At 34.1% G+C, this 72,089-nt stretch overlaps 3 protein-coding genes across 3 annotated transcripts; 1 reads left to right on the top strand and 2 right to left on the bottom strand.

Moving 5' to 3' along the window:
- Positions 1-7,612: 7,612 nt before the first annotated feature.
- LOC110673361 (uncharacterized) lies at positions 7,613-8,995 on the bottom strand. The gene is made up of 2 exons (XM_058143150.1): positions 7,939-8,995; positions 7,613-7,848 (listed from the first exon to the last, which is right to left on the bottom strand). The coding sequence occupies exons 1-2, from the start codon at positions 8,993-8,995 to the stop codon at positions 7,613-7,615; spliced, it is 1,293 nt and encodes a 430-aa protein (XP_057999133.1).
- A 12,336-nt stretch (positions 8,996-21,331) lies between these two features.
- LOC110673389 (disease resistance protein RPV1) lies at positions 21,332-30,983 on the top strand. The gene is made up of 5 exons (XM_021836515.2): positions 21,332-22,084; positions 23,323-24,436; positions 27,950-28,417; positions 28,570-30,150; positions 30,261-30,983. The coding sequence occupies exons 1-5, from the start codon at positions 21,612-21,614 to the stop codon at positions 30,795-30,797; spliced, it is 4,173 nt and encodes a 1,390-aa protein (XP_021692207.2). The 5' UTR covers positions 21,332-21,611; the 3' UTR covers positions 30,798-30,983.
- A 1,409-nt stretch (positions 30,984-32,392) lies between these two features.
- Positions 32,393-52,513, bottom strand: LOC110673356 (phospholipid-transporting ATPase 3). The gene is made up of 27 exons (XM_021836469.2): positions 52,063-52,513; positions 49,502-49,567; positions 48,635-48,696; positions 42,983-43,064; positions 42,594-42,704; positions 42,090-42,167; positions 41,884-41,980; positions 40,720-40,826; positions 40,405-40,470; positions 39,953-40,074; positions 39,722-39,806; positions 39,561-39,638; positions 39,348-39,464; positions 39,011-39,160; positions 38,803-38,907; positions 37,584-37,726; positions 37,303-37,404; positions 37,148-37,211; positions 36,859-37,071; positions 36,118-36,283; positions 35,931-36,010; positions 35,589-35,828; positions 34,461-34,682; positions 34,219-34,386; positions 33,704-34,048; positions 33,483-33,589; positions 32,393-32,914 (listed from the first exon to the last, which is right to left on the bottom strand). Exons 1-27 carry the CDS (start codon positions 52,240-52,242, stop codon positions 32,608-32,610), a joined length of 3,663 nt encoding a protein of 1,220 aa, XP_021692161.2. The 5' UTR covers positions 52,243-52,513; the 3' UTR covers positions 32,393-32,607.
- Positions 52,514-72,089: the final 19,576 nt, after the last annotated feature.

Raw genomic sequence — 72,089 nt, 5'->3', positions numbered from 1 at the left:
AGGGAACCAATGTGGTTGGACTTCCAAAAGAATTCTGGCAATAACAGACCGGCTGATTCTTCAGAGCCTTGCATGTAGAGAGGCTATTCTATTAGCTCTGAAGAGAGGCTTCACAAAATTTTTTGTTGAAGGAGACTCGCAGATTCTAGTACTTAATAGTCTATAGGGAAATCCTGCACTTGCTGATATACAACAGGTTACTCAAGACATCCTTTGTTTTGCTACAAATTTTGAAACAGTTTATTTTAATTATGTTCCAAGGTTGTGCAATGCTACAGCAGATAGTTTAGTAGCTTTAGTGTTGTGGGATCCTAATTTCTTGTACAATCCTCTACTACAATTCAATTTTGCATACTTAGATGTGCCCACTTGAGGCTTAATGAAGGTTATCTTTTTTTCTTAAAAGAAAAAAATGTTATATTTTAGGGGCCAAATGGTCCTAAGCTACAAGAAAATTGGTTTTTAACGAGAGAAAAAATCCTCGTTAAAAGTTAAAAAGTGATCATTAACAATAATTAACAATAAAAAAATTGGTCGTTAAGTTGTCATTAAAAAGTTTAACGAGGACTTTACATAACTTGTCGTTGATACTAATAACGAGGATACAATAATAGATCGTTAAAATTATAGTATTAATGACTATTTTAATCGTCATTAATGTTATTAATGACAGAAAAAATGATCGTCAAATTTGAATTAAAAGACCGTTATTTTACAATGTAACGGCCTCTAAAAATTATTAACAATGAAAAAAATTGGTCATTAAAAAATATTAATAATAGTAAATAATGCTCGTTAAAAGTTATTAACAACAAAAAAAAAGGTCATTAAAAAGTATTAACGAGAACAAATTATGATCGTTTAAAACTACTAACGATAGTAAAAAAATAGTTGTTGAAAACAATCGAGAAAGTAGAGATATGGACATTAAAAATTGATAACAACAATGAAAAATAGTTGTTAAAAATGATTAACAACCATAAAAATGATTGAGAGAAAATATTAACGACAACAAAAAGAAGTGATTAACAACCAATATGAATATAAAAATCACCATTAATGAGGTGATTTAATTGCTTTCAGTTTTAAAACACCTAAAAATTTAATATGCAATTAATAATAGTAAATAATATACATTCACAAGCAAAATAGCATTCATACATCAATATGAATAATGTCATAATAATTGTATCAAACGTTAGTTTAATATTAATTGTTTACATTGAATTTGTGCGTATCAATAAGAAAGCTATAAATATGTAAACGCTGTAATAAAATTCAACAATATCTTCCCAGTTACTTTTGAACACCTTCACTCAAAAAAGTTACTTCAATGCCTTTACTATTTACAAAATCGCATCTGCACCAAAATATAAAAATATAATTAGATTACAAAAACTTTGAAATACACTAATAACTTGGAACAAACTTCACATTTAACATAAACTTTGTTAATATTTTATTTCTAAATAGTTTAGGTGTAAATATTAAATAAAAAATTTGACAGAGTTCCATTTGTATTTTGGACATCTCCAAAATTTCAAACAAATAATTCAAATCCACAACTTGCATAAAATATAACTTCAAAAATACTCATCAACTTCCAATCCAATTCTCGTTCTCCTCAATTAAGTTATATAGATTTATCTTCAATAAATATATAATAGAGAAACAATATATTTTCTTTTATAAATGTATAACTTAAAATATGACCTATATTAAAAACAACATAGAGAATATAGTAGATGAAAAAGAAAATAATTTACCTTATCATAATCATGTAGATTGATCTGTAGATGGCAGAGTTCTAGATGGAGCATTAGAATATTGGCTCAATAGTAAGTCTTTAAGGTGTTTCATCCTAGCTTTTACTGCAGACAAACGATCCTTAAGCAATCGATTCTTCTCTTGAAGGCCAACATTGGAACGGGATCTCTTTACTTCTTTTACCTTTATTCCATCTCCGTATCCAATCACATGATCACGATGTTGTATTCCAAAACATTGTTCTACTACCTCCATATGAGACAAAGAGGGGTTGGATTTGATGACATCATGAATTTGATCCTATAATAATTATGATCAATTAATGACACAAATATAACAATTTATGGAAAAAAAACATATTTGGAATAGAACTAATATAACATACATATTTCTCTTGAGCATTAGAGTCAACTAAATCCGCACCCTTCTTATGAGTTTCAAATAATATAGTTCCAATGTCTGATGGATTGCCATCCTTGCCTCCCTTTATAAAATACAATATTGTTACACAATAGCATAATATATTTAATCTTTAAGATGCAAAAATATGAAAAAAATTCACTAATATTACCAAGTCATAGATAATTTATCTGTAAGGTTTACTACCAGTGCAATGAAGTATATTTAAATTTTTCCTATTTTCAGAGTTTCGGAAACTTGTTTCCTACATTAAAAAAAAATAAAAACGTTATGTCAACCATTCTAAAAAATAATAAAACTAAAGATAAATGTATTTATATTTAATTTACATAATTTCTTATATTAGTGAAATAAAATGTCATACCTTAAACTTTATGGTGCAAAAATAGTTCTTAACTAACCATTCCCAATCTTCTTGATGCATCCCTTGAGAAACATTTTTCAACACCTCTGAAAAAGAACCACAAGGCTTTATATTGTAGCGTTTCAAATCCCCTCTCTAATTATTCCACAAATGATTCATATGCTCTAAAGCCTTTTTCCTGATAGAGCTCAATGTCAGCATTCTTAAATTTCTCCTACAAAAAGAATTAGAACGAATGAATAAATGCAAATAAAATTAATCAAAAGTCTTTTAAAAGTAAAGGTACCTTAACTGAATCCTACATATGATCCTTTACATCTTCTCTAATTTCCTTCCATGAGTGCACTCTTATTGAATAAATGTTTAGGTCACGCACTATTTTGCTCAAGTGTCTTGACTATTCTGCATGATTTTCTCCAACAGCTTGATTGTTATAAAAAATTACATTCAGTTTCTCTCCATCCTTCATTGTTGCAATCTTTTTACCCTTGTTCATTCCTCTTGTTTTTCTCTTCTTTTGCACAGTGAAAATATCTAAATAAAAAAAATCTCCAAAAATTCATTAATAATATAGAAATAATGTATCAATAATAAATATATATAATAAATATAAATTATTAATAATACATATGATAATAAATATTTGAACTTTCTTGTGTTTCTTCATGGACTGGATTCTCTTCTTCTGTTATCTCATAATTTTGAACAAAAATGTTATTCCTTTGATGTTGCCTTGTTGTTCTACGTTGCATAGTATCAAAATCTATCAATATTAAAAATCAAAATTAAATTATTAGTGTAAACTAAATTCATAACCTTGAATGAAATAGAAAAATAGGAGTTAAATCTTCATGCATTTGTTCAGGTATTTGTTCTTGTATTCCACTATCTTTTTTCCTATGATCAACATCTTGAATAAGAGAGATGTTATTATGTGGCTCTAATGGACAATGTCAATTGATGCAGTTTGACTTTGTGTGGATGTCATAGGTAAAAATGATCTTGATCGATGTCTATGTCCCCCTTCCCTTCTTAATGCACCTGGTGGTATGAATGAACTCTTCACTATATTTGTCCTCGGTCCTTTCCTTTTTTGTGACCCAATTCCTAGCATCATGTACCTAGAATATTAGCACATTAAACATATATGACAATTATTTTTTCAAACCAATAAAATATATCATGTCATAATATATGGGAAAAAACATAAATAAATATGGGAAAAGAGAAAATGACATGTAAAACTATACTGAATAACTTAATTACACATAAACATCCAAAATAAATAATGTATATATTATAGAGTTTATTTCTAAAAGAAACATTAGATATTAGTATTCAAACAATAATAATTAAATAAACTTCATGATCCATGTTTTCTTTTCTTTTGTGTTGAAGATATATCAACTATTTGTGACTCTATATCCATCATCTTCCAACCAATTTGATCATTTGCATCAACTATAGTTGTTTCCACAAATTCAGGATTGATAGATTCATCAGCTTGATATGCTTCATCTAATTGATTCAAATCAACAGGGTTAATGTCTTCTTCTAATGGGATGTCATAGGAATCTCAAGGATGTGCCTTTGTCACACAATGCCAGCCTTTATGAATATTGTCTGGAACATAAAAGACTTGTGATGCTTGGTTAGCTAATATGAAAGCTTCATTTGTTTTCAAAGTTCGTTTTGTAGTTAACACTAAACCCCCCATATTCATCAATCTTAAACCCCCTTACTCGATCATAAACATCCCACCAATTACAATGAAATAACACCACACGTCCTCCTCCAAGATATTGCAATTGAATAATCTCAAATAAGACACCATAGTAATCTATGTTTGTTAACTTCATCACCAATATCTCCAATTACAACAACTTCACTATTTTGTGTCCTCAAACCTTTGTCATAGATTCAGTATGAAACCTATACCCATTGACAATGTAACCATAAAAAGATGTCACATATTGAGCAGGACTACATGACAATGAGAATAAGGCTCCCATCATTTGACTTGGATCGTTTTTATGTGATAAGTGCATAATTTATTAATTTTACTTCCATCACATTTAATGTTTCTAGGGTATCTTTATGCCTAATTCAGTTGATTAAAGTATAATTATCTATTAGGCATATGTTTAGAGAGTTATTGAAATAATTATATTAAATGGAGAAATTTTCAGCATTTGCATTAATTTAACTCTTGCAGTATTTTTTAGGGTTTTGGTGAAGTCCCAGAACATAGAAGTGTGGAAGGAAATTTGGAAAGGTCGAAGGATTAAGAAGCGTTATTAATACAAAGTACACAGGTCGTGTAAGCACAACCACAGACCCGTGTAACATTCTGCCAGAAGAAATTCAGAGAACCGAGGAAGAAACAAAGTACACGAGCAGTGTGACTTGACCTGTGTAAATCCTGGAGACCCGTGTAACCTTCTGTGCCAATGCAAGACATACTCATTCAGCTCCAGTAAGTTACACAGCCCTGGGCCGTGTAGTGATACACGGGCCGTGTATCCGTCGACAATCAGTTTTCTGATTTTGCTCTAGTTGTAGTTTTTGATAGAGACTCTAAAAACCTAACCTTAGACCATTTATTGTAAATAGAAGAGGCAACAGCCGACACAATAAACCATTCAGCAGCCTCTCGATCTCAAAAAAACCTTCATTCTCCATTTTTTTTAGATTTCTTCTTTATTTTTCTTTATTTTTCTGTAAGCCATGAACATGAGTGGCTAAGTTTTTAATTCAGTTCAAGGGATTCAAGCTCTTTTGCTTGATTTGTGAGACGCGATTCTTAATTTAATTTATGTCTTTTTGAATATCTATTGTTTTTTTATTCATTCTCTTTGATTTATTGAATGATTTGCTAAAAAGGCCTATTAGTTAATTGTTTGATGTGATCAATTGCTAGTTCATCTTCATAATTTGTAATTGTTGTGTAAGATTGAACATGAGTAGCAATTAGGTTTTGTTGATTATGATCCCAGTTTTTGATAATAACCTAAGGAAACAATAGGGTGAATTAAATAATTTATGCTTCATAAATTATTGTTCAGCTTAACTACTTCCTATTCTTAAAGTAGTTATTAATTTGATGAGGATTGCTTAATACCAATTCAGTTAATAATTAGAGTCAACAAGAGTGCTGGGATCAAATTGATGAGTATAGGGAAGTTAGGGGTTTACCTCGCTGTTTGGTAAATCTACGTTAAGTATTCAATAAGAGATAATTGTATTTCTTTTGTCTATGATCGAATCAATGCATTGGAATGAGAATTACCTTGGACTGAAGTTTGTTTAATTTGAGAGTTTCATATTTAATTTTAGTTCTTAATTTCTGATTTCTGATTTCTTCTTTGGACTGCGAATTACCCCCCCCCCCCAACCTTTGTTTCTTTTTCCATTACACAAGTGCACGAAATTTAATAATTCAGTCTCTAGGGTTCGACCTGGATTTACCACTTACTGTAGAAAATATTTTATAATTGGTGATTTCAATTAATTTAATTTCTGGTGGATTCGACACCCATCATTATGCAACCATGCAACCTATATAAAAAAAATGGTTTAAAAAAGTGAAAAATCAATTCCTAGTAGTTACAAACAATTAAAATTATTAATTACTCAAAATACATACAAAACTTAAAGTGTACTTACTTCCGTCTTAAACCATCGAACAAAATTTTTATTCCATTGACTTTCTGACACGCCTACCAAATTGGTTGCTCTCAATTGTGAATACTCTCTAAGGGGAAAAAAAAAAAGAGGATTATGGGCGATTGTAATGAATTAAAAAAAAAAGAGTAAATACAATATGGATAAGCTTAAAAATATCATACTCGATGTATGGTTGGACTTCATCACAATTCTTTAATACATAAATATGAGCTTGCTTCCACTCTTTTGTATTAAGAACACGAGTTTTACTAACACCTAATCCTCATCCTACTTTGGAGAAAATTGATAAGCCTCCTTTATTTTTATTACTGCCACCATAATAGTTGTGCTCCATTCGATTAAACTTTGTGTTAATACCATGCAAGTACCTTGAGCAAAGAGTCATGCACTCATTTGCAATGTATGCCTCTACAATTGAACCCTCTACACAAGCTCTATTATGAATACTTGACTTAAATGAATATAATGCTCGTTTTATTGGGTACATCCAATAATATTGTACTGGTCCACCAATTTTAGCTTTACTAGCCAAATTCATAGGCAAATGCACCATAATGTCAAAGAATGAAGGTGGAAAGATCCTTTCTAGCTTGCAAAGAGTTATAGGAATTTGCTTTTCTAATTGCTCCTATACATCTACCTTTAATGTCTTTGCACCTAAATGACTAAAAAACAATGAAAGCTCAACAAGTGGTTCATACACTATTTTAGGAAGTAAACCACGTATTGCAAGAGGAAGTATATGTAAGAAAAGAACATGACGATCATGACTCTTTAGTCTTAAGATTTTACGCTCTTTCATATTTACACAAAGAGAAATATTGGATGAAAATCCATCTGGAACTTTTAACTATTTTAGAAATCGGCAAAGCTTGTGTTTTTCATTAGTAGATAAACTGTACAATGCTGGAGGTATCACAACTTTACTCTCCTACTGTATTGGGTGTAACTCTAGCCTTATATTCATTGCTTGCAAGTCAATGGGAGTTTTGATGCTATCTTTAGTTTTTCCCTTTATGTTCATGATTGTCCCCAGTATATTATCACATATATTCTTTTCAATGTGTATGACATCTAAGTGGTGGGGTAGCAATAAGGTCCTCCAATATGGAAGGTCAAAAAATATACTCTTTTTATTCCAATTGTCCCCCCTACCATCATGAGAGATTGCTTTCTTCATATGAGGAGCCTTAGTTAATATGACCCCTTCAAGATCTTTCAATTGATCAAGTATATCATCTCCTGAAAGTGGCTTAGGTGGTAACCCTCGCTCTCTTGTGCCATCAAAAGATTCCTTGTCATTTCTCCATTTGTGACTAAGAGGAAGATATCGTCGATGACCCATATAACATTGCTTGCCTCCATTGGCCAACCTCATCCAACAGTGTCCTTATTACAACATGGACAAGCCAACTCTCCTTTAGTACTCCAACCTGAAAAGTTCCCATATGTAGGGAAATCATTAATAGTCCATAGTAAAACTGCATGTAACTTTAAATTTTGTCTTGCATATGCATCAAATGTATCAATACCAGTTTCCCATAGCTCTCTTAGTTCTTCTACTAAAGGTCGAAGATAAATATCAATTGCATCTCCAGGACCCTCAGGACCTGGAATAAGCATTGATAAAATAAAATTTGATTGTTTCATGCACATCCAAGGTGGCAAATTGTATGGAATCAGTAAAACTAGTCAAACACTATATGGCATTTTTGAATTGGCAAAAGGTTGAAATCCATCACTAGCAAGGCCTAGTCTCACATTGCGAGAGTCTGAGGCAAAGTTTGGATGTAGTTTGTCAAAAGAAATCCATGCCACTGAATTAGCAGGGTGTCTCATCACTCCATCATCTACCTTCTTATCTTTATGCCATCTCATTAAAGACGTTGTCTTTGTGGACATAAACAACCTTTGAAGTCTTGGCTTTAATGGAAAGTAACATAGAATTTTTATTAGTATTCTCTTCCCATTAGTTCTAAGTTTGTCTTCCCAATTATATTTATCAGTATTCCATCTAGAATAGCCACACATCTTGCAAAAATCTAACCCATCATCCTCTTTCCAATATAACATGCAATTATTTACACATGCATCAATCTTTTTGTTTGAGAGACTAAGATCTTGAATTACTTTCTTAGCATCATAATATGAATCTGGCAAAGTAGATCCGCCAGGCAATAATTCATCTTTCAATAATTGCAACAACATAGTAAATGACTCATTACTCCATCGACCAAGGCTCTTGATATGGAGCAATTTGACTAAGCAAGATAACTTTGAGCTCTTAGAACCTTTGTATAATGGTTGCTCAAAATCTCTTAATAACCTGTAGAATTTATCCGCTTCATCATTCGAATCCTCTTCATGGATATCGTGGCTAAAGGTATCCATATCCTCATAGTTTGTATCTTGATCACAAAACTCTGGATACAAATCCCTTAACATGTCATGCATCTCATCGCTAGGCTCATCTTCATTTAATTGATCACTTTCTGAGTCAGATTCATATTTGCCTACCCTTTCTCCATGGTGATACCAAAATGTATAACTACGTATTATTCCATACACTTTGAGGTGTGTCCTTACCACTTCTCGTGTAGTGGAGTACCTATTACTACACTTGACACATGGACAATGTATTTCTCCATACATCCTAGTCTTTTTAAAAGCATAGTCTAAAAATTCCTCAACTCCACGTAAATATATATCATTGAGATGATCACCAACAAGATCCATCCATCCTTTACTAGGAGCCATTATCTAATAAATAGATAATAAAAAAATATAACCTATAAAAATAGGCAAACATGTTTGATAAAGAAGAGAATTTAGTTTAAAAATTTAGGTTACATTATTAAGCAAACGAACATTAAAAAAATAATTAAAAATTATATTCAATTAATTAACATTAATCACAAAGAGAATAGTGCCAAGAAGGATAGAGGCAAGCAAGTAGTATAGGCATGATGCAGGAGGAAATGGTTTGTTTCAATTTTTTTTTTGTTAATTATTTATTTAGCCTTTTCTTTTTCTTATGGTTTGTTAATTAACATTACCGTTTTTTATTTTAAATTATTGGCATTAAACTTGATTAAATTTAAATTTAATATCTCATAATATTAAAATTAATTCTAATATAGTTTTTAAACTTATTTTAAAATTTTATGATTAAAGGCTTATTCGGTAATATTAGCTATTTTAGTAGCTGTTTATTATTTTAGTAGCTGTCAGTTATTTACTAATTATTAGCTGTTAAATTAATAATATATATTTATTTTATATGTATATTAGTATTTTCATATTTTAATAAGATTATTAAAATTTAAAAAATATTTTAAAAAAAAAGAAAGCCATTTTCCTTAAATATGGCTTAATTAAAATTTTATATTTACGTCTAAAATCAAGAATTTAACAATATATATAATATATCAATACATAAAACACATATAAGAACATGTTATTGAATAATAAAACATGGCATGTTAATTAAATGTTAAGACCAAAGTTAAAGATAGTTTATCCATTAATTCCCAATTTTGTTGTTAGTGAAGAGCTTGAGCTCAATGGCTTGGCTCATCCAAAATGGATAAAACCTAAAGGTGTTCTCACATTTGAGAATTGTGATGTCAATCTTGTTGCCACTCAAGTGAGGCTTAAGCGAGAGCATCTAAATATAATAAAATCTAAGCTTAAGCATGGGTTAGATCCTATGCTAAACTTAACTTGGTTGGATTTGAGTGACAATTTAGGATTCAAAGTTGCGCTAGCAATTGTCAAGATGAACTCTTGGTGACCTTCACTCATTTTTTGGAACAGGATGCACTCTCACCTAGTAAGGTAACGAGGGAACTAATTATGTAGATAAGTGCCATAGCTCAAAATTTGTCCAATATGCAATATGCCTACTGTTACAAATGTTCTTATACATTGATCAAAATAAGTCTCTTTGGAAAGATGTTAGATATTGAACTCATGTGAATACATCTCAAACTCTCTACCAACGCAAAAAAAAAAAAAAAAAAATAAATAAATAAATATGAGAATCAAAAGTATGTATAAACAACCTACTAACCTTTATTTGAAGCTTTGACTAAATAAGCACAAGAGTGACAAGCTTTATCCCCTGTAACCAGGACAATATCATAAGCAAATTAGCAGACAAGAAACAACACATTACTTAGGTATCCAAATAACATAGGAAGAATTCCATAAATAACAAAGACAAATTCCATGAGGACATGCACAAGAACTATAGATGCAACACAATTTCAATGTTACCATAAGATCTTTGATAAAGTAGAAATCACATGAATTTGACTAAGATTTTGGGTTAAAATAATCAATTTGATTAATTCATATCAAAATTATTAAGGAAGATCATGGTTTTCTCATTTGTTAAATAATATGAAGGACCATATCACCCTGATTTTTAAACTTGGACAATTTCACGATTACAGAACTTCAGCTATAGTTAACATCATTTGGATTGCAATGAAGGATATATAAGCTAGGATTAATAAATTAAAGGCACAAGGTAACCAGCCAAAGAACTCATAACCACAGTATCTTTAGTTCTTTAATTCAAATCTCACAATAATCACACCTTCTTAGAGTCAAGTCAATTTAGACAATCAGGTTAACATCATAAACAACCAGGTTAGAAATCCGCTGAATCCCCAACTAGAGGGTGTTTTTCGCCAAGTTTCCTATAGAACTTTGTAATTGTTAGAGTCATAGAAGCTATTAGGCTCACATAACAAAATGAGAGGTGTGATTTTCACATTCCTTCAACTCTCTTCTAAATCAAAGAAAAAAAAATGACATTATGATACAATGGAAAAGGAAAAATCAGAAAAAAAAAATTGACAGTTTGCTCCTAATAAAGAAGATAAGCTCCAGATCAAACTTATAATAAAGGACAAGATTAAACATGATAATTGAATATCATAGAATCAAAAATTTTAATTTGGTTCCTCAATCAGAATCAATCCAAACTAACATCATATTCAACAAGATTCAACCATCCATAAACAAAAATCTACAAAAAAATATCCATTAACCTGCAAATGATCTGAATGCTACATTTATTTGCTAATATAATTTTTTTAAAATTTTTTTCTTATTTTATTAAGTAAAATTAAATAGATTAAATTGATTTTTAAAATTTTAAAATGTAGTCAAAATTAATATTTAATCAATTAAATTAAAATTTTTAAATTAATTTATTTCAAACAATTATTTAGTCTTAAATCAAAATGTGTTGACTACACATGGAGAAGTGCATGAAAACACAATAGATTATCTATACCATGACCTTCATCAGGCCTTTTTTGTCGCATTTTTTGCTAAAAAAATTAACTTGGACTCTAGTATTATGATTATGAATTCTATGGTGATCGAAAAGTGACAAGAGATTGTTTGCAAACTGCAATGGGATATGGGAAGTTTCGACACCACCTTGAATATATGTTATTGAGACCTACACATAAGACTTTGATGCTCTAAGAAAATGAAATCTTTTCAAGACCAATATAACTTATGTTTTCCAATCTATCTCACATGCATATCTAACTATAGTACTCTAATATAAGTAGGGCTTTTGTAGTCTACTAATCATGCAAATTAAGTGACTTTCCAAAGAAAGAGTATGTGATCTAACCTAGAAAAAGGTTGTCAAATATTTTATGCACTCTTCCATTTTAGATTTGTCTATATTTTTAGGTTCACGGGTTGCATACACCTACACTAGATTAGAGAAAAAAGTGGCTTTTTCTAAGTTCTTAGATTGACTTGCAATTCATCAATTTATAAATTAATTTATAGTGCAAAAAAATGAAAATAATTTTTGGATTGACTTGAACTAAAAGAATGAATCAATGAAAGAATATGACATATGGGTTGTTAAAGAGGTTAATCAAAATATTACATATAGAATATCAAAGAGATGGAAATGCTTTCAGATCTTAAGCAAACTGTGAGGAGAATGAAGGTTACTGACCCAGAGCCAGATAATTTACTCAACTGCCAGAAGAAGCTTGTGTAGAAGTAGCTAGCAAGGAGTGGAGAATCTTAGCAAGATCTCACTTTGGAAGAACATATGATTATGTAGTCCACCTTATAACTATTCACAATATTCAGTAGAATTAATCACGTTTTTTGCTTTAATCTAATGGTTTCCTCAGAGCACTGAAAAATTGTGAATTCTAATTATTTTAATCATAAGAAGTCAATTTTTGCACTTACTGCTGTCATCAGTTCATCTATCTGAGAGCAGTAGCATTCCTAGATTTTCTTTTGGTCCCCTTGGTGGAGTTATAGAGAAATTAGATCCAATTTCAAATGAAACATAACCAACCATTTCTATTCAGATCCTCTTGGTGGTTTAATAATAGCCAGGGAACAAATGCACTACCAAACCACACTAGGAATAGGAACTCAACAAAGCACAACCTGAACCTATTTGAATTAATTATAAATCTCTTTTCTACATTTAGCCTATTTAGACTCCAAAGTTTCATTAGCTTTTGGAATATAACACTGAACATGGGAAAAACCTCACAAAACCAAACAAAAAGTTATCACAAGGCATTAACATAATCAAACATAAAAATATATGAATATATCTCAAATCAATATAAATTAGATTGGCTCAATTCATCACTATTTTCTTGTCTCTCTTACACTTATTACTCTGCACAATCCAATAACCCACAACTAAGGTATCGAGTTCCAATCAAACTCTCATCCACAGACTTTTAATGACTGATTGTTGATAATTCATGCTTGTATATGTAATTCCAAGTACTATGAGAAGCAATAACAAGAGAAAATGACAATATTGGTTAATGTCTTCCAAGAAATAGAGTTTTATTCCAATACAATCATCATATCATTCGCTAATCACTATCTATAATAGGTGAATAAGAAGGACATGTGTATTCTAATTCCAAGTTCTTGCATAGATACTGAACCTATGTTATGCTTATCACAAAAAAAAAAAAGGAAAATAAACAATCTAATACTTTCTCAGCCAACAGACACTAATTAAATCAGTCCAATGCTAATAGTTAAAGAAAAGTCTGGATACAAATTAATCGGACCCAAAGGCATTTTCTAATTAATCTAACTTAGGATGTCAAGTCTTCAAGCTCAAATCACAAAAGAAACAAGTAGAAATTAAAGGCTCAAAACAAAAGCTAAAACAATCATACCCAAGACAAAGAATCAGTATAATCATATTTCCCATGCCACTACAGTTAAAGACATTAGGAATTTAAAAGGTTTTGCAATCTCTAAAATCTAGAAAGATACTTGCTATTTATTTTATCCAAGAGATCATTGTTGTAGAATCTAATTCAAATATAATTCCATTGTAATTCGAATATAATTGCAGCAAATACTGAACTCATAGTTTCAGTAAAAACATCTTATTGAAGCTTTAGGCTAGCACTATTGTGTTTCCAAAAATATCTAATTACCATGCTAGAATTTCATATATAAGTCTCTGGGGAAGTATGCTTTACAAGATTAGAAAGATGAATTGATCCTAAAATTAGTTCCTTGGGTGTAGGAACTACAAAATGAACTACAGACTTGAATTGAGTGGGCTAATCAAAAAGTTATATAGGCTACTCATTAGGCTTAGCGAAGACAACTTGAACTTCAAACACTAAATTGGAGAAGGAAGAAATCAAAAAGGAGAAGAAAAACTTAGGGAAGAATTCCAAGAAAAGGATATAAAAAATGGAATTATATTGAACTTCACCCAAAACATCATGGTCTCAACTTTTAGATTATAATAAATAGTTAAACTACAAGTTATAAGAAAAAGTTAATGATAGAAGCATGTAGATTTTCAAATATGTGTTGCAAGTGGAGTGTCTTTTTAGCTCAAGAAACAAATATATCATTAAGGGTAAATAATTAAATAGTTCATAAGCCCCTACCATCTAAAGGAAAATGGTATCTAGCTCAATAATCCAGTACCATTTTGGTGGTGGTAAAGGTAACATTAAGCAATACAAGGATGGTGGTGATCCTGATGGGGGATGATTTGTAATCGGAAGGAAAGCAACAATGAGAACCATTCAAAATGGGAAGAGGACAGAGATTGATTGAAGTAACTCAATTTATCCCAATTCAATTATCTTTTAAGTAAATTAGAAACCACCTGCATGTGTTCCTTTAGTTATACATTGCATCCTATATTTCGAAACCACATGCTTTGCACACTCTGGTTGGAATTCATCAGCAACTAATGGTCAAATTTCGTTATCATCAGGAAAGTGTAATGAGAGGATAGAGGTTGATTGAAGTAACTCATTATTTTTTTTTATCCTAATTCAATTGTCTTTTAAGTAAATTAGAAACCACCTGAATGTGTTCCTTTAGTTATATATTACATCCTATATTTCAAAACCAAACTCTAGTTTCATTTCATTAGCAACTAATGATCAGATTTTGTTATCAATAAAAAAGTATAACCAAAAGTATAATTAGTAAAATAAGACTAATGCTCATTCCATACCAAAATAAAGGAGAAATTCAACAACACATAAAGTTAAAAAATTGACTAATTTTTTGTAATCAAACTTATAGCTTGGCTTGTGAAGTTTTTTAATGAATTTAGATTAGTCATATGCTATTCTTCTATTAATAAATAAAATCTTCATGTATAAGTAATTAAATTGGAAGATAGAATACTTTCCTAGGAGAATAAAAAGAAGGCAAAGTCCAAACAGCAACTATATAGAATAGAGTTGCTCCATTTAAATTTAGTTTTTTTTTAATGAAAATGCAATATGAACCTTAGAACTTAATACCCCTTTTACTAGATCTGCAGAGTCAAGTGGAGAAGAAAAGGTTAAAAGCCTTGAGACAATTTTGCAACAAGGCAAATGCTGTTTTTGGTGCTTCAATTTTATTATGTATCATATTTGCTTTACGAGATATAATTAAATTTTTTCACCATGGGGAAAATTATTATTCTGTGATTACTTTACATTATTAAAAAAAAAAATCAATTTTTATAATAACACTTGATGGTGTTGGATACTTTCTATTTAGGATAGGATCTGGTAGTTCTTGGTTCTGCAAATTCAACAATGGTTTTGACAAGAAATTAATTAGTTGTTTTTTAGGGTACTGTTTTATGCTGTGATTTCTGTTGTAATATCATCTATTTGCTTTCTCAATTAATTGTTGGAAGAGCAAGACAAAGGCAATAGAAAGTAAAAGAAAAGAAGAGTTGAAGGTAAAACAAAAGGCAAATAAAATTGGAGTAACAGGAAAAGTTCCTAGGACATGTTTCTACTTCTGAATCTAACTATTATATAGCTTTATCTATCATAAGGCAAAAAACAATAATCTTTCTTATATATGAAATGTAAATAAGCATTGTATGAGAGTGTCTTCTAGTAATCATTCAACAACTTGTTCCATCCTTACGTTTAAGGAAAATAACCAGCAACTTTAGCCTTCAGCTACTTGCCTCATTAATTGAACTTCTTAAACTACATGCTCTAACAGGTTGTAAATAGAGAAAAATGAAATGTGAGTTTCCATCTGATAAAAGTAAATTAAATGAAAAATGGAAATAAAGTCCAATCAATGAATAAGACTTTTGTATTCTTAGCCAAATTTTAGTGCTCTCTCAAACAAAGTTTAATTGAGATAAATTCCAGCAACAGAGAATCTATATAAATTCAGACATTCATTCCAAAAATCATAATTTCTTATAGTTTCAAATGCAAGCCAACGAACTTTAGCTTATGTGAGGTACTCTGCGAGCTAAAGATAGACATTCAAAAGAGAGTTGCAGAAAATCAGCAATAACAGGGTATCATTCAGAAGACAATTACAGAAAATTAGCACCCACTTTGAAATAACAGTGAATCTTCAGTTTTGGTAACCAACAAAGTTAAAAAAAATAAAATAAAATAAAATAAGACCAGAACTCAATCAACATTAAAGAACACAAAAAATACTGTTGAAACTTGGACAGAAATTGAAGAAAGTTATAGAAAATTAGCACCCTCACTTTGAAATAATAGAGAATCCCTAATTTTGATAACCAACACAGTAAAAATAAGACCATAATTACATGAACATCAAAGAACACAAACAACTGCTGAAGCTTGGACAAAAAGTCAAGAAGGCATTGGAAATTAAATCAAGCCCTGATGTGGCGAATCCGCAAGTATACGGGTAGTATCAAGTAATAGAGTGATAAGTAAAGTATCGTTCCTACGAGGAATTGTGTTTGAGTACTAGATTATGGTTATTTCGATTATTTAGACTAATGACAATTTGTAAGAACTAATTTTACTAAATGCAGCGATTTAAGTAGGAAATAAAGAAAATAGGTAATGGGTAAAGTAAATAAAGTGTTAATCTAAGCAAAAATTAACTAAATTAATAATGGGCAAGCAAAAATAAAGACTAATTAATAGTAAAATTGATTCTAAAGTTGGGGTTTATGAATTAAGTATATTGGGATTTGTCTTGGGTCATCCAATTTTAAAAGAAAATAGAGTTTGAAGGTGATTGATTCTAAAATCCTTTGATATCTTTTTCAAGCAAACCAAAAAGTATTTTAAGAAAACCAAACCTACTTTCGTATGTTATTTGATTACTTTAAAACCCATTAAGTTTTGTAACCAATAATTAATTCCTCTTAAAATCCTAGTTTATTTCTAAATCTAGGGGATTTCAAGTTCTAATCCTTGATTATCTATCAATGATTTTCACCTTTCGGTCCTTCAATCAAAGATTAAAAACTAGACCTAATGGGATCCAACATTAAGTAAGTTATAAAGCACACAAGGAAAAGAATCAAAACTCATATTTATATAAATCTAGATAAAACCCAATCCAAATCCACAAATAGATTCAAAATAGTACAACCCAACTCAGAAATCTTAGAAAAACTATTCTATCATGATAAAATTTACAAGAGGAAATGATAAAACTAGCAAAAGAAACATAAAAATAGACTAAGAAATAGAAAAACCCAGGGGAAGGAGAGCCCAAAACTCTGAAAAACTGCAGGTGGACATCACTTGGCAGCAGCTCTCCCGCAGAAATGGCGTGCTGCTTCTCCTTCTTATTCTTTCTTGCGTTTTTTCTTTTCTTTTCTTTGTTTCTTCCCGTTTTCTCCTTTATCAAAAACTAGGAAATGATGAATTTATATCGTCCCAAAAAGTTGCCCTAAAAGTAAATAAGAGCCAAGGAGTGGATAGGAAATGAGGTGTAAAATTATCCAAGTCGTGACATTATTCCGTTGCAGGCGACCGCAGGGTACGGCTTAACCCTAAACAGCTTCTTAGCAAATTTCAGCTTCTAGTCGCACTGTCTGCTTAAGGTTAAGCAGACCCTCAGCAAATCTCGACAGACTTAAAGTAAAATAGACTTTTCTGCTCATGCTTGACTTGTGCTGCACCTTAAGCACTGCCGCTTTACCCTAAACAGGATCTTAAGCAAAATCTCAAGCAAAATCTCAAGCAAAATCTCAAGCAAATTTCGGATAACTTGCTCTTTCAAGGCTTGATTTCTTCAACTTTCCTCTATGCTTAAAGAATTCCAAATTTCTTCAAATCACTTCCTAATGCACTCATTGATCTTCGATTTGCCGCAAAATCCTATCAAAAACAACAAAATTATAAAAAATCAAATATAAAGTATCTAAAGTTAACAAATAAGCTAAAATAAAGCTAAAAACATAAAATATTCTAAAATATAAAGGCAAAATGGATGCAAAACTACCCTAAAATGCCTATATGAAATGAGTGTAACAAGCCCCAAAACTACAAAATAACTCATAAAGCCCCAATTCTATTTAGCCCATGATAGCACCATTGTTCAAATCATAGCAAACTGGAAGAGCAAATCAGGCATCAATGGGAAGAAACTTATCTGTTCTGTTCTGCTATGCGCTGATTGCGATTGAGGAGAGACATCCAATTCAATGTTACTAGAATTAGGAGAACACGTTATGGATTTAACAATGTTAGTAGGTATTTAAAAAACCCTAAAGAGTCAGTTTTATGTGATTAAGGAGTATGGACTAGCACGTTAAGTTTAGAAGGATCCTTAGGAAAAATAATCCGTGGGAAGGAAATACATTCTTAAAAGGAAAAATAATTTGTTTACAAGGACAAAATTCTCCTCATTGTAAACTTAAAAAAAACTAATAATTAAATTCATAAAAAAAATTTACATATAACAACCAACATTTTAATTTTTAACTAGGATAATTTATAATGGTAGTTAAAATTTTATACAATTATAACCAATTGTATTATTAATTGTTATTAATAAATTATTAACGAGAAAATTTTAATTGTATCGTTAATATTTAGTCGTTAAAAGTCATAATTCTTGTAGAATCCTTGGAGAAGTTGAATCTTGAGCACTAGTGCATTCAAGTGGCTAACATTGACAAATCGGTGGGGAATGTGATGACATTGCTTCATTTAACTTGGGAGCATGCTTAAAGATTGTTGAATTTCCAAGTGATGTCTCTGGCCTGAAACATCTGCAAACCCTTGTTCTCTCTGACCGTGCAAAATTGAAAGAATCGGCAGATAACAAAGGCAACATGAACTCATCAAAACAACTCTCGCTAATGGAGCTGCCACATCAAAGCTACTTGAACCTATTTATTAACTAACAAAATTTGAGGAGCTTAGTCTGAATAATTGCCGATTTCTAAAACAGCTGCCAAAATGCTGAGGCAACCTGAGTTCTCTGAAAGAGCTCTCCATTTGTTGGATCTTCGTTGAATCTTAAAAGTGTTTGCATAGTTTGATGACGCACTGTGACAGAATTACCTGAAAGTTATGGGATGCTGTCTGGCTTAATCGCACAAAAAATAAGAAAGAAACCACCCAGATATCTTTTTACACGAGAAGTTGGTTGTACTCCCAACTTCCTTCTCAAATCTATCGTCGCTAGAAGAACTGGATGCTCGTGCCTGAAGAATAGCTGGCAAAACTCTGGTGATTTTGAGCAACTGTCATCGTTAGAGAACTTGAAACCAGGATACAACAATTTCTGAAGCCTTTCCATCTAGCTCGAGGGGCCTTTCTCTTCTCAAAAAGCAATCCCTCAACCAATTTCGAGCTTTTTTTTCTTCGAGCAAGGAAAATTATTTTCCAAACGACGGTGGTAAGGTCAAACGGCATATTAACATTAACGATGTGGACTTTGCTCGCCACTACTCATTAACTATAATAGATTTTATATTTTAATAAATCATAAACTTAATTTATTATTGAATGTAATACCCATCTATTGTCATTATTTTAAAACGATAACATATTAAATTAATTTTACTAAAATATTATCTGTGCTTTTTTATTTTCCCTGTTAAATTCTTATGCATGTTTTGAAAACTCAATATTTTTAATAATATAAAATATAAGTTGTTTTTTTTATAGTATTTTGTTTCTGAACTCCTCTGGTTTTTGCATTAAACCAATATTTTTTTATTATTAATGAATTACTTTAAAGAAAAATACAATTTAAAAATATTATGAGACATTGCTAAAATTAAGCAAAATTAACGTATTTCTATCAATTTATTAATTTCATTAGTTAATTGCTTTAAATAAAAGAAATATTATTTTTAAAAAATTATCATGAAATAGTAATAAAATTTTATTAAATTATTATATTTTTCATAAAATCTTAAAATGTTGGACGCACGAGTAAGGGCAGATCTGGAAGATGGTGGGTCAATTGATGTATATATTCCATAAAAAATATAAATTACTTCATTTAAAAATTAATAATAAAAAATAATATTTTGTATTTTTTTCTTTTTTAATAATATAAAAGGTGGAGTATCATCAAATAAAAAAATTAAAATTATTTTCTAAATTTTGTATGAAAATTTATGTTAATCAAAATGAAAAAAAATAAAAATCATCTTAATATTATATTTCAAGGAAGATTTAATTATTTGCTCTAATGCTACTTTTTATTTTTCTCATTTTTATATTTATAAGAATCACATTTTTTCATATTTCTCTCTTTTTTTATTGTTTCTGTTTCATTTTCTATTAATTGGCTTTATTCTTTTCTTTTTTTTAATCATTTAATGAATCGTTGGTTACATATATTGAGAAAAATATTTATGATAGTATTAATAATAAAGCAATTATACAACACTTTCATAAAATAAAAATTCATAGAGAATTATTTTAAATTTAAAATTATTGTAAGAATTTAATGTATTATGAAATTATTTTCATTTGAATTTTTATGTATAAAAAATTTACTTGCATTATTATTCTTTCTCTCATTAAATATTTTATTATTCTATATAATATTTTTTATTTAAATTGAATGAAATAATATTTTTTAACTCCATTGACTAAATTTTCTACTCCACCTCTGATTGGATGATTACATATTATTTGATATTATTTTTAAGTAATATTTTATTTATAATATTATTAAAAAATAAAAAATTATAAAATATTTTTAATACACATAAAAATAATACTCTCTTTCTCTCTTAAAAAAGTACACCCTACTTCTTATAATATGAAAGATAGATCTCACATTATTATAAATATTTTAATTGATTACGTAATTTTTATTATTTTTTTTTATTATCCTTGCTATTTATATGAGTAGCGGCAAACAATGCCCAGGTTGTTAATGTCCGCATGCCATTTGACCTAATATTTAACTGCGAGAAATAATTTTCTCCATACACAGAATTGATAAATATTTGTTTTATTCACAGAGTTTCAGTAAAAAGCTCACTAGTTCCCTCTAAGTTAAGAAGAACTGGATGTCGCCAAATGCATCTCACTGGAATGCATTTGTGATGTTTCGAATTTGGATAGCTTAGAACCAATAAATTGACCCTACGAATTGTGAGAGTGATGCGTATATTCCAGGCCTTGAATGCTTGAAGTCCCTGAAAATATCATATACGAGTTGTTGTAGAGCATGCTCTTCAAAAAGCTGTATTTTCTTAAATATCCACCTGTCTGTCAGTCTTTGTTCTGTAAATAATGATCATAAAGTCTCCATCTTCATCAAATACGTAAGGTCATTCATTTTATCATTTAAAAAATAAATAAATAAGAAAACTTGGGAAGGTTTTCATTTTTCATCCCTTTCCAATGTAGCAAGCGTAACGATATTCTTCAAGTCATGGAATAAGTTTATGTGAAGAAAAGAATGGTTGAAAGTTGAAAAGAAATGCTTTGCACCAAAAAAAGAAAAAGAAATGCTTTGCTTTGCTTTTCATTTCTTTCATTATCTCTTCAGTGCGAGAATATATTTGACTTTGCAGGGAGCCAGGGACCAATAATCACCACATCTTGCTTCCCACCTGACAAACAGTTGCCAAACAATGTCCTCCGACCTCGTTTCCACGCCTCTGGCCGCGCTGAGACTCAATTGGGACGTATTCTTAAGTTTTCGCGGCGAGGACACGCGCCACAATATCATCAAGAACCTCTACGATTCATTGACCGAGCACGGAGTCCGGGTCTTCCGCGACGACGTGGGAATGAGTCAGGGGGACGAAATAGCCCCTAGCCTGCTCGACGCCATCGAAGACTCGGCTGCTTCAATCATCATGCTTTCTCCGAACTATGCTAATTCTCATTGGTGCCTTGAGGAGCTCGCTACAATATGCCAGCTAGGGAGGCTGATACTCCCAGTGTTCTACGATGTTGACCCTTCTAATGTTAGGAAACAGACGGGTCATTTTGAAAAAGATTTCAGTACTCATACTGAGAGGTTTGGGGAGGAAAAGGTGAAAAAATGGAGAAAAGCTATGCAGAAAGTTGGTGGGATTTCTGGTTTGCCTTATGACAACAGGTGATATCTTCTGCTAAGACTTTTCATACAGGTTATATAATTTTATATTTCTTATCTTACCCATGAATACCTACGTTTATGAAATTATGCTACGAATAGAAAGATCGGTGCTTTTTTCCTTTTTCTGGGCCGCTGGAGAGATTAGTGATTGAATTTGTTTTATTTTATTGCTGGAAAGAAACGTGTTTAGCCTGATTGGCTTGCAAATTTCGGTCATTCTTGCTCTTTGTGTGTTACTGAATTTGAAGCTCCTCCTCTTGGGATCAACAGCATCCTCCTCCATGACGTTTGTGGATGTTCCTTTCCCAGATTTTGTTTGAAGTGATTTTGTGCTTCTGTTCCCTTGTTTCCAAAAACAAAAAAAGAAACGTGTTTAGCATAAATATATCAGATTCTGATATAACCTTTGCAGCTTGAATTAAATAATAAGTTAGCCAGAATCTTGAAATTTGTTCTTTTGCATTTTGTTCTTCTTTAATTGATTATTGAATTTGGTGGTTTATAGTGGGACAAGTAGCTGACAACTGAGAGAACTATAAATTGAAATTGAAAATCCCATCTGTTTGTCCTCTTTATCTATGTTGTGCCATCTGATTTTTTAAAATAAAATTGGGGATTTGTCTCTGACTCTTTCATATTTTCCATCGAAGTTGTTTTTGCTCGCTAATCAATGTTTCCTTTTGATACCATCTCTCAGAGATTCAGCATACATCTGGTGTTGCAAGTCAAGACAATCACGTCTATAGTCCTTACTTTTGCATTGTAAATTCCAGAGATTCTATGGTTTTAAGTAAATGATTTATAAATCTCTCTACAAATGATTATAAAATCCTTGGCTATTCAAGCCAAAGTACCAGGAACTGTAAGCCTGACTTTTTGTATTTTCAATTAAAGCATAAACATGATAAATTCTTAGGGTCGGGCATGGCATTGTTGTTAGAAATTCTTTTGAAAAAATATTTTTTTTAAATATATTAATTATAGAGTATTAAAAGTAATTTAAAGTTAAATTTGATAAACTTTAGTCATATAAATACCAAATAATAAAGTTTTTTCAAACTATTTTTTTAAATAATATCTAAAATGATATATATTTTTTCTTACTAAAAAACAGTTTTGATCCTTCAACCACAATCACAATCACTGCCAAATAATCATCCTCACACTTACATTAATTTAACATCTCTGCAGGTATGCCTGATACATCCTAATGTGTTCTTTATTCTGTTCATTGACAGCAAAGAACAGCAGTTGATTCAAATACTAGTCAGAAGGGTTTTGACAGAACTGAGAAGGACAGTGGGTATAGCTACATATACAGTTGGACTCGATTCTCGTGCAGACAAACTGATGAAGTTGTTAAATGTTAAATCTAATTGCACTCAAGTTCTAGGACTTCATGGAATGGGTGGGATTGGTAAAACAACTCTTTCCAAGGCCCTCTACAATAAACTTATCAGTCACTTTGAATGCCGCTGTTTCATTTCAAATGTTAGAGAAACTGCTAAAGAAGATGGCGGTTTGATATCACTTCAAAATAAAATTCTTTGTGCTCTTTCACCTGCTTTAGTGTCACCTGTGCATGAGGTTGATGCTGGTATCACTATGATCAAACAGAAGCTTCCCGAGCGGCGGCTGCTAGCTGTCTTGGACGATGTGGATGATGTAAGCCAGCTCAATGCACTGGCAGTAAACAGAAACTGGTTTTGTGAAGGAAGTGTAATTATTATTACCACAAGAAATAAACATGTTTTGGTTGAACATCTTGTGAATGAAGTTCATGAAGTGACAGAATTGTATCCCTCTGAAGCTTTACAACTTTTTAGTTATCATGCACTAAGAAGAGAGAAACCCACAAATGATTACTTGAATCTGGCCCAGAAAATTGTCTCTCTTACAGGAGGACTACCTTTAGCACTGGAAGTGTTTGGCTCTTATATGTTTCATAGGAGGACAATGAACGAATGGGAAGATGCCCTCAAAAAGTTGCAACAGATTCGGCCACATAATCTTCAAGGTGTGCTAAGAATAAGTTTTGATGCACTCGATGAAGAAGAGAAGTGTGTATTCCTTGATATTGCATGTTTGTTCACTAGAATAGAAATGAAGAGAGAGGAAGCAATTGATATATTTAAAGGTTGTGGCTTTAAGGCTGAGACAACAATTAATGTCCTCATGGAAAAATCTCTCATTAAGTTCAGAGAGGAGTCTGGAGACTATACTTTGTGGATGCACGATCAACTTAAAGAAATGGGAAGACAAATTGTTTTACTTGAAAACCTTGCTGATCCCGGTGCACATAGTAGATTGTGGGATTATGATGAAATCATGACAGTTCTGAAGCATAACAAGGTAACAAAAGAATTAATACTATCATTTTTATGTTCTTCCCATGGCCTTAATCATCTTGCAGAAGCCCCCTGTAAATTGAAGATATGGACATGCTTAAAGTGTTTGCTTAGAAAGTTTAATCCCAGTAGTCCTTTTCAAGTGTCATATATCTTGTAATGCTTACATACATTTGAGAAAGGAACAAAAGTTGTGACAGAAAATTGGTGGCATCTTTTTTTGCCTTGGGTCAATTTTATCTGTATTCGTCACACCCTATGATATGGATTCAAATGATATAAACGTTGGGGCGTCCTCTACTAACGACGCGCTACATCGGAGTCCGGGTGTAGTGAGAAATATTCAAGGGTGTAGGGCATTCACCGAAAGCGACGCGCCATGTCGGCGCCCGGGTGTGATGTTAAGTGAGCAAGGGTTCCCACATCATGGACGGGTGTGAGTAAAGAAATTAGTCCATAGGACAGATAGTAGAATAAATAGAGGAACAGAACACAAGATAGACATAGAAAACAATAGAAGATATCATAGAAGGAGACCAATTAGGAAGGAGCAGGATAGGAGGAGGATCAAGGTTGGTACTTGGAATGTTGGATCACTTACAGGAAAATTAATGGAGCTTGTGGATACCTTAGAAAGGAGAAGGGTGAATATCGCTTGCATTCAGGAGACTAAATGGGTAGGAGAGAAAAGTAAGGAAGTGGGTAATTCAGGGTACAAACTGTGGTTTACCGGAAAGGAGAGAAACAAGAACGGAGTGGGCATAATCATAGACAGGACATTTAAAGACGCAGTAATAGCTGTGAAAAGAGTAGGAGATAGAATTATACTAGTAAAGCTAGTACTAGAAGGAGAAACAATAAATATAGTTAGTGCTTATGCCCCACAAATAGGACTAGACAGTGAGAGTAAACAAAGGTTTTGGGAAGATATGGATGATTTAATGCAAAGCATACCGAATGAAGAGAATGTTTTCATTGGTGGAGATTTGAATGGGCATTTAGGAAGTGATATGGGCATTTAGGAAGTGATAGACAAGGTTATGAGAATGTTCATAGAGGTTTTGGTTTTGGCAGTCAAAATGAGGAGGGGAAAAGCATCTAGGATTTTGCTATGGCGTACAACCTAATACTAGCAAATACCTACTTTATAAAAAGAGAGTCACATTTAGTGACTTTCAAAAGTGGGCAACATAGAAGCCAAATCGACTTCCTCTTAACTAGGAAGACAAATAGAGCTCTATGCAAGGATTGCAAGGTCATTCCAGGAGAGGCTTTAACAAGTCAACATCGGTTGGTGGTCTTGGATGTCAAGTTTAGGAACAATTCAAGTAAGGTCAGAAGAAATAGTGTAGCTCGAACAAAGTGGTGGGAGTTCAAAGGAGTAAAGCAAGTGAAGTTCAAAAATAAGCTTCTCGAGTCCGAAGTATGGAAGCTGGATATGGAGGCCAATGATATGTGGATACAGATGGCATCAAAGATTAGAGAAGTAGCTAGAAAGTACTTGGAGAGTCTAAAGGACATGGACCACCCTCAAAAGAGAGATGGTGATGGAATGAGGAAGTACAAAAGGCAGTGAAGAGAAAAAGGGAATGGTATAAGAAATTACCTAAATGTGATAATAATGAGGCATATGAACAGTACAAGATAGCAAAGAAAGAGGCAAAAAAGGCAGTTAGTCAAGCAAGAGCACAGGCCTTTGAAAAGTTATATGAGAAACTTGGAACTAAAGAAGGGGAGAAAGATATTTATAGATTAGCAAGGAGGAGAGAAAGGAAATGTCAAGATCTCAATCAAGTTAGGTGCATTAAGGATAAAGAAGGAAAAGTGTTGGTGAAAGATGAGGACATTAAAGAAAAATGAAGAAATTATTTTAATGATCTCTTTAATAATAGTCAAAATGGTAATAGCGTGAATATAGATTATACTAGAAGAATTAGATCTTTAGAAGTAAAGGAAGCACTTAAGAGAATGAAAGTAGGTAAAGCCTGTGGACCCGATGAAATACCAATTGAAGTGTGGAAGTATTTGGGAGATATGGGAGTGGCATGGTTAACTAAATTATTTAATAAGATTCTAAACTCAAAGAAAATGCCTGATGAATGGAGGAAGAGTATTTTAGTACCTATTTTTAAAAATAAGGGAGACATACAGAGTTGCTCAAACTATAGGGGAATTAAACTCATGAGCCATGCTCTGAAGTTGTGGGAGAGAGTTGTGGAGCATCGACTACGTCATGATACTTCTATCTCTCTCAATCAATTTGGTTTCATGCCCGGTCGTTCAACTATGGAAGATCTTTCTCATTAGAAACTTGATAGAAAAATATAGAGATGTGAAAAAAGATCTACACATGGTTTTTATTGATTTGGAGAAGGCTTATGATAGTGTTCCAAGAGAGGTCTTATGGAATGTGTTAGAATAAAAGAGGGTATCTATTAGGTACATACAAGTATTGAAAGATATGTATGAAGGAGCAACTACTATTGTGCGCACAGTGGGAGGGGACACAAGAGATTTTCCGATCTCAATTGGATTACACCAAGGATCAGCCATAAGCCCTTACCTTTTTACATTAGTTTTAGATGAACTGACGAAACATATACAAGAGAGTATTCCTTGGTGTATGATGTTTGCGGATGATATTGTTCTGATAGATGAGACACGAGAATGAGTCAATAGAAAGCTAGAACTTTGGAGAAGTACTCTAGAGTCAAAGGGTTTTAAGTTAAGTAGAACGAAGACAGAATACATGCATTGCAAGTTCAGTGAAGGCCAAACTGGTGATGGGGAAGGAGTTAGTTTGAATAGAGTGATACTGCCCCAAAGTAATCACTTTAAATATCTAGGCTCATTCCTTCAAGTAGATGGGGGATGTGAGGAGGATGTTAGTCATAGGATTAAAGCCGGATGGTTGAAGTGGAGACGTGCCACGAGAGTTTTATGTGATCGTAAGATTCCCAATAAATTGGAAGGAAAATTTTATCGTACAGCCATACGACTGGCTATGTTATATGGTAGTGAGTGTTGGGCACTGAAAGAGTCGTATGCATCTAAAATAAGAGTTGAAGAGATGAGAATGTTAAGGTGGATGAGTGGCCACACCAGACTAGATAAAGTCCGTAATGAGAGTATTAGAGAAAAGGTAGGAGTGGTGCCAATTGAAGATAAGTTGAGAGAAGGGAGATTAAGGTGGTTTGGTCATGTGAAGCGTAGACATACGGAGGCTCCAGTTAGACAAGTAGAGCTCATTAGGTTAGAGGATAGAAAGAAAAAAATTGGTAGACCTAAATTGACTTGGAGGAGAGTAGTACAACATGATCTAGAAGCATTACACATTTCTGAGGATTTAACCCAAAATCGTTCAGAGTGGAAAAAGCGAATCCATATAGCCGACCCCAAATTTTTGGAATAAAGGCTTAGTTGAGTTGAGTTGAGTTGTATAGATTGTTGATGTTTTGGTTTACCTTTTACTCAGTTTTTATTGTTAGTTTTAAATATTTTGCATGATTGAAAACAGGGGACAAGATACGTGCAAGGGATCATCCTTGACTTCAGAAGGAAGCATTTTGTGGAGGAGGATCCAAGTGCTGGCATGATTTTTTGCAGTAACTTCCTAGCTGCACTAAATCCAAACTCGATCCTCAAGAAAGTTATTACAAAAATCATGATTGTTTGTGATAACTTCCTTGCATACCTGAAAGAAAAATGGGCACGTCTTCTAAGTCTTCCACGAGGAGAAGAGAAACAGGGTGAGATAATACTTAGCACCAGTTCCTTTGAATCAATGGTTAATCTAAGATTGCTACAAATCAATCGTGTGAAATTAGAAGGGAAGTTTAAATATTTTCCTGGGGAGCTCAAGTGGCTGCAGTGGAAGGAATGTCCTTTGAGAAATCTTCCTTCTGATTATCATCCTTCACGACTGGCCATCCTTGATCTCTCGGAGAGTGGAATTCAACGAGTCTGGGGTTGGTGCAGCAACAAGGTACGGCTCCATTTTCTTTTTTTTTTAATATTATTCCAAGTTATTTAAAGTCATTGAAGGTTCTTGGGATCTGTCCATATAAATGTTCTAAATAAAAATGCAAAGGAAAAAATTGCTTTTATTTTGAAAGCAGAAAACTTCGTGTGTTGCAGGTGGCTGAGAAGTTGATGGTTATGAATCTTCGTCATTGCCATAATCTAGTGGCTATTCCTGATTTATATGGGTATAAAACCTTGGAAAAGCTTGATCTGGAGAGGTGCATTCGACTGACTAAAATTCACAAGTCGGTGGGGAATTTGACGACATTGCTTTGCTTGAACTTGAAAGGATGCTCAAACCTCATTGAAATGCCGAGTGATGTCTCTGGGCTAAAAAATCTTCAAAACCTTATTCTCTCCGGCTGCTCAAAATTGAAAGAATTGCCAGAGGACATAGGGAGTATGAAGTCCCTGAAAGAACTTCATGTTGATCAAACTGCTATTTCAAAGTTGCCTGAATCTATCTATCGCCTTACAAAACTTGAGAAGCTTAATCTGGATGGTTGCCGATTCATAAAAAGGTTGCCAAAATGCTTAGGTAACTTGATTTCTCTGAAAGACCTCTTACTTGATCAAACTGCATTGGAAGAATTGCCTGATTCTGTTGGATCTTTGTCAAACCTTGAGACACTAAGTTTGAGGCAGTGCAAGTCACTTTCCTCCCTTCCTGAATCTATTGGTGAGCTGCAGTCCTTGACAGAAATTTTTGTTGGTAAAAGTGCAATCACAGAACTGCCCCATTCAATCGGTTCATTGTCTTACCTGAAGCAGTTATCCGCTGAAGGCTGTGAATCTCTAAGCAAATTGCCAGATTCAATCAAGGGACTATCTTGCATTAGTGAACTTCAATTAGATGGGACTTCAATTACCAGTCTGCCAGATCAGATTGGATATTTGAGAATGATTGAGAAGCTTTACATGCAGAAGTGTGCATTGATTAGAACTTTACCAGAAGCACTTGGGAGCATGAATGCTCTTACTACTTTAAACTTGTCTGGTGCTAATATTATTGAGTTGCCTGAATCTATTGGGATGTTGGAAAATCTTATAACATTGACTCTCAACGAGTGTAAAGAGCTGGAGAAACTTCCAGCGTCAATAGGGAACTTGAAGTCCTTGCACCATCTTCTGATGGAGAGAACTGGTGTAACAGTACTCCCTGAGAGTTTTGGCATGCTCTCCAACTTAATGATATTGAAAATGAAAAAGAAAAAAAAAGCATTCAGATCTCCTAGTACACAAGAGAAGTTGGTTGTACTCCCAACATCCTTTCCGAATCTCTCCTCGCTAGTAGAACTGGACGCTCATGCTTGGGGAATATCTGGTAAGATTCCTGATGATTTTGAGAAGTTGTCAATGCTAGAGACCTTGGATCTTGGCTACAACAATTTTTACAGCCTTCCTTCAAGCTTGAAGAGCCTTTCTCTTCTCAGAATTCTTTGCTTGCGACACTGTGAAGAACTCGTGTCTCTCCCTCCATTGCCTTCAAGTTTAGAAGAACTGGATGTTTCCAACTGTATTGCATTGGAAAGTGTATCTGATATGTCAAACTTGAAGAGCTTAAAGGAGCTGAACCTTGCAAATTGCGAGAAAGTGCTGGATATTCCAGGGTTTGAATGCATTAAATCCTTGACCAGATTATACATGACCGGTTGTAGGGCATGTTCCCTGACAGTAAAGAGAAGACTTTCAAAGGTTCATCTCTGTGTGTGTTTTTGTGTGTGTGTGTGCGTGCGCGCGCGTGCATGAACACTATGTTCATTGATAATACCATGGCTGTGTTTCTTGTATAATTTTTATTGCAGGTTTTCTTGAGGAATATGAGAAACTTGAGTATACCTGGAAGCAAAATTCCGGATTGGTTTTCTCAAGAAGAAGTTAGCTATTCAGAGCGAAGAAACCTAGAAATCAAGGCAGTGATTATATGTGCTGTTGTCTCTGTGGACCATCGGATACCAGACGACTTGAGAGATGAAATACCATCTCTACCAGCCCTTCAAGCAAGGATGTCTAAAGCAAATACACCTTTATGCGTAAACACATTGGACTTACGGGGAGTGCCAAAGACTGATGAAGATCAAATCCACTTGTGTCGGTACACATATTCTCATCCATTGGTTTCTAGATTGAAAGATGGTTATAAGTTAGCGGTAAAGGCGCCAAATCCACCAATCATTATAGGCGTTCAACTGAAGAAGTGTGGCATTCATCTGGTTTACGAAAATGATGATGACTACGATGGAAATGAAGAATTATTGGATGAGAGCCAACTATCCGTATCTGCAAAACTAGCTAAGTTCTTCAATTCAAGTGAAGAAGATGGTCAGGCCAGTAGAAGTTGAAAATTTTAAGAGCCAGACTCTGAGGAAAAGAATAAAGAAGTTTATTAAGCGACTCTAGTTCTTGTTTACATTGTTCTTCCGTTGATCTTTTTATTGTTATAAATGTTCAAGTTTGCAGTTAATGGGCAGAATTTCCCATTTTTAGATGTGTGATATGTATAGCTTTCATTTAAACTTTGTCTCAAAGCTTTTTGACATATTGCAATGAGTAAAGGTCACCTCTGCCAGTAGTCTAATGCCTTGTAAGCTTCCGTAGCTCAATTACTGGGACGTGGATGGTGGCTGTAATTAGGCAAAAGCTCTTGGCAGAGAATGAGTAGCATCATGCAAGTGCCATTTTAAAATGTTTTCAGAAGATCCTGAAAAAAAAAAAAAAAACATGTTAATATTTGTGTAATTACTGAAAACAGAAAGCCTTTGTCTTTCTTGGCAGACCTAAGATTGTCTTTCTTTGATCTCATTTGCTTGTCTTTCTATTCGCTGATGGAGCTTAAGACCTAACAATGTCTCTTTCCTAAAGCGACAGCTTTGTAAAAATCAGGGTTATTCTGTTTCGATTCCGATACAGTTCTATTTAAAAATTGAAATTAAAATCAAAGTTTTAACTCTTTGAGGAATCAAATTTTGATTTGATTTGTGTTTGATTCTAAACAAGTTTGGTAAGACTTTGATTCTAATTTTGGTTTTATTTCAATTTCTATTTTAGTTTAAAAATAATAATACTTATATTAAAATAATAATATTAATATTAAAAATAAATTATTTATAATCCTTAATAAATATATATTATATTATATTCTAAATATTTCTTAATTATATACCTTTTAACTAAAAGATATATATAGATAAGTTGAGTTGTATACAATTCTTATAATGACGTTTCATTGTACTGGTTAAGAAGAAATTAATTTCTTTAACAGCGTGGTTAGTTATTTTATCATGATTAATAATACTTTGTAATGGTAAAAATAATTATAAAGAGTTTAATTGCCACTTAAACCTCAACCAATGTCCAAAGGACACTCAACTAGAAAAGCCCATATTAATACTCTCTTAAAAAGGCCTTTTATGTAACTACGTAACAACATTCACATTTTGATTTCATTTGTTTTTACGGACAATCATTCTACGTAAACATTATTTTTTTATAAAAATTACTTTATAAAAACTATAAAAATATTTTTTATTAACTTTTGATTATAATATTAAGCTAATAATATTAATAAATATATAAATATTTTAACATTTTAATAAAATTATCAAAATTTAAAATATAATTTTCCCTGTTAAAAGAAGAAAATTATTTTTTTAAAAAATAACTTTAATTTTTTTTTAATCAGAAAAATTTTATTATCATATTTATCTTAATGCATACTAATATATATATATATATATATATATATATATACAAATTCCTTATTTGATGAAAAAATTACATATTTGATAAAAAAAAATCCCTATAATATTAAGATAACCAATCAATGAAAACATCTCCTAAGATCATATTTGATGGATGTCCAACAAAGAAAAAGGGGATATGTTTATTGCCAAAATATTCCATAAACATGCAATAGTTGAAAGCATACTCAATTCAATTCAGCACAAAAATTCTCAATTTAGTAATAAATTAGCTGTACATCCGTGAAAACCTAAGTAAAATTCCTTCCTTGCAAGCATTGAAGGCGAAACAAAATTTGGATGGAAAATATATCACAACTAAACTAGGCACATCTAAATTTACAAATTTTTTCTAAGACTGACCATTGATTGTGGGGTCCAAAATAATACTTTACAGTGATATTCGTACGATTTAATTCTTTTTGGATGTCGTTGGTCGTGACCTCACGCTAGCTCTCCGTGCAACATCCCATGCCTTCTGTGGGGCATATATACCTAGCTGTGCAGCAAAAAATGACTCGTACCCAGGTGAATCAAAAGCAAAGCCAGTGTGCTTAGACAACTCTCGTGGGAGTTGAGCTATGGCGTAGCTCCTTTCCTCTTGTGGTGTAAGCCGGTTCTCTATCTCTAGCAGTCCTGCCCTACTGTTGTCATCAGGTTCATGCCTGTGAATTTCCTGAACAATTTGATAATCATAGGGGAAGAACCATCTTTGAACCCTGCATCCAGACATCAAAATAATATAAGTCCAACAAACAAGCATAACATAAGAAAAATAAAGAAAGGGAAAAACGAACAATTTTGTCAAATATTTGTATTCGTAGAGCTCCCCAAAAATTTAATGATCATCATCTACTAGAAAATGGTAATTTGGTGTAAAAGCTAGCACAAGCATGAGCTATAAACCATCGCAACCAAGATTAGTCCTCAGCTAATGAGCTATAATCCATCCCATCCAAGATTAGTCCTCGGCTAATCTATCATGCCAACATCAGACACCTAGCATGTGAACTCAGGTGGTTAGGCTAACCAGCATAATGCGACTGCAATGCACCCTTGTTTCAGAATGGTTTATTGTGTGGGTGGAATTACAGGATGGATAAATGGCAAAATGGTTTGCCCACTGTTTACCAACACAACCTAAGCTAGTCAAATTTGTAACTTAGTAATTATACATAGCAGGCAAGCCAGACTACAGAAGGAAAAAGAAAGAAAGAAAGAAGGCACCAGACCAGCCAAACACGACATTACTAAGAAGTGCTTCAAGATAGCTTTTCTGAATCTTACCCTTGATAGATGAAGTCTCCAAGAAGTGCAACAATGGGAACCAGAAGTATGGTGACATAGAAATAGAATGTACTCATTAAGACATATATAACAAAAAACACATTCTCCTGCAGCAAAAGTAAAGAACAGGCAAATTAGCAGGAAGATAATTCAATAGGGGATTTTAGACAGGCCAAAAGCCAAAGTAAAAAAGGATGAAAAGGGAAAGGAAGAGGACTTACCCGAAAAATTGAATATACAAAAATGAAAATAAACCATGCTAAGATGCTTCCTCCAACACTAATATAATGCCATCTTGTAATTGAATTACAGATCATGAGAAGACGCAAGTTGACTGTGATAACAACACAAGTGAAGGCCATTGTGCTGACATCCCAGAGTCCAAACACCTTGCCTGATGAATTTTTACCACCAGCACTTGAAATGGTCACAAAGGAATAGAATATTAGAGACTGGTATACAGAAAAACAAGCCCACGTCCCCACAACTCTCCACTTGAAAAATACATTTCGTATTCCTTCTTTGTACAGTTGAGGGTACTTCTTTGAAAGGGACGCACTGACATCCTGGCAAAAACAGTATCATATTCTGTTTAATTATAAGTGAAAAAAAGGAATGCAACAGCATATTGTATATTAGGTCATGTCTGAAAAGGCAATAAGCAAAGGTAGATTGTATATATTAAATAGCTCCTGAAAGACATTCAGGTCAAAAAATGTTGGAAGGGATATAGCACCTTGTCAAAAAGCCCAACCATGATCACTGGCAGTGCTGTAAATATGACATTATACAGTGACTGGAACCAATCATCATAGAATCTTTGCCCCGAAAAGCCAGTATGAAAGGTGAACCAAAATTGGGTAAGAGTAAATGTAAGATTCTTGTAAAAGAAATATGTTATGACCTGCAATAAAGAACTGCCATAAGTGCTATGCCAAATAAATACCCAGAAAATATTCCAAGTTACACAATTCAAACCTTGCATATTCTAAGATATGACCACCGCCCATGCACAAGAAGTAAATCAGCAAGATAGCGAAACTGCGCAATCGCAAAATCACTAGCCATGACTGCTTGCATCCCTTCTAACCCGCTTATTCCAACACCAATATGAGCAGCTTGAATCATGCTAACATCATTGGCACCATCACCAATGCTAAGCGTTATTTTACGTGCACCTTTCTTGACCAGACTAGTCACCTGTAAAACAAATAAAAAATTCTCAGTCAAAGCATCATAATATGCAATAGTGTTTTTTTTCTTCTTTTTTTTTTTTTCTCTTTTTCCAAGGGGTGCATTTCCAAATCTAGCTCTGCAATCTTATAAGCAGAACAAAATTAGGCCAAGAAATGGTATTCTGCAACCAAAGAATTTAGAGTCTTGACAGTGTCTTGGAAGTTCAAACATATTGAAATCAAAATTAAACCCTGGTTTGATATATGTGCTACTTGCCTCCATTGTTTTTTTTCCATCAGAACATAGACGTTTAAAGATACTATCTTTTCTTATAGTGCAACAAAATAATAGGACTTGCTCTCATACCAAAGCATAGAAAGCACAGGGAAAACATAGAAGAGACCAAGGGCAAACAGTAGCACAATGAAGAGTTTTTCACCCTCAAGAAACTTAGCCAGCCCCCATGCTTTATGCAATTTTCTTGTTTCTAATGACTGATGAAAAATAATTAAGGAGTACCAATGGAGTGCAAACAATGAACATAATACCAAGAAAATCAAATACATTATAGAGATTCTACAAAATCTAACACAACATGAACATTAACAAAGCATTGCTCCTTATACCGAAGCAATAATAGAGTACTAAGCCCTTATTATATAACAACTCAACTCAACTCAGCCCAGCCTCAAAAGTAGTTGGTTACACAGATCCTTTCCATCCTGCTCAATTTAGGTTTTTTACAAGAATAAAGAAAGATTTGCATATTTCTTCCACTCTGAACCAACCAGACATGTGGAAAGAATAATGGGAAAAAAAATCCTATTTCTCTCTCTAAATATGATCACAGAATTATATTTTACTGTACTTTATGATTATACTTTTTTTTTTGCACTGTTTATGGCATGAATCCTCTATGACAAAAATTACCTGTGCTTTCTGCAAGGGAGAAACCCGGCAACAGACAACTGAACTACAATTTAAGCTCAAATTCAGCAGCATTACTCGTAAACTTGGGTCCAAGGCATACATCAGACACTTTCCATCTATAACAAGGGCTAATTTTGGTCCATATACGGTGTTCAAACAGTGCTGGGCTTCCTCAAGGCATGTCTTCAGTTCTTTTTTGACTTCTTCCTTGATAAAGCGTGCAATTTCCACTTGGTCACCCTGGCAAGATAATTAACATTATTGAAAAATAGGTTAAAATACAGTGTGATTGATTCCAAATTACATGCATCTAAAAATAAACAGGCCAACAATGCAGTTTACCCTGTTTTCAACTTCTCTGATTGCATCAGTTTCTGAGCTGATAATAAATTGTTTCATCTCATTGTTAATTAAGTTGCAAGCTGCAGGAAATCACCAGAGAGAAGATTCCAGAAAATAAAGATGTAAATCAAGAAAATAGCATATAGTTCGTGACAAAAATACTACCAGGTTACATTGCATGACTCACCATAAGCTATATTAATTGCTGTTTCCATCTTGTCCCCTGTTAACACCCAAATCTTGATTCCAGCTCTAGAAAGTGTCTCAATACAACCTGGTACTCCTTCTTGAAGCTTGTCTTCTATAGCAGTGCTACCAATCAAAATGAGTTCCTTTTCTATTAGTTCTGCTACCTGCAAAAGTTTCAGAATCTTCTTGAGATGATGACTTGCCTCCCAATAAAAACCAAAGCAAATTCTAAAAATTCCATAATTGAAAAATCAAATACACTCTGAATAACTTCATCAGCATTCTAGCATTCCACAATCAATTTACAACAATTTGTAATGTCATTCGCAATTCCCGTTTCTAACACTGTTATTAACATCTAAAGATAGCCACTCAAATATTTTAAAAGAATATCTGTATAGAAAAAACCAAATTTTGCACTAGTGCCTGACATCCTAAACTGCCACTTGATTAACTAGATTGAAAAAATAAAACACAAAACCAACCTAAATTTTCATAGATATGACATTAAAAAAAAAATCACATGAAATAGTAAACAACAAGCTGCTTATGGAAAAAACCAATTCACAAAGAACATGCTTTTATGGAAGCAAGGCTATATAATAGACGTTCAACTAAAACCCTTCATAATCAACTCTTTCCTAAACCCATGCATCTTAACAAAGATGAAATAGTTAAGATCTATTAACAAAACAGGGAAAGATCAATAAATCACAAAAACCAACAAGTTAATACACACCTCATCCAACTTCTTTTCACGATCTCTAAGAGAAGATTTAGCTTGGATAAACTTCTCATTCCAGCTTTCATAAATTTCAGGGCTTAAATCTCTATAGGCTAGGCAAAGGGTACGTAATCCAGCAGATCCAAATTGTTCCAAGTGTCCTCTGGTTATTTTCTTTAAATCATCATTTCCATCAGCCAATCTCTCGTAAATTACAGTATCAGCACCCTGTAAAAACAAGTTTTTGGCCATGTATCTCTTCCCAGGAATCATCCGCACAAGAAGAATAAAAAATATATCGTACCTTGCAGTACAACACAAGTCTGCCATCAGGATATCGACAAACAACAGACTGGCGTTTCCGTGTGCTATAGCAACAGCCAATATTACAATAGAATTTAGTGATTTCACTCATGAACTCATAAATGAAATATTGGAGTCAGATAGATGAGTTCCCACCTGTTGAACTCAAGAACATTCAGAATTTCATAAGCCACATCCTGAATTTTACCCATTTTCTCTACATGAGACTCACGAACATATATCATTGTAGGTGTTCGCCTGAGAAAAAAAATTCAGTAAGCTCAACAAGTATACACAGACTTCCATACAAATTTTTGTATCAGAACAACAACATTTTGTAACTCTACTGAATTATTTTTCCAGATAGCACCAAAGCAACAAAAATTTAAAATAAGCACAAGAAATACTAAGGCCTATAACGGTACAGCAGTACAAACCTGTAAAAGAAAAAACCAAAATTCTTTGCAGCAGTAACCAAAGCAGCCTCATCAGGGGATGCAGCCTGATATGTGATTTTTTCTGGAGATTCATCACCTTCAGGAAGTACTGTATGACAAATAGCAAGGCATCTGAAAAATTCCTACACAAAGAAAAAAAAAAAAACCTATAACTTGACATAGAATACCGGCGGATCAAGTTTATATGCAAGGTTTCAAATGAAGAAAACTTTTTGCAAAGTCAACCTCAGCAAATCCCAAAATAAAAGCTAAAGTATCCTTGATAAGATGTCAATATTGATTCAATGATTTCTTCGACGTAAAACCCATTATGTCAAAGAAAAAATGAGTGACACATGAATACCACAAAAGAAAATCCTGGTTATGGTTTATGGCAGAGCCAGATTCCAGTAACAGAAAATAATGAGTCAATATCATAATGTTTCGCCCACCACCACTCCAAAAAGAAATAAGAGGGGAAAAATTTGGAAATAACATCTGTCATTAACATGACAATTTGCCAGTCACATGCTGCTACATAAGCACCAGGACTGCATACAAATGGAAGAAACAGAACAGAGGAGAAGAAGGAGATTCAGGAGGAAAAAGAAAGAAAGGGAGTTAGAAAGCAGAAGAGTATCGAGAAAGGAGAAGAAAGGGGGAAACAGAGACAACAAGAGAGATAGAATACTTGTTGTATTATTCATTGGATGATCTATCAATATTACACAGCTATTACTATTTATACAACTGCTATTACTATTTATACAACTAATTTCCCAGATTCTTATTTGATATTAGTTACAATATGTAACAACTTAATCAGCTCAGCTCACTAACTGCTCCCAATTCTTGGTCATAACACATGCTTATCTTGCATAAATGCCTAATAATCAGTATCTCCAAATGTTGTCAGTCTACAAATCATTTACCAAGAAAATATCTCAAAAATGTTCCATCCAAAACTTATTGAATAAACAATGAAAAAAATCCAAGTATAGTCCATGCTTAGACCATCCTCAAAATCTGGTTTTCAGTTACAGCATAGTAGCATAGATTAGACCTCAAAGACATTCCTACCAAGCAGCAACAGTTACATGCTCTGATATTTATATAAATAAACACACCAAAGAGCTAAGATAAAGCTAGTGCACTAACAGGTGCACTGTGCATGGTTTGAGGATATTCTATTCTTGCCCTTCTGAATAAAGTACCGCACCTTGCATGTGTCAGGATCAGGCTCATTCCTCCAAGCTCCCCGCATCAGCCTAGAATCATCAAAATTAAACCCCTTCTCATGTATTGCACTGACTGATTTATGCACCTGCAAGAAGTTCAACATTACCTGAATTCTCCCGCTTTCCTTTAAAAAAATATATGTATCTTCACTCAAACAATGTTTTTCATAAAATGACAGCAACACATACTTCTTGAACATTTATGCCACTCCGGAGTGCTCCTCCCCGCTCTATTTCAGTGATACCACACCCATAAACCTCTCCTCCAATTGAACATTTAAAGAACTCCATTAAATTTCTTGTTAATGTTCCAGTTTTATCAGAAAAGATATATTCCACCTGAGAAAAGCAGTAGTTAAAAAAAATTAAAAAAAAAAAGTAACGAGGCAAATGGTAAAAATTAACAAATAAAAAGAGAATTCCACATTAGCATTCACCTGCTACAGTATAATGCACATAGCACTACTTCAAAAGGTCAGTGTGGCAACCATATATATAATAACTTATCCCTGTGTCATCAAATTACCTGTCCAAGTTCCTCGTTCAAATTGGAAGTCCTGGCCAATGCAGCAGTGTTGGTTTCAGCATGATACATATGTAGGTCCTTGTTGATAAATTGGGTGCACTGAATAAATTTGATCATCTGAGAATAAATTTAAAACATTATTAAATAATAGCATATTTAACAAGAATATCTGCAATGCTATAGCATGCATATGATAATGGCCAAGATCCCTACCTCAATGGAAACATATAAAGAGATAGGAATTATTGTTGAGTATAAGGTGATAAGTGTAAACAAAGTCAAAGCAGCAACCTACAAAACCAGTAAAGATAATGAAAACCAAAAAATAAGGATAGATAAAGCCAAAAAGTTGAACTATAGGCAGAACATATTACCCCAAATCGGTTGTTAGGGTTAAACTCTGTTGGCGCACCTTCATCAAGTCCTAGGTAGTGGTACTTTCGATTAATGAATATACCACTACGTAGTTCCATTCACAAATAAACAATATTACATAGGATAATTTATGAACAAAGAAGATAATGATTAACAATAATAAATGAGTAAATATAACAAGAAGAAAAGATGATGAATCTGATGACTTGGCAGACTAGTCAATATCCCACCTGGCTATGGCTCCAATCAGGCACATAAAGAAAAGAGATCCAAAAAGAGTGAGAATAAGTTTGTCAAGTTTCCTCTCCAGTGTACTCCTCTTGGAAGGAACATTCATAGAATTCATCATGACCTGCCATTGATTCCAAAATTTCCATAAAGCAACAGCTACTTGCCATAGTAGACTGACACACTACAGTAAGCATAAAAGTAAATACCAAAAGCAAAAGATTAAGGATTATATAACTAGCTTCTTGTAGCAAATTGACCCTCCAACAGCATTGAAAGAAATGGAACATGGTCAGGATTGTATATCATAAAAAATTATTTGAGGCTCAATCATCATTCGCCAAGGAATCAATAGTCAGAAATAAGGGAACTGATAACACATTTAATATAAAACCAAACACAATATATGGGCAACCAAGGATTAATGCCACATGAATTACATATGATAACAAACCTTTGTTTCTTGGCCTGTAAAAATAACAGCTCCAACAATGTATTCTGTGTTCCTGAGACTGCATCCCTAGGAAAACATAATGCCAGAGTCAACAGTAAGTCCAAAATCAGTTTCATAGCAGCTGAGTATCAAGCAGAAATCATAAAAGGGAACTAAAAAAGTGTAGAGAGCTTTCCTCTTTTTGGATGGAGGAAAGCTGTAATTGAGAATCATATAGTTTCTACATTGTGATTAATCATTAATGTCCTAGTAGAAGAAGAGAAGAAGATAGATAAATTAATTGCTCGCTACAAAGAAGAGAAAGTAAATGCATACTCTTAAAAGTAGTTGGTTAGGACTGAGAGGTAATGTTTGCTTTTGGATTATAAGATTGCCAGTGAAAGTGTACAGCGAATTGTTTGGTTGCTCACACTGCACTTCACCTGCACTAACAAAAAAGAAATTATAATTATAAGGTAATAGAAAAGGAATATATGATTATTTCATTTTGCATTGAGGGAAAGATGGCAAACATTAAACTTGACAATAATGTGAGCCATTATATATATGTAAGCAAATGGACAAATGAAGATGCCCTGTCGCATTAAAAGTTAATTGCATTAACTGATTTCAGTAAAAGATAAGAATTTCCTCAAAAGGATATCGACTTGCACAGATGTATAGCAATTGAGTAAAACATCCAACTCAACTATTCAATTGCCTGTACTTGAGTAATCAGCCTTTCAAAAAGAAGCAAATTATATAAATTAGCACTAATGAAGTGGAAGTACAACACAAAAGGGAAAGAGAAAATTCAGTTGCTGAAAAAGTGAGAGTTCTAAGACATCTAGCAGTGATTATCAGATGGAAAAAGTGAGTGATAGTTTTAAGACATCTAGCAGTGATTATCAGATGGAAATGCTATTCTCAAAAGAATCATCACCATAAAGATGCAGCTAAAGCTACGAACAGACGTTGCGGACCAGCAAAATCACATTACCAATTGTGTAACCATGACAATATATCTGAAAGGATATGCAACATCAAACAATGTCATTTTTACTATGTGATAGTCAAATATATAGAGTACCAAATGACAATAACAATAACAAGGACAGATAAGATTTAAAAAATTTGATCACTGTATCCAAAACAAGATGTTAAGGAGCAAAAAAGAATTGGAAAAGTTTAAGTTTACTTTCCCGGCAATATGGTATACAGAAACAGTGTTCATGAAGTGGAACAATTCAAGAACACGCAACTTATTTATTCTCCAGCAACTAATCACTGCCACGAAGAAAAGGAGTAGGGCAAGAAATGATCAATTAAAATATTTCTTGCATGTTGAATAAAACAATAAAGTAGGCTTTCCTTCCACGACACAGTTCCTATCAACTAAATCGTTATACACCTACAGTTTCTCATGACTAATCGTTATACACCCACACATACATGTATATGTGCACACATTTAAAAAATGGTATCTATGCCTAAGATAACCTTTGAATTCAGCAGCTTTTTCAGGAGTCAAGTAGTCCCAAGTCCTTTCCAATGCCTTTCTGATCTTCAAATTTGTTTCTCCATCCAAATTTGCAGTCTGCCAAACCCCAAATACAAAAATACATGAAACACACAGGACATCAGTAGATCACTCATTCTCTCCAAGACAATGATTTAGTAAAAAATTTTAAGCAGAAAAGGAAAACCTCAACGTAGCAGACACCATCTGGATTTGTACCAGCAAGCAAAAGCAGATCTGCAGGAAAGAATCCATCCTGCTTAACCTGCAGCCAACCCAAAATTCAGTTTCAAGAAAACAAAGTAAAATACGTAATTTTTCCATATACTCTTATTCATATTCCTTTGTGGCCCCTATGGTATCAGCAGACGAAATGAAAATAATAGTCATGACAGACAGGTAACGTCATAAAACACTGCCAAAAACAGGTCATAAAATACCATTGCATGTGTAGCAAGAGAGAAGACAACCAACATCCCTTAGAAAGCACTTTAAGGTTGATATTCTAGGTCCCTATAATGTTGTTTACAAGCATCCAGATCCAATGTTGAGCTCAAAAATATCAAGTGCATTCCATTTGACAGGACAAAGAGGAGCTTTCAAGCTCACATTAGGAGAGACAATGGTGTTGGATACAATTTCTTTTAATTTTGTTTACAAGAAAAATAATAAGAAACAGTGGCATGCTTACCCTAATAATGTCTCCAACTTGTAACTTCTTCCAGGGGACAGTCTCCCATTTTTGATCTTGCAACACCTCTACTGGACTATTGTTAATCACCATATCATTCTGAAAGCGCTTCTGTAGTGCACAATCAATAAAAATAAAACATCAAAATATACATGTGTGACAAATCAGCATTTCAACACACTCACAATTGATAAAACATAGCCTCACGCTACCTCAAGCGACGCAAAGAATGGGGTTTGTGTGTGAGTGTGTGTGTGTGTGTGTGTGTGTGTGTGTGTGTGACTGTGTGTAAGTGTGTGGCATATAATGCAGATTGTTCTTCAAACATATTATGCAACCCAAAAAAAAAAAAGCACAATACTAAAATGAACATGAACAACATCACTCACCCAGTCTTCAAATGCCTCCTTAATAAGAGAGACTAAAAGTACCAGGCTCAGAGGGGCCACATTTGTTATAGGATTGACAGGACTGCATAATCAGAAACCCTTTTTAAGTACAGTTAGTTACACAAAAGGATGTTGGTGAATATGAAACCCTTCTATAGATACTTAGGAATCATCACCAAAGCAATTGTACTAGTACAAAAAGAGAGCATGTAAGTGAGATTCTACATGCAGAACCAAGATGAAAGTGAACAGAAATTAACAAGTAAATGCAATCAAAGAACATTATAAATACACAAATAAAACAGAAGAATCTAGAAAATAATTTTCAAAATGTCAAACAGTACAAGCAGTACAAAACAATATCCTAACAAAGAATAAATAAATTTCAACAGCATTAGTGAATACTCAAATGCTAACTACAGAGAATCAATACCTTTGTACAGAAAACATATACGTAGGAAAAACAAGGATGAGGAGGCCAAACATAAGAGGAAAAATTACAAAGTGTCAGTGTTGTCACATTAGTTGTTCAAGTGATAACTGACAATGGAAGCAACTACAAGTTAGTTGGTAAGTAACTATTACTAGCTTTTCTTTTATATAATTTTTAATTTTTATATTCTTAATGATAGTACAAGACACTTTTAGAATAAATACATGACAATTGTGTATGTGTTTCTTTTATTTATTTTATTTTTTTTAATTAGGTAAGTTGTTACAAGCAAAAAGGAGACACTTGTATTGGACTCTATGCGCAGCAAATTGCGTGGACCTCATGTTAGAAGATATTGGAAACATTGCTCAAGTGAAGACAACTTTGGAAAGAGCAATTTCTGTAATCGGATTTCTTTAAAACCACACCAGTGCATTGAACATGATGAGGAAGTTCATAGATAAAAGGGAATTGGTTAAGCATGGTATCACTAGATTTGCAACTACATTTCTGACATTATAAAGAATTCACTCTCAAAAGCACAATCTTAGGAACACGTTCACATCAAAAAAGCGGGTGAAAAGTAAGTAGGCTAAGGAAGCAACGGGAAAAAGAGCAAATAAGATTGTGTTGATGCCATCATTTTCGAATACTGTGCTTTATACTTTAAAAGTGATGGGTCCCCTTGTTTGAGTCCTTCGACTTGCTGATAATGAGAAAAAGCCAGCTATGGGATGTATATATGAAGCCAATAATGAGAAAAAGCCAGCTATGGGATATATATATATATATATGAAGCCATGGACAAAGCTAAAGAAGCCATTCAAAAGTCTTTTAAAGGAAATGCGGCCAAACACAAGATGATTTTTGAAATCATTGACAAGAGATGGGAATGTCAGCTTCATCATCCATTGCATGCAGCTGGTCACCTTTTGAATCCAGAATATTTTAATAGCAATCCAGCAAATTGAATTTGATGAAGAGGTCTCTAAAGGATTGTATGAAAGCATCCAAAGATTGGTTCCAAGTATTAATGTGCAAGATAAAATCATGACTGACCCGTCAATGTATAAGAAAGACGAAGGCCTTTTTGGCATTCCCATGGCTATTAGATCAAAAAACACAAAGTTCATAGGTAAATTTCTAAATACTATTTACCTAAAAGGCTAAAACACAAGAAAGTTGGTTATTAATATTGTTAATTGTTTGCACTTTTGCAATATCATAGCTGAATGGTGGAGTCTGTTTGGAAATTCTGCTCCAAATTTGCAACAACTAGTTATCAAAATTAGTGACTTGTAGTTCATCTGGCTGTGAACGTAATTAGAGCGTATTTGAACATGTCAGTGGCTTTTTTTCCATGATTCCTATTGAATAATTTAATTTGAATTAATAAATTCAATATCTAGTACTTTATTTTATATATTTACAAATATTAATGTAATTATTAAACATGTAACAGATTCACACTAAGAAGAGAAATAGGCTTGAGCATCAAAGGTTAAAAGATTTGGTGTATATTAAGTACAATCAAGCTTTGAAGGCTCGACATGATTTGCAGATCTAGTTGATCCCATATCTCTAAATGGTATTAACGATTGTAATGAATGGTTGATTGGAGAGATGGCTGCTAACAGTGTTGAAGTTGAAGATGAATTGGTTTTTGCTGATGATAATTTAACATGGGATGATGTGGCTAGGGCATCTGGTGTTGGGGAAATGAGGGCATACACCAGACAACAAGCAAGATCTCAATCAAATGCATCAAGTTCAAGAGTAGTAAATATTCAAAAAGAGACTGATTCAGAAGAAGATGAAGGGACTGAGGACTACAAATCTGATGATGAGGAAGAAGAGGGATTGGAGGAGGACGACGATGACATAGCGGACGCTGAAGAAGACAATGACTAGAGAATTAGAATTTTGAATTTGCATGACATAATGAATGAAATTGAACAATGCATCTAGATCTAGAATTTTAAATTATATTATGTGCTTTATGATTTTTGCTTCAACATTTTGTGTTATTAGAGGAATGCTTTTGATCTTAAAGTTTAAAACACATAATATATTATGAAATATAAATATGAAATTTGTCAATTTATTGATTGTGTAATATGTTAGACTTTTTATATTGCATACAACTCAACTCAACTAAGCCTTTATCCCAAAAATTTGGGGTCGGCTATATGGATTCGCTTTTTCCACTCTGAACGATTTTGGGTTAAATCCTCAGAAATGTTTAATACTTCTAAGTCATGTTGTACTATCCTCCTCCAAGTTAATTTAGGTCTACCCCTTTTTTTCTTTCTATCCTCTAACCTAATGTGCTCTACTTGTCTAACTGGAGCCTCCGTATGTCTACGCTTCACATGACCAAACCACCTCAATCTCCCTTCTCTCACATGACCAAACCACTTTTTATATTGCATATTTAATTATTTATTATTTTAGAATAAATTAGCGCCTCACTTCACTCGATCGAGTGCCTAACGCCTCGGGCGATGAAGGACCTTCTCGCCTTAAGGGCGCCAAGCGCTTTTGACAACACTGCAAAAATTACAAAAAATTTCCTCCTTTTTTACCTTTTTTTTTTAATTCATGATCTCCAACTTACAATTGATGTTAACAGAAAATATTGAGAACTTGCCAGCCTAAAAGATAGATCAAATTGCACGAATTAAAGAACCCCGCACTAATTTCAAACATAGCCTCAAACATATGTATTACTCTCTCTCTCTCCCTATCACCATCTCTCCGCCATGTACATTATAGCCATCTCCAACTTCTTATGTCTATTATACTGCAGACTAACTTGTCAGCATCTCAATTACCCAGTCACCTACATAAACTCTGCTGCAATCTGGGAAGACACCACAGTCTACAAAGGTGGCCATGCCCCAAGCCAAACTATCCAAAATCAAACCCATCAATAAATATTGGTTGCACATGACAATCAAACTCTCCAACTCTTTGTGCCTGGTTCATAGTTTTAAATAACAGTCATTACGTTATAGGTTTCTTAGCCTTCCGTTAGTGTGACACCAGTTATTTAAAGGCCCAAAAAAAATGTACCTGCAACAGCCATTACGGCCTTTACATAACAGTAACAGCCGCTATTTACTGCTAAATAATGGTAAAGTTCTTTCAACTCATTTTGTTTTTTTTTGTCCACATGGGGGCAGCAGCTCTTCCTCATGTTTTGTTTCTGGCTTGGGGGGTTTCAAGCTGTTGTCTCTCACTTTCTCAACTTTCCATCTAAAATTTTATATGTTAATACAAATCTCCCACTTCTTGTCTCTTGAGCTAAGATCATCACATATCAAAGGAGGAAGGTCAGAAAGAAGAACATTCCAGAAGCATCCGCAACAGTAGATAGGTAGCTAGGAAGTTTAGGAAGTTTTGTTAGTTGTGGCATGAGCTGGAAGTAGTTACACCAACTGGAGAAGGAAGTTACAAACAGGTATCTGCTGAAGTAATCAGTGGCAACTGCTGCAGAAGTCTTGAGACTATCCAATAGAATTTCAGTAACAGATTGACAGTTTAGACTAAAAGTAGGAGAATATATTCTTTCTGTAATTCATTCTTAAATATACAGAAATAAAGATATTTTCTTTTCTCTTTCAAATTCATCTCTTTTCCTCCCCCTTCTGTCTCGATTTCCCTCCCTTTCTTTTCAATTACTCTGTTAAGGTTCTGAACAAAACCCTTACATCTTTTTAGTTCTACAAATCCATATCTTAAAACAGGTGATATATTTTTCTTTTTATTTTTTTTTTTACTTATTTTTTGAAGACAATTATGTTTGATGCTAAACTTTTTGGTTAAATTTATAGTATGAAAAATTTGTTCGCCCAATCGATAGGTTTTATTTTTCTAATTTTTAACTATTTTCAAAATTAATTTTGGTCAAATACATAGTTAATTGGAAAATAAAATCAAGTAAACTTTTAGGCTTCATTATTGTTTGCTAAGTATAAGGTTAGCTCTTTACTATCTACATAGTTATTTTAGTTTTAAATTGATTAATGTTAATGACGTCTAAGAATGATGGATTTAATTTCTTCATTGATATATTTATGCTTGTTATTTAGCTGTGTATCTTAATTTTATTTATATCTTTAAATATTTATTTATTTCACGAACATTGCAAATTTTTCAAAAAAATTTGCATAGCAATAGGCCCTCACCATTATGCTATGGCCATTGTACGCTTGTCTCCTTTACCGATTTAAATCCATGACCTGGTCACATCCAACAAAAGCACCAGGCACTTCCTCTAACTATGCATCCCTAACATGAAGAAGTTCTCATTGCTTGTAATTATATACTGCAGCTAAATGCAATATAAAGAAATTCTATTTCTCACTCAGATCATATTGTTCTTATAGTGGCACTGTGGCATTTGGATTTTGTTCTATTTCTATTTTAAGGAATTTGAGAACCTTCTCTTGATTGAGCCCACATTTTGAAAGTAAAAGAACGCACTTTCAGGCAAGTTCATATATTACTTGCATTATCTAACACAATGTTAATAACTTGGAAGGGAAGAAAAATGTCAATCTTATTCTTTTTCTCCTTTTTTTATTGGGTCAAGGTCTAGGTTATAAAATGGATACTTGACTTTTGATGCCTAGAATGCATGCCAAAGTGATGATATATCCAAGCCAACTCAAACAATTAAAAGAAGTACAGAATCATTAATTAGCATTCAAATCACCTGCTCATTTTTCTCATCAAAATGAAGCTTTGTAATTGACATCAATACACATTATTGTCGACAAATTCATTAACAGTCAATTAACATTTACTTTAAAGTTGGCCCAAATTCACACCATAAATCTGGTAGTGGAAACCCTAGTCCTCGAAACAAAAGGTCACCAAGGGTAAGCAGGAAAAAAAAAGGTTAATGAAGCTATTTGTAAGATTTTCATTATCATCATCATCATCATCATCATCATCATCATCATAGAAACAATAATTTATTAAGCAAGGAAGTTCAAAGTGCCAGTTTTGAAGTGTGGTTAGCTAAGTCCTCCAGTTTATTCGATTTATAAGCCCTAGGCATTTTCAGAGGGAGGAAAGTTGCAAAACTATCTTCAACCATGTCAAGTAATATATATAAAATTGGAAAATAAAATAAAGTAATACATGTCTCCAGCAAAAATATCACTGATGGTCGTGAAACAATGAGTTTACACAAGTTTGCATTAAAATACCTGATTGGGGTCATTGATAAAATTGATATGAAGAGAAAGTAGCAATTGGCCACCCGCCTGAACTGTTCAATATAAACACAGAATTTTCTCAAGAAAAGAAATCACAAGCGAAAAAAAAAATCACAGGAAGGTGTGCAGTGAACCAGCTTTATAATATACACACTTAGCCTAACCCATTAAATTAAATTTTCAAACTTTATATCAAACTACAATAGCTTGTGAGATTATGGCAAGCGAATGTATCCAACCTATTGGCTGCAAAATAGCCCATATTTGCTTGTCAAGGAAAAGAAAATGGAAATTTCTTATGTCTGCATTGGTTATTGTTAACTTGCAGAAGAAGTTTAATTACATCTACGTGATCAAAGATACTCTGCATTTACAAAAACTCAACATTGGAGTAAAAGGATGGGAATAAACAAGAACAAAATTAAGAAAGAATGGAAAAGGAAGTAAGTAGTTCATGGTGGAATGCCTTTAGAGTTTTGAGGAAATTTTAACCCTTAATTAACAATTTTATCACTTAGCCCTTAAGACATTGTCCAAACCCAAGTCACAAACATCCAACATGGTAGTAGTTAATTAAAAAACAAGGGAGCCAAAACACAAATAAACACTAAGAATCAAACATACCCACTAAAGCCATTAAACTTTTTCAAGTATGAGAATTCTAATCAAAGAAACAAAATAAATCTCTAGTCGTGTCTCTTAACTAATTTTAGCTCAATGTTGGCACTCAAAAGCCTAAAGGGCTGGCTTAAGCTTGCCAGTAAGGTTGAGAAACACGTTGCCACCCTTAACTTATAGTACCTTCTAAGCATAAAATGCATTTAACATTAAAAACATTTTATTCTAAAATTAATTTACCTGTTCAAACAATCCCTTAGGCAGAAAGGTAAAGAAATTGTACTTTGTAGTTGATATAGAATTCCCCTGAAAAAAATCAATCCCATCAAATTAAAGCCCAATCAAATTCAGTGGAAGCAAAAGCAATAAAAAACTGCATACCAAAAGCATTGTTAAAAGTCAATTAACACAAAAAATTCCAAATTCAAATACTTCTGAGTGCAAGAGCTTTCAATGGCAACAGACTTTCAGTTGCAGTAATCAATGTAGGATTTTGCACAACTGTTGCTCTTGGTTTTCAGCTCCCAGATGCAACTCTCTGCATTCTTGACATTTTAGGTTCTAAGCATCAGCATGCTTCACTCCAAGTTCTTTTCCATATTGCTTGCATGTCATTAAAGCATAATAACCTTTGACAAGAATGTGTTTTCTATTTCTAACTTCTATGTCATGAATCATTTTCTGAAAGTTAGACTACCTCCTGCAGCACGGCACGATATGATCAGAGCATGTGACCTCACAAGTCACAGTTGCCTGTCCAGTCAGGCTGGATTGTATTTCGCATACTTAGGAAAATTAATGAGCAAGAATCTTATCACATTAGAACTGGCATTCTTCGTCCCTTCAACATCATTTTAAGAAGATTCATTTCTAGATAATCCAAAAAGAAGATTAATCCGAATGCAGTGTGCTTTTGGTAGCCATAAAATAGCTCATCACTTATCATTCAGTGAGAACATTTATTTTCTGTTTAGGATAGAGTGTTGGTAGCATACTCTAAGTCTCAACTGCTAAACACAACCATATACAAAGCATTAATATGCTGGACAATCTTTTGGAACGAGGCCACATGTGCGAAAGTAAGGTATATCTAGAGAATGGAAAGCAAGGAAACATTTCCAGGGCCATAAGAGCAAAGGAAACATTTCCCAAGCCATAAAGGTATCCATGGAAGGCATTATCTAAGATACAAAGGAAACTTGCATTTGATGCTGCCATTTGACAGATAAAAGATAAACCAAAGTCTGATCAAGCTATGCATAGCTTTAAATTTCTTTGCAGATATTATGACTTTCACATTTTCCAATGAAAATGCAAATCCTAATTTTAAAGCACAAGAAACGAAATGTATAAACGATCGATGGGCACACTGATTACAGGAAAAAAAAAAAATTGGCCTGACTTCCTTCTTTTTTTTGGCAGTTAAACTTTCAAATATTAGACTTAAGATAACCACATCCATCCACCAAGGCTATGACCAAGAGGCATGATTGACAATAACCTGAGAACTAGTAGCCACAAGGGTTCCATTCTCTGCATGCCTCTCCACCAAGGCTATGACCACAAGACATGATTGACAATAATCTGAGAACTAGCAGGCACAAGGGTTCCATTCCATGTGTCCTGTTTTATTGAATAATTACAACTCTGTTCTTGCAATCATGGAAACAGCTTAGGCTTTGTTCCTTCATTATTCATATTTTATAGTTTCATACACCTCATTTACACCTTTGCATAATGTAGCAATTAATTAGAGCTAGATATTACAGAATCAGAATCACTTGAATTTGCACAATCACATAAAAAACTCATCTTCAGAGAAAGTGCACATTGCACTCCATTCATTTCTTAAATGTGCCCCACCCCCTAAATCCCAGTATACCTCCAAATTTTACCACACATGTATCACAGTATTCAAAAACACATATCCATTCAAGCCAAAGCCCTAGAGACTTACTTCCTTGACTGATAGCTGTCAGACTAAGATAAGATGGATATCTTCAATAGTTTCATTAGGCTATGATAGTCAAATAAGGCTAACTATTGACTGAATCTCTCGTGGATCACTCTTAGCACTTACTCCTCCGTTTTTTTCAATGCAAGCAACTGATAGTGCATCTACATGCAGAGTGCTTTACATCTTTGATGATTAACTTTCAATACTAGTGTACTCATACAGCTATATCAAATAGATAAAGTAATAAGAAGTTACCAAGATAAAGGGGAAAAAATTCATTCATAGTAACAATTAACTTATCGGTCACGAAGAAGGGTCACATAAATTTGGTTAATTGCAGTATATTTCAGGAAGCATGAGAAATCGTGACAACAATTGCATTTGTCCATGTGCAAAATAGAAAACCTCACTGGAGTACGAAAGTAAAGCATTTAACTTTATTTAAGCACTCCACATTCTCCCAAAGCATAAGTGCACCATCACCTCATCACTATTTTCAAAAATAAGAAAATATCTGTAAATCCATATAATACAGGAAAAGAAAATTTCAACCATTAGCCCCTAACTTCAATGGATTCTGCTAAATCCAGCGTTTAATAACGTGGGAAGCCAAAGAAAATAAACACTAATCCTGTAATTCACACAAATTTTCTATCCAAAATCGTGGATTTTAATGGGAAAAAAATATTAAATTACACACTAAGTCCACTGGAGTTCCCGTTTTATTGGAACGGTAATAACCAAAAACTCCATGTTTCTAAGCAACCAAACAGAAAAGAAAATGGAAATAAATAAATATATAAAATGAAACGTAACAACCATTTATTTAAATATAAAGAGGAACCTTGAATCTGACGGGGAAATTAGCCTCGCGATCATTGCAGTGAATGGTGCGGTGACCAGGGGCCTGGGGCTGGACCCGGCCGAGTCGAACCGTCCGAGACGTGGACGAACGGCCGGTCAAGCTCACGTCTCGGCTCAATCTCGATCTCGTTGACCTAACCCTCTCCCATCCACCACTCATCTTTCTCTTCTTCGACAAAAAAAAGGGAAACGACCGATCTCCACCCGAAAATTCCGATTCGAATCCCCTTTCTCTGCTCTGGTTTTTGTCTTCTACCTTCGATTTCCTTACGAAGCTTCGTTCAACGGACGATGAAACAGAGAGAGGGGAAATCTCTCCTGCTTCTATTTCCTCTTTTTTTATTTATCCTTTTCTTCTTCGCGGCTCCTTTCGCGTAAATATTTCACAGTTACGCCATTTTGCATTTGTGTTTTTAAATTTTACCAAACGCGAACTGTCCTTATGCTTCGACATAAAATAGCTTTGAATACATAAATTAATTTGTCGCAACGCGCATCCATTTTGCGCGTGGATTTCCTCTTGGTTGTTTTTAGTGTGGGTCCCGCGAGATTAGCATTGGATATTTTACTGACCCAGGCGTAGGGTTGCTTATAGGCACAATAACCGTAAAATTTATCTTACTCAATTTTAAATTTGATTAATATTTTTAAAATTAAAATTTATTTTAAATTAAATTAAAATTTATTTTCAATTATTTAAATTTATTTTATATTCAATTATTATTATTTAAAAAATATTTAATTTTATTTATTTAATTAATAATATATATAATAAATTATTTTTATTAATAATTTATATTTTAAAAATTAATAATTTTATAAAATATTTTAATTTTATTTTATATAAAATAAAATTTATAAATATTATTAAAATATATATATTTTATATTTAATTAAATATTTATATAAATAAATTTAAATAACATATACCTAATATATAAAACCTAAATCTAATTTAAATTTATTATAAATATTAAATTTTAAATTTAAATTCACCTTAAATTTAATTATATATTATTTAAATTTATTTTATTAAAATTTAATTAAATTAAATATTCAAAAAAATTTTGACATATTGTCATCTCTACAGGGGCGGACAGAGAGAGCGTGAGACAAAAACGTCAACACGGAAGTTTAAAAGGAGATGTGAGTGAATAAAAGTATAAACGGCATCGTGTAAATGGACAGGCTCTCGTTGAACTTTTCTGGTAGTGGGCCGCGTAGCCGCACGGTTGGAAAACATGGGGCACGTTGCAAACTTGCAGTTGATTCTGGAATCAGTTGCAGTTGAATCAGTAATAGCGTTGGAATAAAATAGATGATTAATTATTTACATAATATATTTAAAAATATATATTTATCATTTTAATGTACATTTAAAATTATTTATAAAAATAATATTTACTTAAAAAAAAATCAATTGGAAAAGTGTTTTCAATATTTAAAAGTAAATAAAAAAGGCACTTTTAACATAAATTTATTAACGTGCCCTGTAAATTTATATCAATATGTCAGTATGTGTCAGCATCTATAAAAATTATTTAAAAAAATACTACTTAAAATAACATTTTAACATTTTCTTAAGCAAAATGTAAAAAGTAAATTTTAAAATTATAAAAAGTAGATTGTCAAATTTTTAAAGTTCTAACTTATTTGCATACCATAATTTTTTTTTATTTTCTTTTTTACTTATAAAAAAAATTTCTTTTATTCTTTAGACGAAGAATAATTAATACATATAAATTATTTTTAAGAACTACTACAACTCTTTTTTATTTATATTTTTTATTATGGGTGTAATTATTTTTATTAAAAAAATAAAAAATAAACTTTTCAAATGTAATAAAAGTAAATTAATAAAAATTAAGATCAATAAATTAAATAATAAATTAGCACTAGGCATTAAAATTTTTTAAATAGAAGCAATCTGGTAGCGTAAATAAATAACTAATATTAGAAATTTTTGGGTGAAAGTTTATAATTATTACATGAAATATAAATAAAAATATTGCATAAAATATATTTTTAAAATGTATTCTTCAGCACCCTCTCAATTATTTTAAACTTAATAGCATAATATTAAAATTAGAATATTTTATATCATATCAACATATACTGATTTAATTTTTAACTAAATTTATCATAAAAATTTGACAAGCATGTTAACAAATTTATCCAAATTAAAATATTAAATAAACATATTATTCCATTAATCAAAATAATAATTTATATTAAAGTTTAAAACTTACCTTAATTGCAAATATTTTTATTTCTTAATAAAAAAATCAACAATTCAATTTGACAAATTGTGTATAAAATATAAGAAAAAAAATATGATGCGAACAAAATATATATATATATATATATATACAACTCTTTTCAGAGTTAAAAAGTTTCCTCCCTTGAGCAGTGTTTTCTCCAGAAGAAGAGAGAACATTGCTCAAGGGAGGAAACTTTTTAACTCTCGAAAGAGTTGTCTTTGGCATATTCTTTTTATCAATATTACAGTGCAACTTTACATGCTGTTACAGAAAATCACCGACTTAAATGATACTTTTAATATAAATTTATAACCTCTATCAGATGATGAAATACTCTTAAAACCGAGCATTCAAATGATGTTTTTAGTGTTATTTTATTGTCTGTGTCAGATGATATAATAATTCACAAAAAAACAATTTTAATTGGTAATTTTGTGAGCATTTTTGCTCCTGTATTACCAATGCACTCATGAGAAGGATATATTTCAATTAATATTTTTTGTTTATTATTTATAAATGAAAACACTTATTTTTCTTTTTAGTCGCAATGCATAATAATTGCCATTAAGAAAAGGCCAATAGGCAATTACATATGATGATTTTTGGCTCATAAGTCCAATACAATAGAACCCACTAACCCTTTGTTTGGATTGAGGGTTTATGGTGGTAAGGGAAAATAAAGGATGGTCTTAAGGAATTTTTCACTTGTTTGGGGTGGAGGATTGAGGGATAGGGAGAGCTTTGGGGGTTTATTTCTCTAACCCACCAATTTGATGGGTTGGGAAGAGTTGAAAAAGTTTATATTTTTTGATTTCCTGTATTACCCATATTAATTTTAAAAAATCTCCAAAATATCTCTTCTTACTATAAAATAATAAGTTTTACAAAAATAATAGTTTTGTGATTTTTATATTTAACCTTACCTTCCAATACCATCCAACCAAACAAAATAAAGTTATAAAACTTTCATTTACATTACCTTCTTCCCAAATATAAATAAAACTATTATCTTACCTTACCATACCATATATTCCTTTACCTTAACTTACCTTATTTTACTAAATCTCCCTTCATTCCATCCAGACAAACCCTAAAGCTACCAACTCAAAGACCAAGGTGTAGCCACAAACTACATAACCTTATAGTGAGGAGCATAATGCTGTTAGAAAGCATATCACCAATCATCATTGCCACAGCTCTGTAATTTCAAGAGCCAAACCGAGCCTCCTTAGGTAGCTTTACCAATCTCAACAGTCAAAAAATCAAAGAGCATTTACCTATAAGCCAAGCAAAGCTAAGAAGAAAGTTGAGAGTAAACACTTCAAACAAAAGCAAAAGCCTACACTCCCGAATATTAGAGATGAGGATCGATCACCAGAGGCTGTAAAGGAGGGGATGGCAAAGCTTATGACCTTTCTCATGGCTAAAAGGGTTATCGACCATCATAGAGTGACAGTTATAGACCAAGAGAATACCATCCTCTTCATAGCTTTCCGTAGCTCTTAGAGATGAGAAATCGTCACACAATCAATCAGAGCCACAAAATCATCACAAAGGAAGAAATTCACAAGTAAATCAAGAAAAACCCTCCCAAATTTGCTCAGATCTGCTAAATAGTACACCCATTATTGTTAAACTGGCGAGTCAACTCGTATGAGTTTACGAGTTTACTTGTTAGAATCAATCAAACGTTTCAACGCATGTAAAAAATCGAACTACTATAAAGTCATGATAGAATCGAGAGTTAACTTAGTAAAATCGGTAAAAACGCGAGTTCATTGACAAGTTTGACAAGGTCATTTTCCACTTGAAATTGGGCCAAAATGATGGATTGTTTAAAGCCCAAAAAGAAATTAAAAAAAAAAACAACAAAAAAAATGTAAAATCGTGTAGTTTCACTTTTCTTCACATTGTTACATTAAATAGAGAAAGAGGAATTCATGGGATTAGGTTTCAACAGGCAATAGCTTCGACTAGAGGTGAGCATTTGGTCGGTTCGATTTCAAATCGAACCTAACCGAAATAATCGATAATCGAAAATCTCATAAATTGTAAACCAAACCGAACCATTTATTAGAGAAAAATCAAACCGCACTGAACCGAATCAATCATTATCGATTTTGTTCGGTTCAATTAATGAAAAACCAAAATTTCAAGTTTTTTCAATTGCCAAACCTAGTTTGACCTGTAAATTACATATTTGCATTTGTTCACACTTCATAGCATACAATTCATATAAAATCAATTGTGTAGCATCAAATAAACAATCAATTTAATAAAATGTCACTATGCCAAATAAACCATAAAATAAATAAAAGTATAAAAAGACTAAACCAAATAATAATCCAAGCACCAAATGCCAAACCATAAAACATAACATAATTGAAATAAAAGCTAAAATAACCACAGCCATACTCTAAATACAATACAGTTCAGTTATTATTAAAATCCATAAAATAACATAATAATAAAATACCAAATCTCCAACTAGATAAAACCTAAATACAGTCCTTATTAAAATCCATCAAATAATAACATAATTAAACATAATATTAAAATCCATCAACTCTCTAACAATTTGATTTTGAGTAGTCCAACCAAATCCAAAACATCCTCAAATGAAGAGGTAGCAGGCACCAACTTTTGGGAACCTACACAAACAATATAATAGAAAAAAAGACAATCGATATATAATAATTAATGAAAGCATAAAACAATATAAAACTTTAAACAATAAAACTTACATCTAAGAGTTAAGGGTAGGGGTTGAACAACTTAATCCACCTAATTGGGTTAGGCCAACACTTGGTAGTACTGAAAATTAAATTATATAATGAAAAAAAAAATTCAATCCATGTTGAAATGAGAATATTAAAAGATAAAAATTATCTAAATACATGTATTTATTACATACCCTCTTCAAACTTTTCAAGTTCCTCTAAATCTTCCTCAACATTTATTGGACAATTTGAGGAACGTGTCCAATCTTGTGCACATATCAAAGCCTCCACAATTCTGAGAGTTAAAGAACTCCTAAAGGGATCTAGTACTCTCCCACTAGTACTAAATGCGCTCTCTGATGCAACAGTTGAAACTGAGACTGCCAATATGTCTCTTGCCATTTTTCAAGGATAGAAAATCTCTCAGAATTGATTTTCCACTATTGCAAAAGATCAAAATATTCCTTGTCCTCTTGAATTGCCTCATTGAGATACACTTTCAACTCTGTTTTTGAATATAAACCTCTATTTTTTTCTAACGTTTGCCTTTTGTAGTGATGCTTCAAGTACAATTTAGGCTTCAGATTTATTGTACTACCACTACCACTTGAGAGCTGTGAGCTAGTTTTATCACTTGTTTGCTCATAATCAGTTTGGTACATTTTCTTATAATCATTAAATAAGTCAATCAAAGATGACTTCACCTTCTGGAACAACTGCTCACCCTTTTCTTCGCCATGCATTTGACAAAATTGAAACTCCATATATTTTGTCACGACCCAACCTATGGGCCGGACCGGCACTAGGACCTGGGCCAGCCTAAAGCCCTCGAGGCCCGTAATAAGCCTAACTATTCCTTAACCCAACTCTAAGGCCCATTTGGGCCCAATTTCAAGAATTCAACCGGACAGAGTCCAACCAGAAAGTGGACCTTTCAACGGAAAGTTTTTCACTCACCCGACCTGTAAACACAATATATAATTAACTGGGGAGCTCAGCTCACCCTCCACATACTCAAATGTCATAAAAATAAATGGGAGCTCAGCTCCCTCATCCAGTCCAACAAACGTGCATATAATAATAAGTTTACAGGCCCAACATGACAATTATATTACAGTCCCCAAAATAAATAAATATTTCTAACACATGCGGAAATTCTAGGAGTTAATAGAATTATACAAATATTAATAAACTACCTGCGAAGAAGAGAAGCAGGTTAACCACAACAAAAATCCTCCTATAGCTTGAAAAATAATTAACAGGAGTGAAGAGAGTAAAATATCAATTTTAACCATAATCTCTATAACTATCTAAAGCTAATGCACCCTGTAGAGTGAAATGCAATATCAGCAATATTTTCACATCATAACAGCAAAAAGGTAATTTGGAGCATTCACACACTCAGCAATGTTAAATCATAAATATATGGGAGTTGATCCCCTATACAGCTCTCTTTAATCCAACCTGTGCCAGCAAAGAACTCAGGCCGGACTTTCGCTTAATAAACCAAATTGGGGTCCCAGCGAAGAACTCAAGCCATGTCTACCCCGAAGGATCGGGTCCCAGTGAAGATCTCAAGCCGTGTCTATCTGTCCTGTCCATAGTCAACACTATACCACACGCACACCAACGCACGCACACTGCTCCAAATTACCACAACAACATCCATGGTACTTTAATAATTATGAATGCAACATAAAACGTGCCTAGTGTTTAACTACATAAATACATATTTATAAGTGATGCATGGGCATGCTGGAATATATAATAATATCCAAAATTACAATTAAAATTAATATTTTACTCACAGACTTGACAGCAGTCACTGTGGTGGCTGAGCGGAGGAAGAAGGCTGTCCCGGCTCACCTGACAACTTTATTACAATTATTTAATACAATTGACTCAATACAAACCAAGAAAAGACCAAATACGTCCTAAGTCGTGCCGAAGATCCGGTAGAATCTCCCCTATACCTAGGACCTACCCAACCTGTAAATGAGTTTAAAACACACTTCTATATCCACCAACCATACACTCACAACTCAATCATATCACACAGCCCCTCCTAGGCCCATCCAAACAGTCATCAATCACAATATGTAAAATTACAGTTTAGTCCTTATAATTGACCCTTTTTACAAAAACTATCCAAATAAACTCTAAAAATTCTAAAACTTTGCCCCGCGGTCCTTAGCAATATTACTAGGCATTGCAAAAAGAATCATAATTTTCTGAGCTACCACGAATATTTTATGGATTTTTAATCACATTTAAGCACTAGAAAATTACGAAAAAGCAAGGTTCAGGTTTACCTATGCCGATTCCAATCTCGGAAACGTGCTTGGGACGTCTGACAATGGTGGGGTAACTAAAATATAGGCCCAATTCAGAGACTTTTTCGGTAGCTGGTCTGTCTGGCCGGAAATTCACAAACTTGGACAACTGTCGAATTTCCGCAAATTGAAGGTACCTACACGAAGCCCACAACACGGGAGTTAGTATATAATTTTTACAGAATTTTCTAAGCTCATTTAATGCTCGGAAAAATACTACGAAGTTTCGTGGGACCCACCGAAAAATGGTGTCTGAAAATTTTAAAATTTATATTGCCGCGAAGCTCTCGATGAGTGGAGCGCTCTGGTACTCTCGGTTTTCTCGTGGGGTTTACGGTTTGCAAGAAATCTAGTCCAAAAGTCAAAATGAGCTAAAATTTTCCGAACAAAAATTGGACAAAACGCTCGATGGATTTTGGTGTTCTTAGTGTTTATGGAAAGCTCTCGAAGTGTGGATGGTGTTTGACACAAGATCAAGCCCAATCAGTGGTCGGATAGGCCGGGAAGCCAAAACGGGGCGCGCGCGTCTGGTGGTCTTCGCGCGTGTTTTTCGACTGCCTGGAGCGTCGGCCGGCCGTGGGGAGGTGGTGGGGCGGTGCGCCAGCGAGGTGGGGAAGGTGGGGTGGTGGCGGCGCGGCCTGGGAGTGAGGGAGGAGAGAGAAAACGGGAAGGGAAGGAGGAGAGGTCGGGCGCGCAAGGGAGAAGAAAAAAGAAAAAGAAAAGGCCGGTCCGATTCGACTAGTCCGATCCGGTCCTATTCGATTCGGCTAGTTCGATTCAGGATATAAAATTTTGAAATTTTACTCTGCCTTGGGACCGAAAACAAGGCCCAAAAATTCTGAAAAATTCTAGAAAACTCAGAAAATTTCTTAGACTCCAAATATATTTTTAGTTTTGCCACGTGGTCTTTAAACTAATTTTTAAAAATCATCAAAGTTTAATAATTTCAGAAAATCAAATCCGATTTCTAAAACCCGAAAAATCTCAAATAATTTTTCAAAATTTAATTAAAATAAATATCAATATTTACCAAAAAATAATAAATTTAAAAATTAGGGATGTTACATATTTAAACTTATCACGAGGGTCAAGAACAGTAGCAAAATAAATCAATTTATTCATTTTATCTATATCCCCCCAGTACTTGTCAAATTTTTTCTTCATTCTGCCTCCCATATTTTTCACCTCAATATTAGTACTGTCCACCCATTGATTTAAGATAAAAAGCCAAGTCACTTATCTTACCAAAAAACATGTTAGATGTGACATATTGAAAACCAGAAATACGCAAAGTAAGCTTATAAAAATGAGATAATATTTCAACCATTTTCCTACACTCAGAGCAATCATGAAAATCAGGCACCCCATTCTCTTCCAATTCAAGCCTAAACATAGGTTCTTGTGACTCATACGTCTTGAATGCTCTTTCATATTTTTTAGTTGCATTCAACATCAAGTAAGTTGAATTCCACCTAGTTGACAAATCCAAACACAAAGAAGACTTACCATCAAGTTTTTCATATTCAACACACTCCTTAAACTTTTTTAACCTAGCTGGAGAACTTCTAATGTATCTCACTGCATTCTTTACTTTCAACACTGACTCACCAACATCTTTTAAGCCATCCATGACAACTAAATTAACTACATGTGCCATACACCTCATATAAAGGTAATCAGAATTAGAAACACTAACATCCCAATTTGCAAGCTTTTTTTCCAAATAAGAAATGGCTATATCATTTGAACCAGCATTGTCAACTGTAATGGTGAACATCTTATCTAGCCCCCACTCTAGCAGACAAGTTTTAATAGCTCTACCAATAGCATCACCTTTATGACTTGTAATAGGACAAAAATTAATGATTTTCTTATGTAACTTCCAATCATTATAAATGAAATGAATAGTAATACACATATAATTAATTCGTTATAATGATGTCCATGTATACGTAGTAAGACTCACCCTTTGACAAATTCTCTTCAAATAAGACTTCAATTTTGACCTCTCCTCAACATACACTGAATAACAATCTCGCAAAATAGTCCAACGAGAGAGAATCTTAAACTTATGACATATGGCTCTCATAAATTTTCAAAATCTCTCACCTTATACAAATTTAAATGTCAGCTCATCAATGATAATCATGGAAACAAGAGCCTCCCTAATTGCATTTTTATCATATTTCCAAGTAGTAAGTGTGCCTACTTCACCCTTTACATTGTTTGAATTTGGTTGCAAATTCAATAGTGCTTGCCTAGTCTCAATAGCATGTGGATACTTTTTGCAAACATTCATATGATTCCTAAGTGCAGTGGTTCCATTTCTCTTGGGATCACAACAAAATTCCTTATTACAATAATTACACTTGCCTTTGGTGTCGCCATCATCAATTTTGAACTTGGTGAAGTGATCCCAAACTGTAGACCTTGGCCTGACTGGATTTCTTTTCACTTTTGATTTTGAACTTGCTGCAGTTTCTTATTCACTTTGATTGGAATCAGTTGTATTTATTAGATCATTTTGCCCGCTAGAACTAGAATCCATGTTCAGCTACTACAAGAGTACACAATTAATTAATATTAGAACTTTAATCAATATTATTATGGAGTACAAGCTACCATAGAAAGAGCAATTCTATTTCTACCATAGAACTCTAATCAATATTAATGATTCAAAATTTTTTTTACCTGTAAATATATATATATATATATATATATATATATATATATATATATATATATATATATTCATGCAATTAAATTTGTTTACAGATATATATTAATTACATTTTCTCTTCTCATAAGTGGATGAAAGAGCAAAGAGATTATTTATAAATTGATAGAATGGTAACTCTCGGTAAAATCAACTTAATGAAATAGTTAGATGTACTAATGAAAAAGAGTAGATCAGTGAAGCAGTGACTGTCAATACAAATGATAGTGCTAGGCATGACTGAAAGGAACCTGCTTTGGGCGGAAGTTTGATGGCAGAATTAGTGGTGTAATTGGATTTTTGGTGACTCTGTAAATACTAAGAGAAAAGCTTTTGTTCAAGGAGGAGTAAGCCCAATGTAGAAGAGAAGGTTTCTATTTGAGGTGTAGTAGGCCCAATGAAACTCAATGTAAAAGATACTCACAATAATACAAGATTGGCTTTGAAAATTTTGTTGAATATGCAACAGCGTTTAAATTAAGAGGCTGGGAGTTTAAAAATCAAAACCTAACTTCCAACTGTTGAAGCAAATGATCACTTAGTTGATCAAGATTTTACTTCCAAGCAAAAGTTCAACTTAATTATTGAGTTCCCAATAAGTATTACTGACACATTAATTAATAAATTAAAGGCAAGGGAATTATTAATAAATTCCAATTCACATTAATAATATAAATTATTAGTATATATAATTTATTAAGATTATGAAGTTCAAATGCTTCAGGATTGCATTGAAGAACCTGGTCATGAAGTTCCAAAGGCTTAACAAATTCAATTGAAATTGACCATGTCTCATCTCTAAGGTTCCTGTAAAGAACAACAGGTATAAACAAAATGGTGCCACTTGATGTAATTAAGATAAGGTAGGAAAAACATGAACCTTGCAAACTATTCGTGATATCTGTAGTAATTAATCAAGAAACAATGATGCCACTTTAGTCAATATAAAATCAGACTACAAAAGTTCTTAAAAGCCAAATGAAAAATCAGAGTCAAAGCTGGAACAATTAAGATTAAGCAGAAAGTATTCAATTCTCGCATTTACATGCATTTCAACAATAGGGATAAACGAAAAAAGAAGACTGAATCAAGTAACAATATCACTTTTATCAACGAGAAGAATCCAAAGCACAATAATCATTTCTTCAAAGCAGCAAATAAATTCAGGTTAGAACTAACATTAACAGGAACTTACTTTTGGTTTTGGGTAAATGCACTGGTTTGACATTAATTAAGAAACACTTGATAATATTAGATATCAATTCACAAGATCCACTACTCTAATAAGTAAAACTATTTATACCATGATAATATTAGAAAAGCACCTCCTAACGAAGATTTATGAAAGCCAGTAAATCATTTAAATAAAAATAAAAAGAGATACCAAGCCAGTAAATAGAAAAAGAATGAAAGTTCTACCTATTAGAACATTCGTGCCTTGAAACTCTTGCTTTTATGAAATTGAAATAGGGGCAGTCCACATCTCCAGAAAGCAAGGATTCAAGGAAGAAGAGAGAAGAAGAGGAAGCAAGCTAGGGATTTTAGCTTTTGGAGGAGACAAGTTGAGCGGGCGGAGCGACAGCGGCAGTCAATAGATGGAAAGAAAGGCTAGGGACTTTGGTTTTAGTTTTAGGTTAGGGAATCAATCATGGGTTGGGTTGTGTGAAAAGGTTGGGCTTAAATATTTGTATTCTCATAAAATTATAAAGGCCTGTGTCAATTTCGATTTTATCAGTTTTTTCGGTTATAATTGATAATTAAACCGAATTAAACCGATAATCGAAACTCCTTGAAAGTTATAACTGAACCGAACTGATTAAACTAATTAACCGAACTGAATCACTAATTTCAATTTGGTTCAATTCGATTAATCGGTTTAACCCGAAAACTGTTCTCCCCTAGCTTCGGCAATTATAGAAAGAAGCAGATCACACTTCAAAATCTCGCCTTCTTGGTCGCTTTTCTTTGGCTTTTTGGTCTCTACTCCCTATTATTGCAATATCTACTAGTTTTGGGTGCAATATCACAGTCCATTTCCCCAATCTCAGGTTCAATATTTGATTTTTTTTTAATTTCTCTATACTTATAGATTATTGATTAGAAAAAAAATCTGCACTTTTTTTGTTTAGATTCTTCTTGGCCTTGGGATCTTATGGTACTTTACATATTTCTTACTTATATGTTGTTTTTAAGTATAATTTTTCATTTGCATTTTTAAGGAATTTCTTTTGATTTTTGGCTTTTTTATATATATTTATGGATGTTTGTTGACACTATCTTTTGGCCGATCCCCAGAATCAATAAACTTTGAAACCGATCCCCAGCACCAAGCCTCTCTTTGCCAGTTAATCACATTTCCGATCTCTCTTCAAAAGGAATCAAATTAGTACTAAGTCTCCATATCATTTAAATCCTATCCGATCTCTCGAATCAATTACCAAGTTTCTCGGCCGGTCAATCACATTTCCGATCTCTCTTGTCAAACAAAATTGAACCAACATTAACTCTTCATGCCATCCGATTCCCCATTCATAAATATTGTGGATAGCTGTTCAATAAAGTTAAAGTTTTAATCCCGCTTAACGGTGCTTTCGATCTTAAGTGTTCAGATCAGGTTTCCAGTTTTAATAATCCTAAGTTCCGTTCAGTGTTTATTCTCGGTTTAGGCCGATCTCATGTCTACAAAGTTTTACCGATCTCTCATACATAGGTTAATAATTGCTTTCAAGTTGTTCTAATATGTTCAGACAATCAGGCGCTCATGCAACTCAGATACTTTCCGATCTCATTCAGTCATTAAAGAAAAAAAAAAAGGGAAACTTCATTTCATTTCAAATTAAAAATTTATACAAGTCATTCGGCTGGAGGATCACCCCCAGCCTGTTCTACATTTTGTTCACCCCCTCTATCACCTTCGGCCTCTTCCTCGCCATCCTTTTCGTCTTGCGGAGCTAGGTCTATCATCCAGGAAAAGTCCTCTTCGGGATAACGCTTCTTGAGCTCGGCCAAGAGATCCCCATGGGCATTCACATAAGCACCGGCCTCCCTTGTCACCACCTCTTCTTCTTTTGCCTTGAGTTCGTCAGTGAGGCGAGCAACATCGGCCGCTTAGAGCGCCCGAACCTCTTCAAGAACATGGGCTTGCTCGGTCAACTTATCCTCGTAGAACTTCATCCGCCCCTCAATTTCAGCTATATAGTTTTGGGCGGATGAAAGTTGGGATCGGAGGGAAGCTGCTTCATGACCCACCTTCTCGATCTCTTGCCTCATACGGTGAGCCTTCTCCCGGACAATATGTTGGTTCACCAAACTCTCCACACTCAGGCTCATAGTCTGGGTTAGGATATCATCGAGATCATTCGGGGTTAGCCTATCCCGATCCTCCCGAAGGCAGATGGAGGACCCCAAGACCTTAGCAAAGACCGAATTCTCTCGAACCGTCCGGTTCTTCTCCAGCGAGTGGATCAGGATTTGAGCACCGCAGGAAAGGGTCCTCACAGGTGGTTGGGAAGGACCCCCTTCCGCACTTGAAGCAACCGGAGGAGGTGGTGGTGGCTCTTCATGCCGAGGAGGAGACCGAACCACTTCTATTTCAGGAACCGGCGGTCCTGAAGGTCGGGACGAACCTCCCTGTATCTCACTCGGATCGTGCCTCGGCGTCTGAAAGGCCTCGGCGTACTTCATCTCCTGCACTTTTCTGGAGACCTCTCTCTTGCGCTTTCGGATTTCCTTGGAAGCCTCGCCGCTTGCCATACCTGCACAAAGAAAAGGTCAGTGAGATCGCTAAGGCCCAAAGACCAGAGATATAAAAAGTACCGAGGCCGAGGTCAGAGAGCTGAAGCCCGCGTTCTTCGCCAGTAATCAACTCCATTGTCCAATGATGCAGTTCGACCGTCACTGCATCTAAACAAGAGAACTTCTGTCGGGCCGCCTGATCTTTCAGTTCCATCACCATTAGGCCTTCTTCCCTATTCAGGGTGATGCGCTTCGGAAGTAAGGGACCCTGGTGCAGCCAGCTACGTGGGAAACCCTCAAAGCCGTTCGGAATTTTGCTCCTCATAATAAAGAAGCGATTCTTCCAATTCTTCAGAGAGGAGGGCAGATCGGTAAAAAGCCCACAATGTGGCTTCGCCTGAAAGAACCAATACTCATCGTTCTTTCGATGAGTTAGCTTATGTAGTTCGGCGAACACCTTAGCTGTAGGACTGAGTCCTTTGGCTCGTCAAAGGCCTCTGAAGGCTACTAGGATCCGCCATGAGTTCGGGTGAACTTGGGCTATGCACACTTGGTGAAATTTTAGAACTTCCTTGAAGAAGTCGTCAAGAGGGAACCGCAGCCCGGCTTTTAATTGCTCTTCATATACCATGATCATATCATTCTCTTCGAAGAAGTGGTCGGCTCGAAGATCGTCGTGACACTTAATGAGTTCATATGAATCGGGCTGAATGTTATACTCTTGGCTGAACGACTGCAGGTCGGTTTCTTGAAGGATTGATGGTAGCTCGTCCATGGGGAGGTTTTCTCTCCTTGAAGAATGTGTTTACCTCGAGGGTGCTGCTTGACCACGGGCTGGAACGGAGGTCCTAGGAGGTTCAGGTCGCCCGCTCAGTCCGACCACTTCTACTTCATCTGATGACCACGAGATCTGAACGGAAGGGGGGCTTGCCACTCTTTGACCCTCGGCGCCGCTCATTTTCAAAGAAGAGAGAAAATTTAAACTGAAAGAAAGATTAAAACCCTTACCGGAGTGTGATCGGTGTCGGAAGAACTTGAAAAAAATGAGAGGATTTTGGAATCACTCGCGAGAGGCTGAAAATGACATAAGGGAGCAACTGGCAGACCCATCCCCTATTTATACCCGTCTGAGCATTTAATGCTCACGGTGTCCCAAGCGGTGCATCGGTTAGCAGGATTCCCCAGCTTTTTCTAACACGTCTCACAAATATTCCGAAAATTCCATAATTGAATAAGGAGAGATCGGCTGGTTAAAGGACCGGCAGATTAAGGTGGTTGTTTGGAATGACAGATCGGCTAAGGGCTATTCAGTTAAGAATCGGATCTGATGAACACATCAGAGATCGGAAAATAACCAATGCAATAATAATAAAATGATAATTGTCAAAATAAAATTTCATTTCTAAAAGGGAGATTACATCATTTGGGCGATCTCTAGAGATCAGATTACATTAAAAGGGAGAATACATCATTTGGGCGATCTCTAGAGATCGGATTACATTAAAGGGGAAATTACATCATTTGGGCGATCTCTAGAGATCGGCAGTACATCCTATCTAGTGAAGGCCTATGTCAAAGCCTAGTCTCGTATCTGAATCAAAAGATGTGTTTGATCAGGAGACCGGCCATCGACAACGGATAGATGTACCGCTCAGATGGGGTGACTATGACTCTCATGAGGATAAGAGAGATCACCATCAATATTATCGCTCGAAATCGAGCCGCTGTCGGGACACCTAATGTGGTGAGAAGCCAAATGAACTTCGAAGGGTAGTCACCAAAGATCAGAGGGAAATTAGCAGTCTTCTCGCCCAAAATCGGTTCACCGATTACATCAGTCGACCGATTCGGGGTCAACGCAATCGATATTCTCGATCTGGATCAATGAATTAGTCCGGTTCTCTCACTGTCATCAAATATGGCCATAATGATTTTCTGATCACCGGGGTCGAAAATTGTCAATCGGTGAACAAGGTGAACAGCCGGGAAAAGTTCAAAAGCAGCTATCATGGCCGAGATTGTTACCGAAGCAGTTAGAACAGGAAAAGTGAGAAAGAGGAGAAAATGAAATGCGGGAGGATTTCCTGACGAGGGTATATATATAGAGAAGGTCTGAGCATTTATGGCTAGCAGAAAACGAAGCGGACGCCTCAGAAATTGAAAGAATAAATGCCTTGACTGAATCGACCCGGACAAAGGAGAAGACTTTGGAATGAGAGTGATCGGGAGAGGGGCCCAGCATGAGAGTTCAGAAAAAGAGCATATTGGAAAGATCGGAACGGAGGGGAGATCGGAATGCAAAGAGAATAAGACAACTTCCCATGACTGTCATCATAATCAGAGCCGAGGTAGTTAAAGCGTTGCAGACGAGATCAAATCTCCTCCGCACGCCTCATTTGCAGAATCGCCTACATTGCTGACAGGTGCCAGAGTATGCCATGACAGTCCTGTACATCTCAATCTCTACCATTGATCTTACTTGTAAGGACAAGTTCGGAGCCTTTGGATCAAAGAAGAAGACGACAAGACCGGCGCTTTTTATTCCCAGCCCTCGAATCGCCCTTGACAAGAAAATTTTGGGCCGTCAGATTAGAAGAGAGAAAGGACAAATATTCTGAAAAGGATCTCAGCCGTTCATTTTGATTCTCTTTGATTCTCAAAAATCAGATCATGTCCTTTAAGATCCAAACCTTCCATCTCCTTCAAAGGGAATCCTGACCCTTCATTGGGAGCACACGTTCCCTATAAATACCTGCATGAAAACTGTTGATAAGGGAGGACGAAGAAAAAGGGTGGTGATTATAATGGAAAGGCTCTGAAAATTGATTCAGTTTTGCTACTCTGCTATTTTTAAGCTAGAAAGACTTTAGAAACCAGTTTTCTAAAGTATTTTCTTTGAAGAAGTGTTGGACACTGGAACTCTTGATTTTCAGTTTGTTCATTGCTCTGCAATGACCTTTCTTAAGTTTCAGTTCTGTTTTCACCACCTTTATATCCACTTTTATTTTCTGAGCTCAATCTCATTCATTATCATTCTGATTCGATTACATGCTAACTAGGCATTCGTCATTTCAAGGCAAGCATTAGTCCCCAGACTATTAGCCCGAAACTCTGCAACATTCGTGACTCCACAGTTAGTTCAATAGGTTCAACTTCCTGCAGGTGAGTGTCTGAACCGTTATCTTATCCAATGTTCGTCTTTATTTTCTTTTTACGCTTGTAATTTTCGTTAAAGTTTGTCTTATGTTAGAAGGTCCCACGTGGGTGGTTATTCTCGAGTTTATCTTTGATATATCAGTTCATGTTATTTATTTGTTCTTGGTCTTTTATTATTTCCTAATGTAGGTGTTCTGGTTACGGGTAACGTATAGGTAGTTAGATAAAATGATGGGTAGCAGTATCTTAACATAAGAGTTTTTTTTTTCTAATAAACGTTCGGATAATAAATCAGAGAGTTATGAAGTCGAACCACTAGACTGGCTCGAGAAGATGACTGGGTAAAGGTGGGGGGTCGGAGTAAAATTGAATTTCAGACTAGCAAATGAAATAGAGCAAATGTTGCCTGCCGAAAGGTATTGGTAAGGCAATCACATAGTAGGTCGGTAAAATTCAGTCTGATATCCCCTATCTAATCACGAGGTACCAATGAATTAAAAGAAGCCTTATTCAGGTCCCCGGCATCTTCGAATGCCAGAAACCTTAGTCTTAGGCTCTTATGATGTGTAGCTGTAATCAAATTTTACGAGGTCGGAAAAGTCCTTATCCGACTCTCATTCAAGTAAAAGAGATCGGAGGAGAGTTCTTATCCGATTCTCAACCAAAACTTTAATAAATATTTAAAAGTGATCGGAGGAGAGTTCTTATCTGATTCTCAACTAAAACTTTAATAAATATCTAAAAGAGATCGGAGGAGAGTTCTTACTCAATTCTCAATCAAAATTTTAATAAATATCTAAAAGGGATCGAAGGAGAGTTCTTATCCGATTCTCAACCAAAACTTTAATAAATATCTAAAAGAGATCAGAGGAGAGTTCTTACTCGATTCTCAACCAAAACTTTAATAAATATCTAAAAGAGATCGGAGGTTTGATTCTAATAAATATCTAAAAGAGATCGGAGGAGAGTTCTTATCCGATTCTCAATAAAAAATTCTAATAAATATCTAAAAGAGATCATAGGAGAGTTCTTATCCGATTCTCAATCAAAATTTTTAATGAATAACTGAAAGAGATCGGAGGAGAGTTCTTATCCGATCTCCAATCAAAATTTTAATCTAAAAAGAGATCGGATGAGAGTTCTTATCCGATTCTTAAATCGAATTTTAACAAATACGCAAAATAATCCCATAAATGAAAAACCGCTACGCGCCATCAATTCACTAAAGTCTTCTCATTTACTTGCGTATCTGGGTAATCTGAATTAGTGAAAAATCAAATATTCCCTTTTATCAAAAGGATCAACATTTCCATTTGAACCCCCCTAACTATCGATATTAATTTATAAAGAACGTAAGGTTAAATCTGCTCACCCTCATTGAGGGACGAGGTGGGGTGCCTAACACCTTCCCCACCCGTTTACGGACCCCGAACCTAGAATCTCTGTATTTGAAGTGGTTTCATTTTAAGTTGCATTTCACAAATGGTTTTCTTTAATTTCCCTCAAAATTAAAGTGGCGACTCCTCATTCCTTCCCACTTCGGTGAGGGTTCATCCAGGCGACCGCAAAACCCTTGCGACAGCTTGGCGACTCCACTGGGAACATCATTTTTCCTTCAACCCCGGCCCAGAGGTCCAAAAGCAGATTTAATTTTGTGATCTAACCATAGTTAGGTAGGCTTAGTTTACAAAATTCCTCGTGTTAATTATTGTTATTTTTACTAACTGTTTTGCTTGTCTTGATTGTCTTACTACAACACTCTTCGTCTAAAAAAAAAGAAGAAAAAAACTCCCCCATATTGGGAAGAGGTAAAGGTGTCCCTTCACACACTGAACACTCACACGATGTCCTCACACATTTCAGCTCTATACCCGGGCTCTCTTATCCCTTTTAGGAAAATAGGAGGGAGTTATGTAGTGGTACCCGTGGGTTTTACCCCGTTAGTATCCGTAAAGGCTTCTGCTCAGATTGAAATTCATTCTATTTACTGTGATACCCATGGAACTTTCCCGGCAGTATCATGGGGATAAAATGGGGCTCTACTGTTTATGGTAGGGGCAATTTGGGAACCTGTGGCTTTTAGAAAATTAGAGCTTGAGCTAAACTATCACGATAGCTAGAAGCCGTAGCAAGCTACCTTATAAGATAGAACTATCCAATTAGGCAGCACCCATCCGGTACCAGGACTTTCCCTATTTTAGGACAAAAAGGGTATACTTACTCTTACCCTATTCTGCTTATGTTTTATTTTCATTTTTGAGGATAATCTTGAATCATACTGTTAAGAAAACCTACACACTTTCCTACTTTGATAAATGTGTAGGTGTTACTCTGCCAACAATATAATTCAAAATTACCTAAATTTACCCTGTTAACAAGTTTTTCCTGCAGGCATTACCAAATTAAGGTCTGTAAAAGGATAAGCATCATTTTTAACATGGCATCCTCGAGTCAGTAGGCATAAGAAGTTCTTAGACCAGAACAGAATGCTAAACCGTGGCCTGAACCACCTCATAGTTCAGTGCCCCCATGAAGCAATGTCACCAGAGGATATACTGGCTTATTACCTCCATTGGACCTGAGCAAAGTTGAGGTCAGAATGAACAGTCTCGAGGGTCTGGCTAATGGTTGGAAGTCATTTCCCGATCAGGTCAAGGCACGATTTAAGGAGAAATATGGGAGGATTGCAACCTTGATACGAGTCAAAGTCCAAGTCCCGGCATTAAAGGCCATGCTGTCAGTTTGGAATCCTAAGTATGGGGTGTTCTCTTTCAACGATATCGATACTGCTCCCACTATGGAAGAATATCAGGCATTGCTAGAAATTCCTTATGCGATGCAGAATCGGATTTACCTACACCTGGAGCATAGACAGACCTAGAAACGATTCGCACATATGTTGGGGATCCCCCCGGAAGAAGCAAAGATGAGGGAAACTGTCAAAGGAAACACTCATTGTTGGTATTGGACTTACCTCAAGAAGTGGTTGGATCAATACATCCAAGAGGAACAATGGGAGCAGGCTTCCTTGGCACTTGTTTTGGGGATATACGGCCTGATCTTGTTCCCTGGACCTTCGGGAATCA

Source organism: Hevea brasiliensis, chromosome 2 (genome assembly GCF_030052815.1).
Source record: "Hevea brasiliensis isolate MT/VB/25A 57/8 chromosome 2, ASM3005281v1, whole genome shotgun sequence".
Taxonomy (NCBI): Eukaryota; Viridiplantae; Streptophyta; class Magnoliopsida; order Malpighiales; family Euphorbiaceae; genus Hevea; species Hevea brasiliensis.
The sequence above is the reverse complement of the archived record's forward strand: the minus strand, read 5'-3'. Positions and strand labels throughout refer to the sequence as shown.

What these genes read in the sequence shown, in the direction of transcription:
- LOC110673356 (XM_021836469.2), bottom strand. Translation starts at nt 52,242, where the DNA reads ATGAGTGGTGGATGGGAGAGGGTTAGGTCAACGAGATCGAGATTGAGC. An exon ending in TTATCAATGACCCCAATCAG is followed by an intron (nt 43,065 to 48,634) that starts GTATTTTAATGC and finishes CTGATTATGCAG; the next exon opens with TCCTGTCAATCCTATAACAA. An exon ending in GTGAAAAGAAGTTGGATGAG is followed by an intron (nt 36,284 to 36,858) that starts GTGTGTATTAAC and finishes AAACTTTTGCAG; the next exon opens with GTAGCAGAACTAATAGAAAA.
- LOC110673389 (XM_021836515.2), top strand. Translation starts at nt 21,612, where the DNA reads ATGTCCTCCGACCTCGTTTCCACGCCTCTGGCCGCGCTGAGACTCAAT. An exon ending in GGGGTTGGTGCAGCAACAAG is followed by an intron (nt 28,418 to 28,569) that starts GTACGGCTCCAT and finishes CGTGTGTTGCAG; the next exon opens with GTGGCTGAGAAGTTGATGGT. An exon ending in TAAAGAGAAGACTTTCAAAG is followed by an intron (nt 30,151 to 30,260) that starts GTTCATCTCTGT and finishes TTTTTATTGCAG; the next exon opens with GTTTTCTTGAGGAATATGAG.
- LOC110673361 (XM_058143150.1), bottom strand. Translation starts at nt 8,995, where the DNA reads ATGGCTCCTAGTAAAGGATGGATGGATCTTGTTGGTGATCATCTCAAT. An exon ending in CAATTCAAAAATGCCATATA is followed by an intron (nt 7,849 to 7,938) that starts GTGTTTGACTAG and finishes TGCTTATTCCAG; the next exon opens with GTCCTGAGGGTCCTGGAGAT.